This window comes from Petaurus breviceps, unplaced genomic scaffold (genome assembly GCF_028583685.1).
Source record: "Petaurus breviceps papuanus isolate PSGF00001 unplaced genomic scaffold, PetGlider_PUasm1.0 185, whole genome shotgun sequence".
Classification (NCBI taxonomy): domain Eukaryota; kingdom Metazoa; phylum Chordata; class Mammalia; order Diprotodontia; family Petauridae; genus Petaurus; species Petaurus breviceps.
The window spans coordinates 23,422,152-23,491,077 of record NW_027185797.1 but is presented as its reverse complement, the minus strand read 5'-3'; the positions used below and the strand labels follow the sequence as shown (position 1 = coordinate 23,491,077).

General features: G+C 48.1%; 1 protein-coding gene across 1 annotated transcript; it reads right to left on the bottom strand.

Annotated features, from left to right (window-relative positions):
* Positions 1-19,016: 19,016 nt before the first annotated feature.
* On the bottom strand, positions 19,017-53,877 carry GPD1L (glycerol-3-phosphate dehydrogenase 1 like). Its single transcript, XM_069088573.1, has 8 exons — positions 53,681-53,877; positions 37,965-38,142; positions 35,670-35,810; positions 32,374-32,512; positions 29,407-29,519; positions 25,340-25,573; positions 25,020-25,126; positions 19,017-21,972 (listed from the first exon to the last, which is right to left on the bottom strand). Exons 1-8 carry the CDS (start codon positions 53,725-53,727, stop codon positions 21,876-21,878), a joined length of 1,056 nt encoding a protein of 351 aa, XP_068944674.1. The 5' UTR covers positions 53,728-53,877; the 3' UTR covers positions 19,017-21,875.
* Between the last annotated feature and the right edge of the window lie 15,049 nt (positions 53,878-68,926).

The following is a 68,926-nucleotide window of genomic DNA, read 5'->3' as shown; positions in this document are numbered from 1 at the left end:
TGGAGAGATGGAAATCAATCAACAAACATTTTTAAGCACCTACTATGTGCCAAGGACTGTGGATACAAAGACAAAAATGAAACAAATCCTGCCCTAAAAAAAGATTACATTCTATCAAGGGAGACAACTTACAGGCATGAAAGTAGACACAGAATAAATGCAAGGTAGTTTGAAAGGGAAGGCTCCTCAAGCTGGTGGGGGAAGCAGGAAAGGCTTCAAGAAGGAGCTTGACCCAAGATATGAAGGAAACTGAGGATTCATTCTAAAGGCAGAGGGAAGGTGGGAAAGCACTCCTTTGAGAAATGAATATGGTGTAAAAACCAGAAATCAATAAAATTTTAACAAAATGAACTCAGAATCTTTTTTTGCATGAAATCCAGGGCTGAGGAAAAGTAGTTTATTAAAACAACTGTCCCCAGAGTCAGAAATTGTTAAGGTCACTTTATATTTACGGTGACTCTGTGTTGAACAGGCCGAATTATTTAAAGAGGATGACTTCCCTGTGGTTGCAGAGTGATGCGTTTGATGTTAAAAGCATGAAAATTACACCATGGGATAATAACCTCTCTCTGATCAGTGATGAAGAGGCCTGGGCCCCCTTGGGTAATCTATGTGCAATATTCAGACTTAACATCATAGAGTTCTTTTTTTTTTTTCTTACTAAGTCTGCTTGTTTTTTTAAAAAATGCAGTTTTGATAGATTAATTTATTCCCACAAGTGAAAATATTTCAAACAGAAACATCAAAGTCATGGAAAATAGGGCAAACATGCTTCCTGACGTTTAAGGCTATTCAGGGATGCTTTCAAAGGGGAAATCATAAGTTTGGTAACCATTTAAGGGAAACTTTACTGTCGCTGTTTGAAAAATTGTAATCTTTTCTTCCTTCTCTCCATTCCTTCCTTCCTTCCTCCCTCTCTCCCTCCTTCTCCTTCTAATTCTTCTTCTCTTTCTCCTTTTTCTGATCCTTCTCTTATTTCTCCTCTTTCTTCTATTTGGTGCATTTTTATAAGCCCAAGAGTACCAAATTCAGAGAAAGAGAGAGGGCAGACATAACTAGGACAGGGCAAATGGGTCTCTGCCTCAGGGTGCTGACGTAGGAAGGTGTATGAACAGCCAACCCTTCCTTGCCTAGCCTTGAACTGTCATTCCTTTTTGTTGTCTCTACTATTGTTTTGCCCCCTCTTCCTCTTCAGTTGTGCTAACTTAACCTATTTTAAAGCGACCCTATTCCCAATGACTCTTTTCCCCTCACCCTCAAACCTGTCTCTCATTTGTCAATCCTTTCCCCAGTTTTTGGATGTTGTTTAACTTACAAATTCCTTTTTCTTTCTTCCTTTTATCTTGTTATCTAATTATTTCCCTCTTTTTCTTTTACTTAAGAGTTGTCATTGTTGTTCAACCATTTCAGGTTTTAGCTGTATCCAACTCTTTGTGATCCCACTTGAGGTTTCCTTGGCAAAGATACTGGAATGCTTTGCCATTTTTTTCTCCAGCACATTTTACAGATGAACAAACTGAGGTAAACATGGTTAAGTGACTTGTCCAGGGTCTGAGGTTGGATTTGAACTCAGGACTTCCTGACTTCTATCCCCTGTACCACCTAGCTGCCCTCTTGGTTAAGTAGAGGAAAATCATCCATCATCTTTCCTTCAATTTGTTACTTTTCATTTTTTCTCTTTTTCTTAAAAAAATTTTCCTTCCCTCATTCTTGTCATTTTTCTCTTCCTTTTTCTTTCTGTTCTAGATTTTTATTCCTAGATTCATGGTCATTGTGCTTATTTTTTCCTTTTTTCATCTCTGCATTCCTCATGGTACTAAAGTCAGACAGCTATAAAGTATCTATTAATTGGTTACTACATGCCAGGCACTGTGCTAAGTCCTGGGGATACAAAGAAAGGATATATGTGTAAATATATATGTATATATACACACATATATACACATATATGTGTGTATGTATGTATATGCATATGTATACACACATATATAAATATAGATTATATATATTCCTTGCTTTCAAGGAGTTCAGAGTCTAATGGGGGAGATAACAAGAAACCGCTATGCAGAAACAAGATACACACACACACACACATACACATACATACAAATACACGTACATATGGTTGGTCATTGTCCTTCATTTGAGGAGACCAAAATGACATCACTATGTTAGAGTCAAGTTTCAGTGCGTCCGATGTGGCTGATCAGACCAGCATGAGCTCAGAATGCTCTGCCACAGTCGGGCACAAATAGTCCCTGTGAACACTTGGGGTGGACACTCGAAATGTGAACATCTTACATTTCTTTTGCGCTAGCACATGTACATATATAACATACACACACCTACATATTAGAAGTTGGAGATAACCTCAGAGAGCAGGCGCTAAGATTAAGGAAGACCACGAAAGACCTTGCAAAGGTCAAACTTTAGCTGAGACTTGGAGGAAGCCAGGGAAGAGAGGAAGTAGAAACGAGGAGGGAGAGGAACATTCTAGACATGGGGCAGTCTGGGAAAAATCCCTGGAGTCAGGAGGCATGAGGAACGACATATCACTGGATCTCAGAGTGTGTGGGGAGGAGGAAGGTATGAGGACTGGGAAGCTGGGCCAGCTTATGAATGGCTTTAAAAGTCAAATGGAGGATTTTCTATTTGACCATGGAGGGAATAGGGAGCCACTGGAGGTTCTTGAAGGGGGTAGGGTTGAGGTGACATAGTCAGGGCTCTGCTTAAGGAAGATTAATTTGATAACTGAGTTGAGGATAGACTTTGAATAGTGAGACCCTTGAGGTAGGGAGTCTACCCATCAAACTATGGCAATAGTACATTCCCTCTCAATTTCTTTCCCATAACCAGTTGCTATATTTATCACATGACCTCACATTGCAGTGGTGAAAAAAAAGGACACCTTACTTAAAATAGAATTGGAGGATGAAATCAGGAAAATACATTAGCCACAAGGATGTTGACATCCTGTTTCCTGAAGCAATCCCAACCTTTAGTAACAGGAGGTTTCAGCTCCTATTCTCCTACATAACCCCAGCCCAGGTCAGACCCCCCCCCCCCACGCTACAGCTGTCTGTCTGGTCCTCAATTGTGGGAGGGTGGGGGAATGGAATAAGCATTTATTAAGCACCTACTGTGTGTCAGGCACTATGATAAGAACTTCATAAATATTATCTCATTTAAACTTCACAACAGCCCTGACAGGTAGGTGCCATTATTACCCCCATTTTACAGTTGAATAAACTGAGGCAAAAAGCCATTAAGGCAGAGTCACACAGATAGTAAATGTCTGAGGCTAGATTTGAATTCAGGTCTTCCTGCCTTCAGGCCCAAGCCCTATCCACCTTGACACCTGGTTGGGGCTGCAGATTTTCCCATATGTGTTGGAGCTTCAGTGTCTGGGAACCTTCATTGCTGGACACAGGGATGACTTCAGAGCTTCCAGAAATGAAGGTCTGGGCCTGCCCAGTCCTGGCAGGTCATGGTCACCACCAGCATCCATTAGACCTGCAGGCATAACTCAAGGCAATAGTGTAAGGTAAAATCCAGCTCTTTTGCTCCCCCACGCAGAGGTTTAGACCCCCTTACTGCTCCTGTGGCTTTACCTGGGTGACCTTTCTTCAGGGGGCACTGACTTGGCACTCTCACCCCTCTGCCCACTTTCTGTTCTTCTTGTCTGCCATCTCAGGGAAACAAATTGCATGGCTGCATCCCCGAGGCTGGGTCTAGGAACTTGGGGGGGGGGCAGCAGATTTCAGTAGCTCACTCATTACTACTAACATGGTCACGGGGGAGGCCCACATTCAAACCTTATTTTTGTAAGACTGCCAATTAGCAACCTCACATCTCACCTCTGTTGGTGACCACTGTCTGAGGAAAACACTTTCCATAATGTATTTGCCCATCCATTCCCCAGAGGGCAGGCACACACTTAACTTCTGGTTCTTTGACATCACAAAAAAGAGCTGCTCTGAATATTTTATACATGAGTCCTTTTCTTCTTTAATCTTTCCAGGATACAGGCCCAGTTGTAATATTTCTACGCACCATTAAGTGACTTTGGGGACATCACTCCAAATGGCTTTCCACAACGGCTGGGTTCTTTGCACTGTACCATCATGGTTAGGAGAGAAGTGCAGGTGGTTGGGCCCTAGCCTGGAGCATCATTTCCAGATGTCAAAGTTCTATTAGGAGAGGTCTTGTTATTGAATGACATGCTGTGTTCCCATTCCTCTCATCTGGAGACTCCTTCCTTGGTGCCAGCCCGCTCCTGAGGCTGCTTCAGCTGCTCTCTCCTGACAGTGGTCAAAATGCCCTCTGCTGCTGTCCACTGCTGTGCTGAGGGATGGATGCCCCTGCTGCCATCTTGTCAATGGGAGATGCTATTGTGACCACAGGTCTTTCAAATTCTCCTGAGGTCCCATACCGAAGGAAGGAAGACAAAGGAAAAATGAGCCCCACTCCTCATGTTGGAAGGGTGTGTGCTCATGGCTGGAGGAAAAGGCAGCCCTCACTCAGTCCTTGAGACAGCTCAGAGTCCTCCCCACACATCCAGGCTGGAAGAAAAAGGGATAACCCAGGGATGGGTGGATTCACAGTTACAGCTAGCACAGCAGCCAGAGCTCCATGATAATTCCTGTCCAGAAGTCACCCCACCCAAGGGGTCACTAGGCATGACAACTTAGCACGCTCTAAGTGGGGGGCAGGGGGAAGCAGGGAATCTGTTATCCTGGGAAACTAGAAATTCCTACGATGGAAGTTTCCAGATATCCAAGGTTCCAGAAAAGGGGCAGGGCTTGGCTACCAGGCAGATGGAGAGCATGTCTATAGCAGAGACAGCCTGTCCCAAGAAATTCTGAACCCAGAAAACCAGAGGATTTTCTGAACAGCCATCGAAAGGATGGTGAAAATCAATAGGAAAAGATGGTTAATGTTTAAAAAAAATGAAAAAGGCCAAAGGGAGTCATTTCTAAATCAGCTTAGATCATGAACTTTTTCTTATAACAATTTTATAAAATTAGAAGAAAGGATGAAAATGAGAAGGTTTTTTTATTTGTTTTTGTTTGTTTGGCCTAACCCTATGATTTTGGCAGAGGGGGAGACCCACAGTGAGGAAACTCTTCCTACCAATAGAGATAGACAAGTGTTATTCAGCCTATGGTCTTTTTTTTAAAATTTGATTTTATGTAATTTTTCATTCCCTATTCCCTCCCTTCCTTCTCCCCTCTCTCTTTCTTCTACCCATTGAAAAAGCAGGATAGGGGCGGCCAGGTAGCACAGTAAGAGCACTGGCTCCAGTGTCGGGATGACCTGGGATCGAATCCGGGCTCAGACACTTAGCACCCACCCAGAAACACCTGGCCGTGTAACCTTGAGCAAGTCATTTACCCCCAATTGCTTAGGGGTGGCCAGGTGGCTCAGCGAGTAAGAGCACTGGCTCCAGTGTCGGGATGACCTGGGGATCAAATCCGGGCTCAGATACTCAGCACCACACCCAGAAATAACTGGCCGTGTAACCTTGAGCAAGTCACTTAACCCCGATTGCTTAAAAAAAAAAGAAAAAGCAGGATAATCAAAACCCATTACAAATATGTGTAGGCCTGGGCCAAATACTTCCATCTGTGCTGCTCTCTACCTGGAGGTGGATATATTCAGCCTTTAGGTTTTCAGAGTTCCCCAGTGCCCAGAGAGGTTACAGCTCCAAGGTCACACAGGGAGTAAAGCCAGAGGTAGGATTTGAACCCAGGTTCTCTGACTCCAAGGACAGATAGGTGACTCAGTGAATAGATTGCTGGGCCTGGAGTCAGGAAGACCTGAGTTCAAATCCTGCTTCAAATACTCACTAGTTGTGCGACCCTAGGCAAGTCACTTAACCCTGCCTGCCTCAGTTTCCCCATCTACCACATGAAATGGAGAAGGAAATGACACGGCCTGAAACAAGCAAACAACCGCCACCACCACCTGTGACTCCAGAACTAGTGGTCTTTCCACTGTGTCCCGTTGCCTCCCCACCCATGATTTACCTTTAGAAGTAATCCTAGCACACATTCTACTTTATTAGCATGACTACTCCCAACACCGATGTTAAGTGTGTTAACAACATTAGTTTCCATGGCTAGAAAACATCTGCCAGTGCTTTAATGATGAGACTTTGGGGGTGAAATTAGCTATGCCAACCATCCAAGGACAGAGAGCATTTATTAAGCCCTTCTTACGTGCCAGGCACTGGGGATACATAGAAAAAGAAAAAAAGGAAAAAAAAAAACAGCACTTGCCTTCAAGAAACTTACATTCTTAATGTTTTTTATTCTGAACTTAACACCAGAATAAAAATGAGGATTTCCATAAACAAAGTACATAAAACTGTGAATCTCTATTATCTATAGCTTGCCTTTTCTTTAAGTATATAATAATTCAATTCGTAACTTTCAAAGCCTTCTGTTTTCCCCCTCTTATTCTATTTTGTACATTAAAAATATTTCAATGACATTTTTTTGGCCACCCTATCACTATGCTGTCTCTCCCTCCCTCCCCCCACCGATTAAAAAGAAAACAGCAAAACCCATATAACAAATACGCATAGTCAAGCAAAATAAATACTAACATTAGCTGTGTTTGAAAATGTGTGTCTGGGTGTTGAGCCCCTTCCTTCTCTTTCAGGAGGTGGTGGCCTTCTTCATCTGTAGGATGGTGTCATTGTTGGTCGTTGTGTGGATCAGAGAGTTTAAAAGCATGTTGTAACTATGTTGCTATGTACATAGCTCTCCTGGTTCTGCTCAATTCACTTTACATCAGTTCATGCAAATCTTCCCTTCTATTGTGCCGTGTTACATAGTAGCATCCCATCATGTTTATATGCATACATTTTTCAGTCATTCCCCAGTGGGTGGGCATCCCTTTAATTCTCTGCTATGACAAGAAGGGTTGCTATGTTTTGTAGGGATGTATATCGTTCTTCAATGTTTGTAGTTTGGGACCTAATAGGGATATTGATGGGTCAAAGGGTATGAACCACTTACTGACTTATCAGGTATAATTCCAAATTAATTAAGGAGTATACATTCTAATGAGGGGGGCAACACAGAGAAAACCACTCCAGTATCTTTGCCAAGAAGGACCCAGATGGGGTCACAGAGTTGGGCGGGACTGAAATGACTCAACAACAGAATATTAGTAAATGGCTATAGAGATTCATAGAGAGGAAGTGTGGCTAGGATGGGTTAATCTGTGGGCATGTGCAAAAATCACAGAGAACAAATTAGAAATGAAGTCCCTTTCATCGGGCACAAATGCAAATTTTAAACTAGAAACTGCAGGGTTTTTTCACTGGAGATGGTAAACTAAATTTCTGCATGTCCTGGGGCAAGTCACAATCCTGCTGTCCCAGTTTCCTCAGTTAGAGAAATGAGAGAGAGAATGCTGAGATCCGGCCTGGAGTGGCTGCTTTGCATATTAATAACAACTGTAGTTAATGATTTTCAGTGTTTTGAAAAGATAAAGGAGCAAAGTATTGGGTTTGTAGTCTCTGGAGGGTCTTCTCACCAGGGCCTCCTCCATACAGAAAGGGGAGAGTCAGTAGAGAAGAGTTTGCTTTGTGTAAGCCTTTTATACTCCCTTTCCTCCGCTCATGAGGTGTTATAGCTCAGCCAATAAACACAACCTCAACACAGTGTCAAATTCATCATCTGTCTCCTAATTTGCCTGGGCTATACCTCTTTTCCCTCTCCAAATTCTGTTCTACATATGCCTGAAACACAAGTCTGAAGAGGGCATCCTTCCCAGTCCTTCTGCCCTCCCCTCACTGCAAAATATTCAGTGGCTCCCTATTACCTCTGGGACAAAATCTGTCCTCAGGTTCATATTGGAGCCCTCTACAATCTGGCTCTTACTTATCTTAAAATATAATGGAATTTCCATTCATCTGACCAGCATCTGTGAAGTGATAACTACACCTCACCTCCTGGGGGAAGCTTTTAAGAAAACTTTCCTGGTTGTTCTAAGGTCTCTTTCCCTTTCCAAATGATCTGGGATTCATTTTCCTGTTTGCCTCTTGTCTCTCCCCCATCCCCCCCCCCTTCCCGCCCCCATGAAATACAAATTCCTTGAGATCAAAGACCATTTGTTTTGGTCTTTGAGTTCCTGGTGCCTAACAAGGTAACTGGCACACAGTAGGCTCTCATAACAAGTCAAATTTACAGGGCATTGGTATGGGACTATTTCCTTACTGGTGAAGATCCACGTTCTGAGCCTGTGGGATGGGACCAGCTTTGGGACCAGGGTTACACAGATCTTACCTTATTTTATCTTCACAACCACCTTGGGAGGTAGGTATCCTTATTAGTCTCATTTTACAGATGAGGAAACTGAAGAATACTGAAGTCCAGTTAATAAGCATCTAAGGCTGGATTTTAACTCAGGGCTTCCTGATTCCAGACCTAGCACTCTATCCATTGCACCATGTAGCCCCCTAGTCAATACTGGTGATTGATTGAGAGCAGGATCGTTTTCTGTCTTGACTTTGTACCCTCAGCACCTACCTGGCACATGGTAGGTGTCTAATTAGTGCTTGCTGATTGAATTGAACACTCTGCATTAGATGTTGGGCATGTAAGATAGACTCTGTTTTCTTATTTTGATCTTAAGAATATGGAAACATGACTCAATTCATAGCCACTCTCATGGCTTCAAAAGCGAGATCAGCACAAGAAACCTCCAAAATAAATGTTACAATCATTACAGGTCATTAGGTGAACTGGCTTCTTCCAAATTTAGGTTTGAAAGAGAACCTGGGATTGAATTTGAACCAGATAAATCTCATTTCCCAATCCTTAACCAAAACAGAACCCTGAGACTTTTCTTGCTGGGTATTTTATTTCCATAACTCACTAGATCTCTGTATACTGTGAGTGCTAATCAGTGTTCAATAAATCCCAGGAAGCCAGAGCCAGCTATGGGGGACATCTGACATCCAACAATGGTTTGCCTCCTGGAAGCTTTGTGTTGGCCTGGCATGCAGGCTTCCTTCAGAACAGGAGCTGACGGTTCCATTCTGGTCCCAGGGCATGCAGACAGGAAGATTATTATCAGAAGTGCACAGCAGAGGGTTGAGTTGGCCATGGGGAGACAGTCTAACAGAAAGAACAGGTCCTCCATTCACCAGGCTGACCATGCTCAGGACAGTCCCAAGTCCTTTTGGCCATGCCCTCAGCCAGCTGCTCAGGGAGGAGGCAGGCCACTACCAGGGTCACTCATCAGATGAGTTTTGTTAAGTGCCCTGTGAAGCTGCTGCGTTTCCACAGGGTTGCAGGGTTGGCATTAAGTAGTCCAGAAACCCAGCTAACACATAGAAATGAAGCAGCTTTGTCTGACAGACCAAGATGAGCTCCCCGGGCCCTCTGGGTGCCAGGAGAGGCAAGCCCCTCTTTGACAGATCTGAGGCTCTGCCCCCGTTGGCACACCTGCTCTATAGGCGGGGCTGCTGAGGGCAATGGGTAGAATTAGGACCTGTGTGAATTGTAAGGCCATTGGACACCTCCTCCCCCTGAGTGACTGGACTCCATCTGGGCCAATTATCAGCTACGTGACCTTGGCCCTAGTTTCTTCATTATCATGGTAGAAAGAGCACTAGATGGGTTTGAATTCCCCTCTGATGCTTACTACCTATGACCTCGAGAGCCTCATTTCACTTCCTGGGGCCTCAGTTTCCTCATCTGTAAGAGGAGGAGGCTGGACCACAAGGCCTCTGAGGACCCTTCTGGCTCTATTTGTATGACTTTTGTGATTTATTAAAACAAAAACAGAAAACAAACCAAAAGGGTAAATGATGACTGCCTAGCTGCCTCATGGGAGAGACAGGGCTTTGAAAAGTGCCTTCAGCACGGATGTGTAAAGGTGGCCATCCTCTCCCACCCCTGGTCAGTCCTGAGCCAGGCTGCCCATGGGCTGACCTCCAAGCAATGCCACACTGACTGCGGCCACAAGGTCTCTGACAGCCCAAGCTTCATTGCCCACTGGTCTGTCTCACCCTTATTCGTATCAGGTTCCACCGCGGTCCCTGAAACTGAAGGAAACCCCAGAAACAGCTGCAGTAGGACTGCCACATGCCTGTTAGTCACTGTTGTGGAGCCTGGAGATAGGGATGGGGACAACCTCATCTGGTATAGGGAGCTCCCAGTGTGGAAACTCCATCTACTAGTTCAGGGTGGCCACTTCTCTGTCATTTAGAATTGGAGAGAGATTCCTGGGGCACCGAGTGACTTGTCCAAAGTCACCCAACCCGGGTGTGTTAGAGTGTGCCCTGAAGCCAGGCCTTCCTGGTTCCCAAGCCAGTTTCCCCCTCCCCCCTCTGTCTTCATTATGTCCTACCTTGTATTTTATTTACCTGGGCACTTGTCATATTTTTAGCCCCCACCCCCCAACTAGTATGCAAACTCCATAAAGACAGGGATTGTTTTCACATCTGCAGGATCTAACAAACAGTTTATTTATTAATAAATATTTGTTGAATTGAACTGAGGCACCTTAAGCCAATGATAGGAAAAATTTCAGGCCCATTCCAGTTCTTTGGCCTCTGACCAACCATCCTCCCCCTTCCCCTCCTCTTCCTTCTCCTCCTCTTCTTTCTCTTCCTCTCTCCTTTTCTTCCTCCTCCTCCTCTTCCTCCCCACCCCCCACTACCCAGCCTGCCCCCCTCTCCCTAAGGGCTCCCCTTGGACGAAGGCCTTGGCCAGGTGTAAGCATTGCCTTTCACTAGAGGAATGTATCCGGTTTGGCAGCTCTCTAGATGAGTCTAAAATACTTCTACCTGTGAGGGGAGCACGACGTTGCTAAAAAAAAGCCCCATGCCAAGTTCACAGAAATCTCCCGACTTCATTTATCCTAAGGTTGGGGTGGCCATGTCTTTTTGTAACCAGGGTCACTGACCTAGAGAGAGGGGAAAAAATCACTGAAGATTAGAAACACACACACAAAACCCCAATTCAATTTGAGAGACGTTTGCTTTCTTTTTTAAAAAATCCTTCCAGACAGAAAGGTCATTCTATTACCTGCTATCTAAGTTAGGAACAGGGAACAAGACCAGAAGTCTGTGTAATTATAATGGCCAAGTGTGGCCCAGAAGGAGAGAAGAAGAAAAATGAACACGTTTCCTCCCTTCTTTGCCGAGGCAGGGGGCCATGGGCTTCATGAAACAAAGCACGTCCAGTCTGCTGATGTGTTGGTTTAATAAACTTTTTTTTCTTTCTTTCTCTTTCTCATTGTTGGTTACAAGAGATGATTCCTTGGGGCGGGGGAGGAAGTATATATTTGGAAATGGAGGTGATGAAAAAACAAACCATATCAATAAAAAAGGAAAAAAATAACACAGGAAATCAAAGACTTTATTTAATGCGATGACAAGGCTAAATAAAACATGTCAGTTGTATTTTTCTGCTCAGAGAGAGAGGAGGAAAAAGAGAGGAACAAAGAGGAAGAGGAAGAGGAAGGTGGAGAGACAATGGGTTCAAAGGTGATTTAGCTGGAGGCCACAGAGGGGATGGGGACCTTTGGTGTGGTGGGAAACAAAAATGAACCATCTTTTTATTTATTTTTTTCTTTTTTTGACCCCTCTTCCTGCCCTTTAATTCTTAATTTTTAAAGACTCCACTTTGCTGGGACTAAGCAGTGTCAGTGATTGGATCTTAACTGCCATTTTGGGGCCAACTCACAGGATTCTAGATTGAGATCTGGAAGGAACCTTAGGGGTCACCTCATCCAACCCTTTCATGGACTAGATGAGGTCTAAGGTCTGCCTAAGGTCACAGAGATAGTGGCAGAGGCAAACCCAGGACTTCTGACTCCAAATCATCTTCCATCACAATCCTCGTTTTCTGGGGACACTCAGAGGCTGAGTAATTTGCCCAGGGTCAAACAGCCAGTATATGTTGGAGCTGGAACTCGAACTCAGGCCTTCCTGAAGCTGGGACTGACACTGGGTCAGCTACCCCACATTTCTTTACTTCTACTGTCTTTTTCCTTCTCTCTCTTTCTAACAAGGCGGATACTCATCTCTGAGCTTTAGATACAGGGACAGATTGCTAACACCCTGAGGACCAAACAGGCCTGAGCCAAGGGCTGGAGGTTTGCACCCCTTTTCTGTGTTCCAACAGCACACAAAACTTGGCCCATACTTAGGTCCAAGGCCCCATTCAGGAAACAGGGTCCCCTGTGCATATGCAGGACCAGACAATGAAAGCAGGGATGGTGGTGTCCAGTCCCTTCCATCCCATCACAGTGGTGAGGGTAGGTGGGGCTTGTGGACGATGCACATACAACCTCTACCTTGGCCCTGTCCCAGAAGATGCCTAGGACAACCGGGAGGAATGTAGTTCAATAAATGGCTGGCTACCCTTATTTAATTTTGGGGGGGGGGGAGGCAATTGGGGTTAAGTGACTTGCCCAGGGTCACACAGCCAGGAAGTGCTGGAGGCTGGATTTGAACTCAAGTCCTGACTCCTGGCCACTACCTTTCGAAGGTTGAGAGGCTGTAAAAATTGTTAGGGAGTTGGATTCAGACCTGGTTCTGAGCTCTGCCTCTGACGCTGCCTGTCTGACCCTGTATCATTATTTAACAAATGGAAGCCTTGGTTTCCTTATCCCTAAAGTCAGTGGCTTCTAAGCCTCCTTACGGCTCTGGATTCTGAGCATAGGGTTCATTCAAGTTCTCCTGGGATGCTTTTTACTTGGGTTACCTTGGGCAGGTCACAAGCTCCCTGGGTCTGTTTGCTCATCTGGAAGATGAAGGGGTTGGGTGAGAGGGCCTGTCAAGTCCCCTCCAGCTGTGTGCTACCACTGTGTGATCTAGGTAGTAGGGTCACCAGACTCAAGGGTGGATTAGATATTTCGGCATTAATTAAAAGGGGACAAGAGGGGACAAGAACCAGTGAATGACCTTGAAAACATCACAGAACTTTACAAAAGTCATGCATGTCTGGGTGTCAGCAAATCAACAATAGCCCCCATGGGAGATCAGAAATTCAGCTGTTGGGACGACCAGGTAGGACAGCAAGTAAGAGCACCGGCCCCAGTGTTGGGATGACCTGGGGATCGAATCCGGGCTCCGACACTTAGCACCCACCCAGAAACACCTGGCCGTGTAACCTTGAGCAAGTTACTTAACCCCGATTGCTTAAAAAAAAAAAGAAATTCAGCTGTTGGTGACAGCTGGTCCTGCTTGAATCTGGCAAAGCTGCCTAGTGGTGGAGAGAGGGTGTCAGCAACCAGGCCCCATTCAGGGGACTGAGGCCTGCAGGGCACAGGGGGGCCACTCCTGGGGAAATCTACCTAGGCACTTAGCCTCAGGGGTCCTAGATTTAGGGATGAACCTGCTGGTTCTGAAAAAAGACAGATAGAGAGAACTCTCTGAGTTCAGATTGGGAATTTATATTGTCACACAGAGGAGACAATTAGGGCTTGTAGACAGCGAGGAAGACCGGACCCCTTGGAGGAATCTGGGGGCTTTGGAAGTGGACCTAAGACCTACCTGGCAGGGATTTCAGAAACCCCTGGGCCTTGGGTGCTTTCCTGGGGTTACTCCCTGTGACAGCTCAAGGTAAGCAATGGCCTTAGGCTGAGAGCCGGATTCTCATTTCAGTGACATCCTCGAATTGGCCCTGGGCTTGGGTGGATGGGAGAATGGGAAGAGGCTTGTTCAACTGGTTAGAATAGATGAACAAATAAAGTAGCCCAGGTGTTTGAGATCATGCCATTTGTCAAACCTGAAACCAATTTACATTTGTCCACTTAGACCCTTGACTAAGATCAGGCATAGCAGACAGGACTTGGTCCCCCAGGGCGCGCATTTAGAAGGTTAAGGAGAAAGATACTGGGTTTTGGAGTCAGAAGATCTGGGTTTGAATCATAGCTTTGCCACTCTGCTCAGCATGTAGTAGGTGCTTAATAAATGTGGTTTCTTTTGGGAGGGGGGAAGGCAAGGCAACTGGGATTGAGTGACTTGTCCAAGTTCACACAGCTAGTAAGTGTGTTCAAGGGTCTGAAGCAGATTTGAACTCAGGTCCTCCTGACTCTGGGGCCAGTGCTCTATTCACTGCACCACCTAGCGGCCCCATAAATGTTTACTGATCAACTCCCACATGCTACCTGTGTGGCATTATAAAAAAGTCACAACTTCTCTGGCCCCAAGTTCCCCTTAGATGTCCTCACCAGTCCCAACCTATGATTTAAGGAGCACGTTAGCAGCTAGAAACAACAGAGCTTAGTACCTAATTAGCAAGAATTAGTTGAAAGGCTTAATATGCTATGTTATGGAAATGCTTATTTTATTTCATAAATTAAAAATAAAATAAATTTTAAAAACTTTAAGGGGAAGCTTAACCAACTCTGGATTACAGGGAGCTCCTACAATGTCAGTCATATGTTTTGTCCCAAGCAAAAAAACTCCTAGATCTGATTGTAAATTTTCCATCACACCTGAGAGGGACATGACAAAGTAAACAGTGCTAGGCATGGAGCTGGGTTCAAATCCTGCCTCTGAAACTTACTGTGTAACCCTGAGCAAATAACTTCAACTTAGTGCCTCAGGACTTTTTAACTGAGTAGCTTAGCACTCTGCCTGGTGCCACAGAGAAAGCACTTGATAAATGTATATCGGCACATAGTAGGCACTTAATAATTTATCAACACATAGTAGGCACTTAATAAATGTTTATTGTTACGTAGGGCACTCACTAAATGTTTATTAAGTCCCAGATAGGTTGCATTAAGGGAGGGAGTTCTAGGCTTGGAAGAAATCACAACTCCTTTACCAGGAAAGTATTTGAGTATATATCACCCCTGTATTTGTCAGACTTTTAGATAAAACTTGTAAACAACATTAGCTCAGTTCAGGCAGAAATAAAAATCTCATTCAGGAACAACATAGAAGTGCAGTGATGAGGGAATGAATGCCGACAGAGGTGCCCAAAGGGGATGGAATTGTGTTCGTCATAAGAAATGTCACATGTGGGCACCATGAGTTCAGGCACTCACATGAAGTGATAGATGGTGAAGGAAGCGGGACCAGAGTGGTGTGGACACTGACCACAAGCCTAGCAGAGAAATCTAGAGAGCTGAGGGTCAGAGAAGGTGTGACTTATACCCAGGGTCACACAGCTAGGAGGTTTCAAACCCAAGAATTTATGACTCCAATGTGGTGGGCTGGAAAGAGTGGTTTGGAGTCTGAGGACCTTGGTTTGGATCCCAGATCTGCCATGTACTACCTCGGTGACCTCAATAGAGTCTCTTAACATTTGTAAGCCTGTTTCCTCAATTGTAAAATGATAGGGTTAGACTGATGACCTCAAAGGTCCCTTCTAACTTACATCTGAGTCTAGCGCTCTACCAACTAAGCTAGATTTCTATTTTTTTTTTTTTTTTTTGCTTTTTGGAGGGCAATTGGGGTTAAGTGACTTGCCTGCCCAAGGTCACACGGCTAGTTTTTGTGTTAAGTGTCTGAGGCCGGATTTGAACTCAGGTCTTCTTGATTCCAGGGCTGGTGCTCTATTCACTGCACCACCTAGCCGCCCCTAAACTAGATTTCTTAATGACAAAATTTGGAAAAATACATGTTAAAAAAAAAATCTGAATGGGACACAGAAACAAACAAGTCTCTCCCTACTTTGCTAAAATTAAATACATTTAACAAAATGAAATAAGGGAAGTTTCAGGTTTGGGGTACAGTTTTTGTTGCTGTCATCTGTGTATCTTGAGGTATTGTGTGTGGTAGAGAGAGGGTAGTCCTAGAGGCCAGGATGATGTGTTCAAGTCTCGCTTCTGACAAGAGTGACCCTGGGCAAGTCACTTAACTTTTCTGTTCTCTAGGTAGTTCTCTTAGAATCAACTGCAAAGGTGCTGACCTATATTGGTGGATGGGATTTTCTTGTACAAATGAAATCATAGGTCCCATCCCTTATATATCTTACTATTTGTTTTTCCATTATATTTTCCGCTTCTAATTTAAAAAAAAATCACTAAAAGGGAAGGTGTCCATTGTGGACCACCTTTACTTGCCCTTTTATTCTTCTAGAAAATATATATTTGATGGTTATTCATTTATGATCTCCATGGCTTTTTTCTTACAGTTGAGATGGTTAGATTTTAGGATTACTGAAATTGATTATGATTTAAATATTATTAGATTTCTATTATGTGTGGTAGAGATCCAGCTCCCGGGCCCAGGTCTAAGATCCAGACTCAAGTTCTACCTGTGACTCACATTGTCTGTGTGACTTGGATAAATCACTTAACCTCCCGATTGACTTAGCACTGTCCAAGAGACTAAGCGGCAGAGCAGGCTTGTCACCTGAACTCCACACATCACAGCAATGCCAGGTCCAGTCCAGTCCTTGTCTCATTGCAGGGGGATGTGTGTGAAAGCAGGAAATCCTCACGGAGGCTCATGGGGCCACCAGGGCTCCTTTTATGAAGATGAAGCCAGAAGAGGCCCTGTAGCCAGGGGAGGGGGCACAAAGGACTTTCTCCACTGTCCATGTCTGACTTCACTCTCTTGGCTCTGAAGGCCTAAATATGGGCCCATTACTGAGTCAATAGTGCCCAAGAGTGTTCTTCCAATAACAGGGCAGGTAGCTGGGAGCTGAACCTAGAGGATGAAGGCCCTGGTGCAGCCTGGTCCCTCCCCTTTCTCTTAAAAAACAAAACCCAGAGAATGGCAGGTGACTATGGGAGCCCCCGCTGGGCTTTCTGGGATAATCCTGTGGCCATGGATGGCTCCTGGGCTGCTCTAATGACAGGCAGTGGTATTTACTGCCCAACAGCAGTGGGTCTGAGATCCCTCAGGGTCTCCATCTGTGATGCTCTGGCAGCTCCGATGGACGCTGGGATTCTCTCTGAGCCCGGCCAGCTCCACATGCAGCTGGACTTGAGAGCTGGGAAGGCCAGGCTCCAATCCCACCTCGGACACCTTGTGTGAACCTGGGCAGTTCCTTCCCTGTGAAAGGAAAGGCTTGGATTCCCAAGGCTTCTCAGGGCCCTGATCCCATGGTTTGCTGGGAATCCTGCTTCAGACCACGACCAGCTGGGTGACCCTCTGGGCTCCTGTTCCTCCCCAGGCTCTTTCTAGCTCTAATCCTATCCAGGACATGAGCTGGAGCTACAAATTCAATTCAACTTTTTTGAGGGGGAAAGGCAAGGCAATTGGGGTTAAACACGGCTAGTGTGTCCAGTGTTTGAGGCTGGATTTGAACACAGGTCTTCTTGACTCCGGGGCTGATGCTCTCTATTCACTGTACCACCTAACTGTCCCTCAATTAAACTTTTAAGGATAATGTAAACTCAGACACTTAACACCAAAAATACTAGCCGTGTGACCTTGGGCAAGTCACTTAACCCCAATTGCCCTCCAAAACAAAGAAAACTGCAAACTCTTTGTAGCCCCACTGCTTTGTACATAGCAAGTGACTAACATTTTTTTTCATTCATTCAATGTTTGAGGTTAGAAACTCTTTACTATTTGTATGCCCCATGCTTTGTATACAGCAAGCAACTAATAAATGTTCCACCCCACCTTCCTTCAATATAAGCTATCTGAGGGCATGGAGAGCTTCATTGTTGTCTTTTTATTTTTTGTGCCTGGCTCAAAGCAGGTGTTTAATAAATGTGTATTGATAATAGGCAATGTTTTTAGCTTTAAATTATAAAAAATGGCACTAAATCTATTTCTTCTCTTCTCGAGAGGAAGAACAGGAGGGATCCTTAGAAGACAAAGGAGGATGTGAGTAGCCTGGCAGCATCTGCACAGTGGGCACCACTCAGTCAAGCAGCATTTATCAAGTACCTTTGTGCTGAGCACTGGGATTAACTGTCGGGACACAGAAAAAGGTCAGTCAGTCTCTGCCCTTTAGGGTCTGGGATCCAACGACCTGGATTCTAATCCTGGCTCTGCCACTTGGTCCTTGGGTGCCTTTGGGCCAGTCTCTTTAGTTCTCTCAGCCTGCTTTCCGGCCTCCCCCATTTACATTTATGAATTCTATTTATGACCCAGAAGATGGAGGGCAGAAAGCAGACCCCAGCCGCAGGGCTGCCGATCCAAGAGGGCCTACCCACCAGGCCTGCTGGGGGCACGCAGAACCCACCTGGAGCCAGAACGGACCTGCTGGCTGACCCTAGGAACTTGGTGCCTCCGTTACTTCTCAGATTTCTTCAGGCTCTTGACTGCATATGATCCTGTGAAGGACATGAGCTGGAGACTGAGACTGGGGCCCAGCATCTGGTGTCAGAGGAACCAGGTGGGATCCCAGCTGCACATCACAGACTCCATGAAACCAGGAAAATCCTCAGCCTTGAAGAGCTCCTGGCTGGCTGACTGAACTTTGAACCAAAGCCTTCTCTTCTCTCAGTACAAAAGAGTCCGTGATGCTTGAGGATAAACAGAGAACTTTCAGTATTAAAACCTCTTGGAAAGTGTTGCCAAGTTCAGTAACTGGCCCTTGTTCTTGGAGAAGTTGGCTCTGAGAAAAGTCTGATCTTGTCTGGGCCTGTGCTGGGGCCTGGAATCCCAGGGGGCGTTTGCCTGCCCAAGGGTGACCTCTAGTGGGAGCACTGGGCACCCTGGTGTTGGGCCTGGAAAGCCAGCCTCAGGAACCATCTCCTGCCCACGGGCAGAGTGCTTTACAATTTACAAACTGCTTTTCTATGTCACTGCTTCATTTGATCTCACAATCCATGTCACTGCTTCATTTGATCTCACAATCCATGGGGCCTCTCACTCTTTCCCCCCACTACCACCAAAAAAACAAACAACGGAATAAAAACCACCCCAGGAAGGTGTGTGATCTCACCTCCACCTTCTCAGGGCCTCAGATCTAGAACTGCGGGGGCATTAGAGACCTTATTTTATAGATGAGGTCGAGCCTGGGGTCACAGAGTTAGTCATCAGCAGAGCTGGGGATCAAACACACGTGTTCCTGGCTCCAAGGTCAGTTTTCTATTCTCTTAAAAAAAGACCACAAAAACCAGAATTCGGGGATAAAATGTTTATTGTACCAAGCTTTTAATGATATGCCCATCTACAACAGGCAAACAAAAACAACCCACATGAAAGTAAAGGATGGTTAGTGAGCTTAGTAATGGAAAACAAATTCCTTTTGTCCACGGGCACCTCCCGATAGCACCATCTCCTCTCCCCATTACCCACCTGGTCCACACAAGGGGACCATGACATTAGCAAGACTAGTTTATAAACGAGGTCCTTCTTTCCTTCCACTCTCTTAGATGGGAAACTCAAGACAGGCCCTGGCTCCATGCTGTTGCTGGCCATGCTTCGCAAGGCACCAATGTGGTTTGGCCATTCACAAACGGGAATCCCTCACCATCATTAGTAGGAAGTGTTAATACAAGTTAACACCAAGCCAAAGGTCACAGGGGATCAGCAGATGAATACAAACAGTGGACCAATAAATAGAATCCCCCCGTGCAAAATTTTAAAAAAAAATCTGCCCCTTTCCATAATGTTTCCATAATGGCTGGTGTACACGTCCAAGATTTAATAAATGGATTTTATTTAGAGAGAATGGTACCAGGGCCTGTCTAACGACAAAAACACTCAAGTATAAAACCCAGAGAAAGAGAGACTTAAGCAAAGGAGAATCCACAAAACCCCAACCACCCCCGCTACTAAGCTGCCCAGGAAACCCTGATTGGTGGGCGGCTCTTTGGGGATCTTAAAATGCAACTTTTGTGCATGAATATACAAACTTTTAAAAGGCTTCCCACCAGTCAAGTGGTTCGAAGTCAATTAAGGGAGTAACAGCATGAACGCGGATCGAATTTGGGGTGTTTCATGTGCTCACAGGTGTCCGTGTTTCTGATTCTAAAATACCCAGTGATATCTGGGATGGAGTTTTTTTTTAAAAAACCCATAAAACATTCATCTACAATCATTTTCAGCAATAGTAAAAATAAAGAGCCAATGTTTCTCAGAAAGTGACTGAGCAGGCCCTGAATGCTTAGAGACATTCACATGTTCCCCTACCACCTGTCAAGTGCTAGAAGGTGGGCCAAAGAAATGAGTCAGGCCCCGGCCTTGACCCATTCAAATCCCAGAATGAAAAGTCCCATGGGACATAATGTGCGCATTAGCAAGGCTGATTTCTCCTAGGTTCTGTTGGCTTCTGAAGTCACCTTAACGAATTGGAAAGAATCAGTGGGAGGTCTGGGCAGAGCGATGGCCACTGCACAGCCCAGGCTCTCACAGGGACTGAGGAGGAGGTAACCAGCCCAGCACAAGCCTTCTGAAATGCAGACAGGGTTACACTGGTGGAGGAGTCTGTCTCCATGTGCGTGATTGCCCATCCTCAGGCCTCAGGCAAACCCTCCAAACCTTGTCTCCTTCCTCGCCCCCCATCCCTGGCTGGCCGAGTGACTGAGGTGAGAATATGGAGAAGGGAGAAAGCCAAGGTCACCTTCTTAGGGCCTCCTTGACCTGCCATGGCCAGGTCATCTTCAGAGAATCATGGTTCCCTGGTGACGGAGGTCCAAAGGTCAAGGCTTTTCATCCAGACTTCTCCTTACACTTGAATCTTGCTAAAAATCATACCTGTAGTGTTTTCACAGCTTTGCAAACAGAGACACACAGGATGGCTTGGCTACTGGTGAGGCCAAGGAGGAGACTCTCAAATTAGAGAAGTAGCCCTGAACAGTCTGCAGGCTTCATACAGGCCTGATGGCGGGACCAGGCCTCCAAGATGGTGGGACTGAAACCTCCTTTGGAATGCCAGGCACAGCAAGGGGGCCAGGCCATGGAAGCCCGCACCTGGCTTGGCCCAGAGATGCTGAAGGCTAGTGGGCTATAGCAGGCACAGGCAGAGATGCTATTTACACCAAGCGTTTTATCGGGTGACAGCCCAGAGCTGGGAGGCCTGAAGCAGATGTAAGAAAACTTCTGGAAGTGGGGGTGTGGTCCTAAGTCTAAGCAAGAAGAGGGAGGGAGGGGAGGCCCATAATGCATCCCACAGCAGCCCACTGCCCCTGCACTGGGCTTCCAAAAGAGCAGAGCGGCAACCACCCAAGGCGGTTATAAACGCAGAAAACTAGAAATAGGAACAATGTAGTTGTTGTTAAAAAAAAAAAAATACCACATCCAAGAGTATTAATTAAGAACGATGCTGGCTTGATTAGACTGTGAGCCCCTCAGATGCAGGGACTGTTTTTACCTTTCTTTGTAACTGCCCCCCCACCCCAGGCACTTCACATGGTGCCTGGCATACAGCAGGTGTTTGATAAATGCTTTTTCCTTTAACTAGACTGGACGAGGTAAAATTCTCATTGTATATTTCCTGCATTGAATAGATCAATGTTATTCCTTCTTTCCCACCCACCACAATAATGCTGGTTAATTGTCATTTTAAAACAAAATTGGCCTCACCCAAAGACCTAATATTAATGAGTTCAATTTAAAAACAAACAAAAAGAAACAAGTAAAGACAGTCCCAATATCCCAAGCTACCACGATGGAGTTATTCCAAAAGGTGAATCCAAAAAACCACCGTGAGTGGATTTTGGAGGCACACGCACACACGCACATACACGGACGACAAACACACACGCAGGGATAGCTGTGCAACATTTGCATGATGGTGTTTTTAAACACCCACATCTTGGCCAATGAAATGAGTCCCAAAGCCATCTGGCACTGGACCGCCCACCTATCCCCCTCCACCTGGGCTAGAAAAGAATGAACCTGGAGAAATCCACCAACATTCACGTCTGGAGTAAAGCATCAAGGCAAGGAGCGTCTGGCCTTGGCCATCATTGCTGCCCGAGCCTGTGGCTCACTTAGAAAGGCAGAGGCTGCCCGGCACGTGGCGGTGTCGTCCCTGTTAGAAATGCTCTGGATGGCTCTGGAGGCAGGACAGCATCTCCTGGACTGGCCGGCCTTCGTAGCAGATCTGATAGACAGCTGTAAACAAGGGAAACCTGGAGGGAGGGGAAAGGGGACGCAGTAAGACAGACCGTCTGGATTTGCGGTACAGCAATGGACGTAGAAGCTTGCAGGTCGCCTAGAAAGAGCTCTCTGCCTCCCCAGGCTTCCTTTACATCTTGCCTGGCCCTCGTCAGTCCAGAGCAGGCATCAGCATTCCCATGTGACAGGGATGGGAAGGCTCCGCCCTCCAGTGACCCTGAGCTCAGGGGCTTCTCAGCATTTCTGCATCCACCATCCCCGGGTTCTGCTTTCTTTGCTCTGCACCAACTCATCCAAATCTTCTCCAAGCTTCTCTGAATTCCTCACATCACAGTGATGTCCCACAGTCTCTCCAGCTGTTCCCAGTCTATCTCCCATCTCTGTGCCGCCCACACCTGGAATGTTTTCCCCTTCCCCTCCCAGGTTTCCTCCAACACTGAGTTTAAGCCCCAGATCTTTCCTCATCCCACCCCCACCTCTACCCCACCAGAGGCCAGTGCTTTCCCCTCCAAGGATTCTGTCAGTCAGTCAACAGGCATTTATTAAGGGCTTACTATGGGCCAGGCACTGTGCTAAGCACTGGGAATACAGAAAGAAAAGCAGCTCCTGCCCTCATGAGGCTTTCCTTCTAGCATCAAGAAAACAACATAGAAAAGAGTGAGGGGGAAAGACAGCGGCCTAAGCCCTGTAGAGATAAGTGAGGACAGCCTGGAGAGGCAGGAAGATGTGGCTGACCCGGCCTCCTTAACGTGGAGGGTCTGGGGACAACCGGTCAATTAGAGGGAGAGGCCAATGGGGCTGAGGGCCCCCAATGTGGGAAGTTGTCTGGGGTGGAACAACCTTCTAGGGCATACAGCCCCTGGGATCCCACTGCCACAGTGCCCACACTTAGGTGTAAAATGCTCTACTGACTGCTTTGTGCTTTTACACACCCACCATGGACCTCTCCAACTGCACTGGCTGCCATTTTTAAACGATTCCCAGTTTCTGATATGATTTTGTAAGTTGGAAGGATTTTAAAATCATAAGTACCTGCAACTCCTTAGCTTTCTGCTAAGTATTGGCTGTAAAAATAATAAGATATTTCACTTATCAGATTGCTGGAAGAAGGGACTTAATATCCCACTGCCACGTGAATTAATCGGCAAAAAGCACCAAAGCAGGGGTGGGGAACCTGTAGCCTCAAGGCCACACGTGGCCCTCTAGGTCACAGGTTCCCCATCCCTGAACCAAACTGAAGGGTTAAGTTTTATTTTGCCCCCACTTCTCAACAGTGAATAAAGTCACACGAGGACAGTGCTGGAGAGAGATGACTAAATGGGAAACTTGCACCAAAGCTCATGACCAAGAAAGGTCTGGGTCATTCCAGCCGAGACAAAGTGCATTCATCAGGAGATGGACTTGGCTGTCTGCAGACTCTAACGGGCTTCTCTGGGAAGAAGCAGGGGAGAGGCTACTCCGATGTTGGCCTGGTCAGACCAAAGGAACAGTCTACGGGAACTGACCAGAGTCAACAACGCAGGGATGTTCTCTTCCTTCCCAATCTCAAGATGTAAGTCATAGGCTATATCAAAAAGAACATGTCATTGATCATCAAGCAACACGCATTTATTAAGTGCCTACTGTGAGCTAGGCAAAATGCTAAGGTGTATTACCTTACAAAGTTAAGACTGAGACTCAAAGGGAGGCAGGGGACTGGAGCAGAACTGAGTTCTTTCCAAAGAGCCAGAAAGTGATCCACGGTCATTTTGGGCCGGAGCACACTAGCGGCTGGTGGAGGGAAAGAGGGGGATTTTACTTATCGACTTCGGGGGAATTTGGGGGTGGAACCCAGAGAACAGACTTTTTTGGATACTATGATTAATTTTGCTAAAAACGTTTTTTCTTCTAAAAAAAAAAAGATTTATCATAAGGGCCAATGGTCCCCTTGGAAAGGCAGAGGGGAAGGACACAGCATGAAATGTAAGTAAAGTAAGTAAAAGGATGGATAACATCGAATTTAATTTCTTAAAAAAGAGAGTAAATGGGCAAAGAGAACAAAGTACTTCCTCCTTTTGGGCTACTCTCTGGCATAGGGTGAGGGAGAAGCCAAGGCAAAAGGCAACAAAAGAGAGAGGCAGGCAGGAGGGGGCAAGGAGGACAGGACACAGCATCAGACAGCCTCTGCTCTCCAGGAGCACTCCCAGCCCAGCAGGCACATGCTCACAGACAACGAAGGCCAGAGGTGCCCAAGCAGGAAGACCTGTGTTCAAGTCATGCCAGTGCCCCCAGGCAAGAGCAGGGGCCGATAGGCATTGGCCAAGGGCGCTTCCATATGTACACACACATACACAGACATGCATATGTGTGTGTGCACATCACAGATTTTATATATGTATAAAACCACCAAGATAAAAGGGACACCCAGTAGGGAGGTCCACAAAGGCTGACAGGAGAGCAGGAGCAGCAAGCCTGGAGGGGGAGGGAAGGCTCCCAGGGCCCTCTGGGCCTCCCATCTGCTAACCACCCTCCCTGCTGCCGCCCACATCAGCCCACAGAGGCATGTGCGGCTCAGACACATCCAGTGATTCCCCACCGCTTTTTGGACACAAATCCAGTCCTCAGCCTGGCATTTGGGCAAAGATCCCCACAATCTGTTCCCCAACCAGTGAGGGTGTGAACAGAACTGCTGCCTGTGCATTCTCAAGGTCAAGTGCTAGAATGTAGGTAACAAGCTTGTGCTCAGAATTTAGTAAAGCATAAAATCCTTGAAGGTGGGGATGGTTTCCTTCTTTGTTTTGTTTTTTGGTCTTTGTGTCCTATCCCCAGGACCTATCCCCAAGCCTGACAAACAGTAGGTACTTAATAAATGCTTGATGACTGACATTCAGAGCACTGGGGACCCCACGGCTTCAGATGTGTCTGCCCAGGAGACAGAACACAGCCGTGACTCACAGCCTGGGTCAGATGCGAAGGCGCCAGGTGACGGCGCAGTGAATAGGGCAAGAGGCCCTCACGTGGAGCCACTGGCCAGCGGGGCCCACACCCGTCACTCTGGGTCTCCTAAGAAGCAGCCACTCACTTATCCAGGAGCCCCTTCTGCTTGAGGATTCGGTGCACTTCTGCCGAAGTCGCGGGTCCCTGGAGCTTCTGGCCGTTCAGCATGTCTTTCTCCAGTTCCTCGATGGTCTTAAAAACAACAAATCCAAATGCTCACAACACAAACGTCGCTGGAGATGTCCCTGGCCGGGGCTCGGCCAGCACATCACTGACCACGGAGCAGCCCCCCCACCCCCACCCCAGAAAGCCTCTGCCCAGGCTGACTGGGACCTGAGGCCACCCACCCCTAGCGCTCTTTTGGGGGCACCTGGGAATTGGCCAAGGGGGGGGCAGGCCGAATACCTTTCCGGTCTTGACAAATGCTTCAGCTACTCTCCGGTTCCGGCCCCCGTAGCACGTGGTGATCAGGTCGGCCACACCACAGCTCTCCAGGAAGGTGGCTGTGGACACCTGCCCCTTGCAAAAGATCCTGGCAAAGGCAATCATTTCCATGAGCCCCAGGCGGATGACGGCGGCCTTGGTGTTGTCCCCACAGTGGAGCCCATCACAGAAGCCAGCTCCCACCGCCACAATGTTCTGGGTGGAGGAAGAAACCGAAGCATTACAAAAGGTTGTGAACAATCACCAAGACCCATGGCCGGAAGGTCCGCACAGGGCTCGCACCGTAGCGCTCTGCCTGCATCCTCCCATCACCTCCTCACGCTGATCCTGGGCAGGGGGGGGAAGAGCTCTCTTCTGCCCTCCATGAATAATTCAGGGTCACAGCATCCTAAGATCTGGAGCTAGAAGAGCCTTTGGGGGCTATCTAGTCCCACCCACGTCTCTACAGAGGAGGAAACAGGCATGCTCACCCAAGGTCACATGGGCAGTGAGTGGTACAGGCAATATATGAACATAGGTGATGGCCAGTGAGGTCAGACACAAGACACAAAACCGGGTCTCCCCCACTCCAAGCATGGCGCTCTATGCCCTGTACCACACTGCCTTCCTAAAAGAGAAGGCATCACCAGAATCATGGAAGCAGACCGACTAGGGGCAAGAACAGAAAATTAACACTTAGCTTGGCTCTGAAAATACAGAAATGTAGCTGGCAAAAAGCACAGAGACCTAGTTCAACAGATGCCATTTCATTCATATACGTCCACTTCACAGATGGGAAAATGGTGACCGCAGGAGGCCACCCATCTCCTCCCTCTCATGTGGGTGCCAGGGAGTGACCGGTCCAGAATGGCAGGGCCTAACCTTGTGATCAGCTTGTCTTCCCACCACCCCCAGAGGCAGTCTCAGACCCTTACTACTTGTGTGATCACTCAACCTCTGTCTGCGTCAGTTTCCTGAACTGTGAAACAGCTCTTCAGGATTGTTGTGAGCACCAAACAATTTGTCAAAAGCACTTAGCACAGCACCTGGCACATAGCAGGGGCTATCACAAGGCTCATTCCTTCTATGAGGCACATCTGGCAAAGGATAAAGAGACCCAGAAGCCGAGATCCAGGGAACATGGTGGGCGACCAGCCTGGCAGGTGTCCCTGGTACCCACCCAGCCATGAGAGTTACCAGGACACAGGTGGCAGCTAAATCTGCGGACTTTTCTGAGATAAAATTATAACTCTTTTCTTCAGGCAGCTGTACTCGGGGCCCCGCATCTGCTTCATTTGCCCCAAGCCACATGGCTAAAATGGTGAAGTCTGTCTTCCACACCCAAAGGGGTAAGAAAAGAAGAGGCCAAGCTAGCAGACAGAGCCCCTGCCTGCCACACCACAGGAGCTTAAGGACACAGAGCTAAGGGTCCTGTGTGCTGGTGAGACCAGACCAGCCAACCGCTCCCTAGTGTGGCGGCCCCCTCCCTACCACCGTGGGCCCAAGGGGAGGCATTCGCAGTGCAGTAACACTCAAACGGGCCAAGGAGGGCTCCCCTCCTTCATAACACACCGGCGAAGGGGTGGCAGAGAGAGCTTGGTCAAAGAAGGGGCGGAATGAGACCAGACCCAGCTCTGGAGCACTCTGAAGGGGCTATCAGATTTCATTGCTCTATGGTGAAGACCTGACTGTTTACTTTGAAGGCTCCTCTCAGCTCTGACCCTAGTTCTAAAGGTCTGGTGCTAATGTCCTTGGTGCTGATACCTGTGGCCTTAAAGGTCTGGTCCAGTGCCACTGTCCGTGGTCCCATAGGCCCAGTCTGGCTCTAATGTCCGTGGCCCTATAGGCTTGGTCTGGTTCTAAAATCTTTTGTTCTAAGAGTCTCTCTCAACTCTGGGCTCTGACCTCTGTGTTCCAAAGGTCCCTCTCACTGTGGTTTCTCCATTACCCAGAGCACAAGCCCATAGGGTACCCTAGGCCCATCCAGGGGAGGCTGATAAAGGCTTCTCATGAATTTCTTCCTTTCAAAGACTCCTTCTGCATAATGGCAGCCAACACAAACCTCTCCCGGGCTCTCGGCCAGAGAACATTTCTTGTCTATTTCAAGTCCAAGCATGGGCCGGCCACATGACCACTGACAGCTGAAGCTTGCCAGGAGCCCCCTCCTCTTCCTGCTCCCTCAGAACCAGCCAGGATCTCGCCAGGCTCCAGCTACACATGCCACTCGTCAGCAGCACTTAAAAACCAGCCTTGGAGTTTCCAGGCCAACCACTGAGCAATTAGGCCCTTGCCAACGTCAATGGTGCCCCCTGCTGTCAAGCGGTCATTACCTTAATGAAGGACCATTAAACAGACATTTCAAAAGGGGACCGACAAAAGTCCAGTTGCCTGCGTGAGTGTTTAAGCCAGGCACTGCCAACACTGCAGGCAGGCATCCCCCTATGCAGGCATAAAGGGAGAGAAAGATGGAGGCTGGCCAGGGGCCCAAGGCTCCCATTAGCTCCAGTGAAACACTTTTCGATCCGCACAGGGGAGGGGGGCGAGGTCATGCCAGGACTGGGTTCTTCTAGTCCTCTTGCCCCCTCCCCATCAAAAAGCCACGCAGAAAGTAGAGTTCTCATTGCCTGCAAGGGCAAGGAGAGGACTTTTGAGAAGGATGGTAAAGTGGGCCCAGAAGGAAGCACACACGTGGCCAACGTGTTAATTCTACTTTGTTAGAAGAGAGAATTCTATTTGGGGAAGGGCTGAGTCACTGACGTGATAATGATGCAAGAAAAAAGAAGGAAAAGCAATTTAAACAAGAGCTTGGCCTTCTCAACAATCTCTGATTCTCTCTACTAAAGAAGAGAGAGTTTACACTGTGCTCCCTGAGAAAAATGCTTCCTCACTTTCTGATGCCTTCTCATGCCGCCTTTGCTCCCAAATATATTTCTACCCCTCCCACCCTCAGACGGCCACCCAGAGTTATCGTGACTTAGAGCCCATGACAGCTCGGCATCCTCTGTCCATGGAGTCGAGAGAGCCCAAGTAGCAAAGGAGAAGCGTGGGGAGGAGAGGAAAGAGAACGGCGGACTCCCACTCTCACCCCCCTATCACTGGCAAGCCATGGGCTGCTCCTGCTGCTCTGCATGGGGCAGCCTGACACCAGCTCTCTGTTGAGAGTGACCGCTGCTGATTAAGGCCAGAGAAGAAACGAGGGGCAGCCCATCTGGGAGGGGCTCTTCCAAAGATCTCACTTTCAAAATGGCACAGGAGAGAAAGATGAGAGTGTGGTCCTTGGGTGGTGCTGCTGACCATTGCAAAGAATAAATGGGAAAGGACGATCTGCCAGCCTGAGAGAAGAGGTGGAGGCTTAGAGCAGGGGGCACCTCTGACCCCCTTTTGGGGGATCCTTGAGGTCAAAACTCTTGTAGGAATAATACCGAGACATTTAATTTTCTAAGGCGGTAATCGCTGAGAGCTATAACCCACATAAACAAGCAGTCTTTGAGGAGAAGCGTCTTCTATAATTTTTAGGAGCACGAGGGGATGCTGGGAGATGGTTTAGAGTCCTTAGGTAATGTTGGGAAGTGACGGGGCAGGAAGCTCTGTTTCAAACTCTGAATTGCAGGCACTTGGCTTGGATGAAAAAGCCAGCCTGCTACAAGGTAAAACAGAAACCATGACACTCATTTCCCTTCTTCTTAATTAAATACTGATGCCCTTTGGTTCTAGATATCAGTCATTCATTTTGGATAAACTTACCACCTGTCTCCCTCCCCACCCCACAACTCTAAGAACCAAACTCTTCCTTATAACTGAGAGAAAGAGTTAAGCCAAAACAACCACTTTAGGGGCCACACCTAATGGTGTACCCACCATTCTGTCCCCATAGCCCTCAGCCTCTTTACCAAGAAGCAAGAGGTATGTTTCATTATCTGTCCTTTATTACACCGGGGACCTGGGTATCACCCATTTATTTTGAAGAACCCAAGTTCAATATACAAAACGGCTGTCTGGCCTCCTCGGCCCTGTCCTCCTGCCTCCCTGCGCCGGAGCAGAAGCTTTACCTTGAGTGCGCCACACAGCTCTACCGTGTCAGCGTCATCCACGACCGTGATTCGGAAGTTCGGGGTCTGGAGGAGTTCCTTGAAGAGAAGCCCGTTCTCCAGGACCTTGCTGCCTGTTATCGAGGGGCAGAGGGAACAAGACGTTAACGCCTTTCTGCCTTTTCTGTTTGCTTGTTCTAGTTTAAAAAACTTGTTTTCCATGACCACATGCTTGTCTTTTCTCCCTTCCATCATCCTTGTTTGAACGAAAAAAGACAGAGAAAATTCCTGTAACAAATAACTTAGACTTTTAGAAATCTTTAAGGCACAGTGACATTCATGTACAAGTTCTAGATTAAAATGTTGGGAGAGGGGTTGCCCACCATCCTGCTGCTGACTGAAAGTTTCCTATTGAATTGTTTAAATCGTCTATAAAGTCCTTGTGGATGGCAAGACTCTGCAACAAATAATGTCAAGTCATTGGGGTGTCTTAATAAGTTAAAAAGGGCAGAGGAGAGATGGGAAGGAGAGAAGGGAAGGGAGGAGAGAAGGTCAGGGGTCAGGGAGGAGGACAGGAATCAGACGGGCTTCTCCTGGGCCGCCTGAGCTGAGACGGCCCAGACACACAGACGGCCCTTCACATGCAGGATCTCACAGGATCCTTACACCCTGGGAGGCAGGTGCTAGTGTTCTCCTCACTTTACAAATGGGGAAACTGAGGCTGGCAGCAATGAAGAGTTTTGCCCAGGGTCCCACAGCTGGGAAGTGCCCGAGGCTGGATTCGAACTCAGAACATGAGCCTTCCTGACTACAGGCTCAGCACTATCCACTGCACCACTCAGCTTAGTTACTCGTGTTTCCCTTAAACATTATCTTGTAGTTACTTGTTATATTATATGTTGTCATGTTTGTTATTTAACCTGAGCTATGTCCATGCTTCCCTCCACCGAATGTAAGCTCCTTGAGGCCAGGGCCTGCTTCCTATGGGGCATACAGCAGGTGCTTAATAATAGATGGTAGGAAAGTGCCTGCCTCAGCCCTCTTGGTTCTTGGCTCAGCCACCACCTGTCCCACTCCCAGGGTGGGGGGGGGGGTCTTGTCTTCCCCAGAACACCCCCTCTCATCCTTCATTCTTCCCCATAGAGCAATCTGAATTCCAGGTGCCAGTCTGTACCTTCCTAGCTGGCAGCTAATCTATGCCATAGGAAGGGGGTCTCTGTACCCCCATTCAAGGACAAGTGCTTGTGACAGGACATTCTAGGGTCAAGATCCCACCTCAAGGTCCAGGAGGGCAACATTTTATTATGCAAGATTAACAGGGTAACAGGGGCAGGGGATGCAGTGAGGGAGGGCCCTGCCTGGGAATGCCAAGGTCAGGCAGAAGAGGAGTGAATCAGGGACACCAGAAGGCGTCAAAGGCCCCTCTTGGGCAAGTGACATCTTGGGACCACATAAAACCATTTTACTGGGAAAATGACCTTTCAAAGGAGAAGTAATGACTAACGGGGACTGTGGGAGGGAGGAAGAAAAGCTTCGAGCTGAGCAGCCCAGATCAAAGTCAGGGCCCTGGGCTAGGAGTAATTACCCTGCGCAACAGGTTACCCCAGTTTTCTAGGCAAGGGAAGGAGGCAACAGGAGTGCATGAGCATCTCCCACTTCTCAGACCTCGGATGGAAGGCAAAGGCTGGCAGGGGTCACTGGCTGCTCTTCTCTCAAGTACTCTCAGAGTCAGACCTGGACTCAATGGCTGACCAATGCCCTGAGAGGCAGGGGAAGGGGCTGCCTTCAGGGTTAGTTTTATTGTGAGGTCTGTGGTCCTTAAAAAGCCTTTGGGTTCTCTGGGAGGTTGGGATGGTGCTAATGAGCTCCAGCCTTGGATTTGGGGACCCCCCCCCCGGCTGTCTCTGCCCCATATTGGGCAAGGGCTAGACTTGGATGTAGGAGGATCTGAGTTCTAATCCTCCCTTTGACATTTACTGGCTATGTGACCCTGGTCAAGTCACTTACCCCCCTAAGGGGCTAAGATGCACAGCAGAAAAGGGTCTGCCCTGATATGGGAAGGATTTTCACTGGGAGCTCCCTATGTCAATGAAGTCCCGGGTACCCTACACTCAGGCCATCAAAATGAAATCAGTTACACTCACATTAACTGAAAACAATAACCTCCCCATTCTAGGCTTTCCATCTGGCCTGACTCCCCAAAGCAAACAGTCCCTGACCTGTCACAGTCTCAGGCTCCCACCCCCAAGACAGGTCAGGACCGTGCTGATGAGAAGCCTCTGACACTCGAGGCACAAGCTCCCGGCCCAGCAGCTCCCTCCAGGTGGGCAGGGCCTGAGACCACCCCCTCGAAGCAGCCCTGGCAGAAGGCTCACTAATGGCCCTTCCTCTACAAAGGTCAGAGTGTGTTCCTCCTCCCGCCTGTGGGACACGGTGCCTGGGCAGAAGGAGCCTTTCAAGCCCTTTGAAAACACCAAGTTTCACCATCCAGGGAATCATGGTGGACCAGAGGGGACAGCTGTAGAGCTGGAAGGGGCCTTAAGGTCACTGAGGCCCAGAGAAGCTGGCTGGCTTGTCCATGATCACACAGGCAGGATCTGAACCCAAGGCCTCTGCCTCCAGCCCCCGCACTGTCTGCTGTACTACAATGTCCCCCCAGGGCCACGGGCAGCAGCTCCCCTTCCTGACCCTTCCCCCGGCTCTGCGGGCTCCTCTGCAGGCCCTGTTCACAAACTCCCCTCCAATGAGACCCGGACGCCTCCCCCCAGAAAGCACTCAGCCTGTCTTCTCTGTCTTGGAATGTGTTTCTTTCCCATCCCCCCATCCTAGCAGAGTGCCTGGCATTCAGTAGGTGCTTATTAAGAACTAGCTGCATGGAAGTGACTTGCCCAAAGTCACTCAACGAGTAAGTGGCAAGGTCTGACTGTCCTCAGCATCCAGAACGTCAGTTAAAGAGGGCGCCTGCTCTGGGCACTGCCACGCCCTTACCGATTGTGGTCTCACAAAACTTCTCAGCAGCCACCTCGTTGGCAATGTTGGCGCCCATCAGCACACTGATGTCGATGCCCATCTTCTCCCGGATGATGTCGGAGATAAGTTTGAGCCCTTCGGGACCCTCGTCAATTCCCTAGAAACAGGACCAAATGGGTCAAGGAAGAGACAGACCCCACCCAAAAGGCTACATGACCATCCGCTCACGCTAAGCTCTGAGATAATGAAAAGGGCAAAAAGGAAAAACAGAGGCACGAAGGTGGGTGTCAGGGAGGCTGTGGAAATGCCGGTGCTGATGCCAGCCTGGATAGCTCCTGCCCGCGGCTTCTGTTATTTTCTCCCCAGGAATATTTACTTATTTTTATCAAAAGCCGATGATTCATTTTCTTTCCAAGACCCACCAACGCTCAGGCTCTTATCTGCACAAAAAACGTTTCTAGCAGCTTTGTTCATAACACAGGAAACAACCTAAATGTTGGGAGCTCAAGCCGGGCAAAGTGTACCCCAAGAACAGAGGGGGAGGCTCCCGCACCATCAGAAGTGGCAGAGAGAGGAGGGGACTCCTAAGGGAAGCAGAGCAAGAAAAGCAAATGCTGACCATGGCAGTGTCTAGGAGGGCAGCTGAGGGCCACAGGAGCAGCAGAGACCTCTGTCCCCCTCATTGGCACAGAATACGCACACGCACACACACACACACACATGCACACACGTGCACACACACACACATTTGTATTTAGTTAAGCTTTTTGAGAGAAGGGGTGGCTTTAATCTTTCTAGTTGTAACCCCAGACCCTAGCAGAGTGCCCTTAATAGGTACTTAATAATAGGTGCTTAATACATAATAGGTGCTTAATAAATGCCTGACTCTCTCTGCATGGCTGTTTTTTCATTGACTAAGTTTTCTCATTTGCAAACTGAAAGGGTTGGATTAAGTGCCTTCCAGTTCCAGACCGATGATCCTAGGATACACAATCTGATTGCCACACTCATAGATTGTTGGAGGATTTTGCCAGGAAATGGAAGGTACAAACCCTTGGACCTGGAGACCCCATCACTAGGCACATACCCCAAGGAGGTCAAAGGAAAGCCCCCAATACACCCAAATATTTATAGCAGCACCTTTTGTAAGAAAATAAGAGGGGGGAGGATAGAAGGGAGAGCAGATGGAGGGAGAGGGTAGTTAGAAGCACATATTTTTGAAAAGGGACAGGTTCAAAGTAGAACATAGAATAAGTGGGGGGTGGGATAGGATGGAGGGAAATATAGTCAGTCTTTCACAATATAGCTACTATGGAAACGTTTTGCATAACTACACATGTACGACCTATATTGAATTGTTTATCTTCCCAGTGGGGGTGGGTGAGGAGGGAAGAGGGGAAAGAATCTGGAAATCAAAGTTTTAAAAACAAATGTTAAAAATATTTTAAATTGTTTTTTTATATGCAACTGGGAAATAAGGTATACACGCACTGGGTACAGAAATCCATCTTGCCCTACTAGAAAGTTAAAGGGGGGACGGGGGAGGATATGAGAGAGCAGACTGGGGGAAGGGGTACTCAGTAGGCTCGATATCCTGGAGTGGGGGAGAGATGGGGAGAAAATCTGTAACTCAAAATCTTGTGGAAATGAATGTTGAAAACTAAAAATAAATAAAAAAAACCAACAACAAAAAAGGAACATGGAACAAGCCAGCGCCTGGGAATCAGAAGATGTGGGCTCCAGGTCTGCAGGGCTTAAAAAAAAAGAAAGTAAGAGTTATCAGATAAAGGTCTCGAATTAAGAGGAAATAAAGGCCGTAAACTTTAAACTCGGCCCAAACATCCTAATAATCGTCATTAATGACTGGGAAGGAGCACCCCAGGAGCCCCGGGATCACCTTTAGGGCCTCTCCCACTTATCATTCCACTTTCTCTTAGCAACCCTCCCGCCACAAAAGGCTCAACCCCAAAGCCGCCTCCTCACAATGAGAAGACCCCGGCTGCTTCTCCACTGAGGGAACATGACCAAACTGGCAGGTTTTACTGCGCTGGAAAGGATTCAGGTCCAAGCGTGGGCGTGGCTGAGGAGTGGCCTCAGCTCAGGCTGGCTTGTTCCCAGGAGCCTGGGGACCAGGGATGCCTTTTAATCCCCCACAAAATGGTCCTTGGTCACCCAGTGGAGAAGCATTTATTAAGCACAATATGTATCAGGCACCTGGGGACACTGGCTACATTATAAGACCCCCTTCCACTGCCAGAGGAGGCCAGGGCTTCCCCCAGAGGCTCCCTACCTCTGCCTCTGCCCACCAGCTGAGAGTGAGAGGCAGCCTGGGCTGGGTTTGGGCCCTGATTTCTCCAAGTTCTCTCACATAAACAATTCAGGAGCACAGACCACCCTAGAGAGAAGTGGGGCTAAGGCACAGAAGTCACTAATGAGGGTGGAGGAGAAGTCACATCCACCCAAAAGGTGAGAGCAGGCAGGGCCAAGGAGATGCTTGGTTATTAGAGGACTGTCTGGGGTGCCCAGACTACCTTGGGGTGGCCTGAGTCTATGAACACATGGAGGTAGGGGGCTCCGCCAAGGAAACTCAGGCCCCCAGTGCAGATGGGCACCTTCTCTGCAGTCCTCAAACTCTTTGGTCTTAAGAATGGAGGACCGCTCTCCCTCCCCCAAGAGTTTGTCTTCATGTGGGTTATCCTACTAATATTTATTACTGTTATAAGAAACTGAAATGGTTTCATATTAGTATGAAGGTACAAAGGCCCACAAAGCCTGCAAAGGAGAGAAGGGATCAGTGAGCAAAGGTCTTTAAATGCTAAACCACGGACTTCAGCTTTGGTCCTGGAAGACAGAGCCTGGCCTAACTGCTGCACTGGGAAAACAAAGAAGGATTAAAAAGACATGTACCCAGGCCCCTTCGTGAAGGCGGATGGGTGTCAACTGTCAGGCCAGCCATCTGGACTCTGTCACAACAGACGCCTCTCAGAGAGGCGTGCCGGCCGCAGAACTGGGAGATCTGGGTGGGAGATCAAGTTCTGCCTCTGACAGCTTGGGGGCCGTGTGACCCTCCATGAGTCACTAACCTCTCTGCAGGCCAAAAAACGGAGCACACGCTGACCTGCCCTGGTGGGGTGCCCTCTACACAAAGGATATCACAGGTCTGATAAAAAGCAAAGCTGCCTTCTATGGAGGACTGATGGCTAGCTGTGGGCAGGGACCAAGCGCACAGGATGTAGGCTCGCGGTCTGCACTGGTGGAGGGAAGGACCACATCAGGGAGAGCCCAGGCCCACAAGGGATCAAAGCCGCCCCTACCTTGATGAGGGTAATCCCCAGAGCTTTCTTGGGGACGCGCCCGGTGATCTCATCACAGATCCTGTGAATGAACTGGTGAGGTATCACAAACACCAGGAGGTCTGCGTCTCCAACAGCGTCGCTGAGACTCGGGACAGCAACCTGCACATGTGAAGGAGGAGCCCCATGGATGAAATCCCACCACACACACCCTCACTCACTCCCCAGGAATTTACCAAACTTCCACTCTGTGCCCAGCACCGCCCGAAGAGCCAGCAAAAAGAAAAGGGCCCAGATGTAGCAAGAAGAGAGCTGGCAGGGCAGACTCCACCACCATGCCTTTGCCCAGGCTGTGCCCCACCCCTGGAAATCGCTCTCCTACCTTCACTCCAACTCTAAGAGTCCCCGGCCTCCTTCAAGGCTCAGCTTATGAGCCCCATCCACGGGGCAGCCTTTCCTCACCCTTGGCTCACCTGATCTGACAAGCAGGAAGTCTTATCTGTACAGATGTCAGAATTCAGGAACTTTTGTTTGGTCTATCCTAACACCCCCAGCACTGAGCACACAGTAGGTGTTAAAGCTGCTGCCTGGATTGACGTGGCATGGCATGGTGTGGTGTGGCGTGGCGTGGCCTCACCTCCTCAGGCCACCCGTGCAGGCTTGGCAATGAGTTAAAGTCTGCCCATACATGTCACACAATGACGGCGTAACGTGAGCAAGTCAGCTCAGCCGTCTGGGCTGTGGGCATCTCCTGAGGCTCCCGGCTGCAAAGGAGGGGACTCCCTGCACTTTAATGTGGATTGGGCTGGTGATTTTGTGGGTGCAGAAAATTCTGAGGTGAGGAAAACTCCCTCTGTGCCATCCTTCCTGGACCAATGACACCCTGGGGTTTCTGTCCCCTCTACATTGCCCAAATTATGGTAATGACCCTCAAACACCCCTGGAAAGCAGGAGTCATCATTCTCATTTTCTACATGAGGAAACTAAGGGCCAGAGAAATTGCAGTGAGAGTGAGGGGCATGAGCTGCAGCCTGAGCCCAAGCCCGGTGCTCTGTCCACTCAGACACACGGCTCTTGGAGACAAAGTACTTTGGTGCCTTTGGCTCAGGATCCTGGCACTGAGCCCGGCGACCTCTCAGCTAATGAAGTCAATCTCCAATAAAAGCAACACCAGCTTGGCCTTGCACTGGCTGCCCAAGCCCGGGCTCTGGCCGGAACAAGACGCTGGGAAAAGAAGAGAAGGCCATAGCCTCCCGCTGCCAGGGAGGGCCCCGGGCATCAAGTCTCTGCTTTCTCTCAACAGCTGGTGGCTTAATTAACTAATTACACAAACACATAAAAGGCAGGGGAGGTTTTATAAAAAAAAAAACTTCTGGGATCCAGAGTCTCAGGGCTCAGCCATTTAGGCCCAGCTTCATCAAGGCCCAGAACCCCAGAAATAACACATATTCTCTATGATCATGCCCTCCTCCAAAGGGGGGACCCCGATCTCCTCATTCTCTTGTTTCACTCCTAGAGGGAGGAAGGACAAGCAGACAGAGGCAGAGGAATCCACAGGGTTGATCACTGACAACACAGTAAATGAGAAATAGCCAAGGGAGGGCCAGACTCATGGCCAGGAAGACCTGGGTTAGAATCCTGCCTCTGATATGGCCTAGCCACGTGACCCTTGGGCAAGTCTCCCCTATCCCAGTCAGGCCTTCCCTATTTGACTCCAGGACTCTTTGCTACATCCCCTATGAACTGGCCCACTGCAGGCACCTGCCTGTCACTGCCCACTCTAACCACTGTGGGCACCCTGCCTCTCACTGCCTGCTCTAACCACTGCAGGCATCTGCCTGTCACTGCCCACTCCAACCACTGCAGGCACCTGCCTCTCACAGTTGAGGACACTGCCTCTTGCTGCCCACTCTAACCACTGTGGGCACCCTGCCTCTCACTGCCTGCTCTAACCACTGCAGGCATCTGCCTGTCACTGCCCACTCCAACCACTGCAGGCACCTGCCTCTCACAGTTGAGGACACTGCCTCTTGCTGCCCACTCTAACCGCTGTGGGCACCTGCCTCTCGCTGCCCACTCTAACTACTGTGGACACCTGCCTCTCACTGCCCACTCTAACCACTGCAGGCACCCACCTCTCACTGCCCGCTCTAACCACTGCAGGCACCTGCCTCTCGCTGCCCACTCTAACTTCTGTGGGCACCTGCCTCTCACTGCCTGTCGGAGTTGAGGGCACAGCCTCAGTGGAGGCGCAGTGAGCTGAGGTCAGGGGATGACTCCGCAGCCCTGCCCCCAGGGACCCCACGCCTTACTCACCACATTCTCAGGTAGCTTGTGTCCAGGGAGGTACTTTACATTCTCATGATCATTATTGATTATGTCTGTCAGTTTTCGTCCATTCACAGTCTCCTCAAAGACCCACATCTTGACCATTGGGGCAAACTTCTGATGCTTTTTGACATTATTGCCAATGATCTTGGCCACAGCTGAGCCCCTGCAGGGAGAGCAGAAAGGACCAATCAAGGTCGAGGTCTGCAAGGTCTGGTCCTGGTCCCAAACCCGGCCAAGAGCCGTCCTCTACAAAATGAAAAGAAGGTCTCCTCGAACAACAGAAGGTGCAGGAGACCCGGGCAGAGTCACAAGGTCCTGGGCAAATACAAGAAGGTACAATTCTGACCTCATTCCCAAGGGCCCAGGCTCCCAGTCAGCTCAAGGATCCCCCCAAAGTTCATCCAATTCAACAAGCGTTTATTAAGAACCTATGGCCTGTGCCAGGCACTGCAGAGGGACTCAGGAGAGACCTGTAATGTGCTCAGCACATAGAACTCTCATGTGAGGAAACTCCCTCCACCACACGCAGATCGCCTCCTTCTTGGACTCTTGGAGCAGAGCTCCTCATGTACTCGGATATACTTAGTTTCCTTCATAATCTCCATATTTTATTCCATGTACTTAAAACAGGATTTGCCAGATTGCCCAAGAGAAGCAGCCAGGATGCCCAAAAGGCTAAAAATGCATGGTCTGAGAGAGGCAGGGAGCTTCAGGAGGTCAGCAAACAGTCCAGCCTCCCACAGCCAGAGGGAAGAGTCAAACCCACGACTTTGGGAGGCCCCCAAAAATATACAGACAGAAACTAACAATTCCTTGAACCTGAGGAGCTTCCCTGGGGTGGGGGTGGGGGAAAGGTACACCAAGGGCTTTAAATGCCCTTCTCCTTGGAAGCAGTAAGGAGCCACAGAAAACTAAAGGGATGATGGGACGGAATTGTTCTAGGACAGACATCTGTTTGGCGCCTTGTGGATCCTGAAACAGGGAAAAAACGACAAGAAAAACACAGGAGAAATCAAGAGATGAAAGCCCTCTGAGGGGCAGGGAGCTGCGGAGCCAGCCTCACACACAAAACTGAGAACGGAAGGAGAGCAGTGTCTGCTAAGGGTCTGACGGCCATTATTATCCCCACTTATCCTGGTAAGACTGAGGTTCAGAGGGCTTTAGAGACTGGCCTGGGGTCAGGCAGCTAGTGAGGGGCAGGGCGTCTCCATCTCCAATGTTGCATTTCCTCAGCGGCCTCTAGACCAGGAACAAGGAAGTCTGTCCCTATCCTCACAGAGCTTACAATCTAATAGGGGGGTGAAAAGGGGATAAGGGGTAAGGGAGGGGCCCGAAGGAAAGGCCCCAAGGAGTGGAGTCAAGCAGGAAATGGAGAGCTGGCAGGTGTGTCCTCTGCCCTCCAATCAGAGGGTGCTGATGAGGAGCGAGTACCAAGGCTGGGGCAATGCCAAGCATTTATTATGCACCTACCGGGCCAGCATATTATGAAGCATCAGCTCTGCACCAGCACTGGGCTAAGCATTTCAAAAGCAGGCTTTGCCCTTGGTGGGGGAGGGAGGGAGTCTGAGACAAATACTGACTCCATCCCTGGGGGAGACTTCCAGTATGGAAAATCCCTCCACTGCCTATCTCAGGGGCAGTGAGAGGGTGAAGGCACCAGCCTGAGCCAGGATCTGAACCCACATCTTCCTAACTCCAAGGTCGGCCCTCTATCTACTAGGCCAGAGAGGTCGAACAAACCAGGGCCATGTAGGGCCAGGCCCGTAACATTCCTAAGTGTGGGCCCAAACCAAATTAAAATGTACTTCCTATCTGATTTTAATGTGTTGATGTATTAATAAAAAAAAGAAATTTATAAACATGTGGTTTTCTTTCCAATCACTGTTCAGTCTCATAAGGCGCAGGCCTAGGGAGGACCCAAGGGGTCTGATAAGTGAAAGGTGAATATGGTCAATGAGATGCTTATTTGGGGATTGAAGGGAGAACTCCTTCCTTTTGAGAGACAGATAAAGAATTCTTTATAAACCAAGAGGGGGAAACTCAACTGCTCGGGGTACTCTAACACATTTTCATATGGGGGAATCCAGGCCCACGGCACCCTCCTCATGCCCACACAGCCATGCCCTGGCCATTCTATTACAGCCAGCTGCAATGTCCTCATTCCTTCCAGGCCTGATGAAGGGAACCTTTGTCTGTTCCAAGAAGCCTTCCTTAGGAGAGAGCATTCTCTACAATCCACCCAAGGGTCTGCGGTGCACCCTTCCCTTCTCCCTAACTACAATACGTTATGTCTGTGCATAGGAGTCAGACATCTGGAATACACACATATCTACAAATCTATGCTTCTCTGTCCATCCATCTGTCAGTTAAAATACGCCTCCCATCCCCTGCCTGAAAGCTGGGGCTGGATCTCATTTCACTCTTGGAACACAGGGAGCCTATTGGTTTAATAAATGTTTCCTCTTCAACAGCAGCATCTAAAAGGCCCCAATCCGGACATGATGAACGGGACCCTTGCTGGCCCTGAAAGAAACTGTCCAACTCACACCTGTCCAAGCCCAGGGGGAGGTCCGGGGATGGCCTCGCCAACTGGAATCCAAACCAAGTCCCCCCATTGCCCCATGGGTGGTGACCCTGATGGTTCAAGCTCTTACCCAAGTGGCTAAGAAGGGGTTGTGTTATTCCTTGTGGCCACCCTTTGGAGACAAACATTTGTCCAACTCCCGGGGTCTGTGGGCCACTCAGGGCCCACAGAACACACACCCTGAAGGACCATCCATTCCGTTCTTTCTCACAAAACACTCAGAATGTTCCTTCCTCTCCTGCCAGGATCTAATGCCCCTCAGAGGGATGAACAAGGACCTGCTCAACAAGAACCCCACAAGCGGTCCTCCAGAAGAGTCACTATGTCCGAAGGCAGCCCCTTCCAGGCTCACAGCAGAATCTCTCCTCTCCTCTTTCTCCCCCTCTCTGCAGCTACTCCCAGTTCTTAGCTCTGGCCTCTGGGGCCTAGTGGAAGAGAAGTCTGCTCTCCCTTTCATGTGACAGCCCTTCAGATATTCCAGCACAAGTGTCCTTCCCACCACCCACCCGCCTCATGTCTCCTCAGCCCAGCCCCACCCGTCTCTTCCTTCTGGACGTGGGCCAGATGGGGTGTGTCCAGGGCACAGGACAAGGGGATCATCACAGTCTTTCAGCAACACTTTCAAAGCCCTTAACAAGATTAGGCCGTACATGTTCATGCACAGTGCTGGGTGCCTGCCCCAGAGGCAATCCCTAATTAGGACTCAGGGAATGCCTAGCAAAGAAAGGTCAGCTCCCAGCTTCATGAAGTACCTCTGGTGGGCAAGGAGGTCTAGAAGACGGCCTAGGTTTCTAAGGGGCAGACCTGCGAGTGGAAAACAGTCAGAACCAGGAAAAGTCAGGACAGGACAGCCCAGTGTGGCTGAACATGGCACGTATGAAAGGAGACAATGATGGTCCCCAGATCATAGAGACAAGGGCCTTGGCGATCACTCGGCTAGACCTCCGCATTTCACAGAAGAGGAAACAGCCCTGAGGAATAACTGGTAGCCAGGGCCTTGGGCTTCAAATTCACTTGTTTCAGGGCACTGAGCTGAATGCTAGCCACAGAACTGAAGTCAGCGGGCAAGGAGGAGGTCTGGAGGAAAGGCCTGGCACCATCCAGACTGTCCAAGAGGAAGCACAATCCAGCAGTGGCAGGAAGAATGGGGAGCAGGGAGGCCAGGGAGCCCTCGGCACAAAGGAGAAAACGTCCCTGCTCTGGATGAGACTCAAAGCATCGATGCTGGCCAGGACTGCCCTGTACCACACTGAGAGCCCTTCTGGGGCCCCAGATGGCAGCTTCAGACCCCCTGGGAGTCACTTCAAGGGCACACAAAGCCCCCAGGCGGACAGGCACATGGCAGACGGAGAGTGGACATCTGTGTCTCTGCCCACTATAGAGAATCACAGAGAGCTCTTTCCAGGCATGTCTCCAGACAGTATCTGGTACACAATAAGCACTTAATAAATGTTCGGAGCTCCCAAGACTATCACTGGCTTTCCAAGCCCTGCTCCTAACCTCGTGGGTGAGCTGGAGCCAAACTCTGCCCTGCTCAGATTACCTCGCCCCTAGAAACGAAGAGAGACAGTTCTGTACCTTATTAGCAAATGTTTTTGTTACCACCTTGAGCTGTGGAACAGAATCTCAAAGAGCCGTTAGAGCACCTGGGTTCAGGTCCTGGCTCAGCCACTTCAAAGCAGTGTGACTTTGGTCAAGTCACTTACCTTTTCTGGGCCTTGTGAAAAAGAGGAAGGGGCTGTGGGTAGAGGGCAGATCAGATGACCTCCAAGGTCCCTCCAGTTCTCAGTGGGGGGGAGGGGGAGAGGGGAGAGGAGCAATAGCGAAGATGGGGGAGGAGATTCCTATCCCTTTTGTCCTGACAGCCTTCATTTCTCCCCTCAGGTCCCAGGCTACCCCTCTGGACAGTATCTGGTCCTTCAATCTGGTTCTTAGACAAGAGGCACAAAGACCACCCAATCAGGCCACAACTCCGAGTTTTCCAGAGCCTGGCCTTCACTGGCCAGGCCCTGAAAACCGGGGTCACCTTCAGCCCATAGGAGGCATCCAAGAAGGCATGCCAATGACAACAGGCACTGATGTGCCACTTTTACCCACGTGCACGCAGCTATTCCCTGTGAGAGCCAGCTGGGAATCCAGCCCTCAGACCAGGCTGCTTTCCCAGAGCAGTCCTGAATCCGACAGTGACCTTGAGAGGTCTGGAGGCCACTAGTGAGATGAGCTGGCAAAGGAAGGGGGAAGCTTACCCTGAAAGAGAAGACCACCATCCTCCAACATTCAGCACAGTTATGTTGTCTGGCCTACAGCGGATGCTTAATGAACGTTCATACATACACTGATTTAAGAGCTTACTATGCACTGCGTGGCTCCACAGGACAGAACACTTAGCAAGGGTCACAAGCTACAGGGCATCAGATCTCAGTTAATAAGCCAGAGCTTTCTAGCAACCACAGAACAGGAGCAGGATGCCCTGAAGGGGGTGAGCTCCCCATCCCTGGGAGTGACCACCTGCAAGATATGTTGTTAAGAGACTGAAGGGAGGCCCTGAAGGACATCCCAACTTTTACGTGATTGTCTGGACTCATTCACTCTACTGGGCCTTGTACTGAATAAGTCAGAGCCACTGCCTGGATTAGTCTTTTTGTTATACTAAGATTCTGCTGTCACAGAACTCCATTTTCTTCAATGTTGCTCAGATCAGAGGGTCACAGGATTTCCTTCCTGGTCAAACCCTTCCTTTGATAGATCAGGGCAACTGAGGCCCAGGAAAGTTGACTAAGAGGGGTCAGGATTTGCACCCAGCTAGAGGAGTTTTGTCCAGCCTTCTTCTGGATTAGCCTGGCACAGGTAAAAGTCCTCTCAACATTAAAGGAAGTAGCATTTTTTTCAGCCTCCAGAGTGTGGAGGTGAATGTAGCTATGTCTGGTTGATTACCAGGTCATCCCCTCCCCCCCCCATCTCCCCTTTAATCACCCCAGCCATCAGTGAAGATCCCCTGGGGGAAGTCTGTGACCTGGTGACACCTTTATTTTAATTAACTTCAAACTAAAAATTAGCATTTCCTTCAATTGTGAAATAAAACATTATCCTGAGAAAAGGCTCCAAAGCTTCACCAGCCAGCAAACCAAAGGAAAGCCTGAGGTCCTAGGGCAGATCCAAAGGGACCCAGAGTCTCTGAGCTACCCCAGATCCTGCCTGACTCCCAAGCCAGCCTCCCCTCTGCTTCTGCCATGAAGTGTGCTCTGTTAGGAATTGTGGCAACTGAAAAGGGTGCCCTAAACCTGGTAAAGGTACTAGTGCCCAGTCCCCCTTCTGACATCTCCTCACACTTCCTGCCTACATAGCCCAGGACTTAAGGCACAGAAGGGGTCAAATGACTGTTTTTGCATTGTGATCACTGTTAACTGTGAATGTCCTTAGTTTATTGTTGTTATTAATAATAATGTCTATTTTTTAAAGGATAGAGACCACGCTCACTAATATGGCCATTAATATCTATTACCCAGAGAGAGTATCTGCTGTTCAGATCACTGCCTCACTAATTAATGTCCTATACTGTGCTAGATAATCCCACAAGAACATTCCCAGAAGCCCCTCGGCCCTTGGCCCCCTCCCTCCCTCCTTTCCAGGCTTCTTGCCCCACCCAGCTCCCACATGTCCTGCCTTCTGAAAAGGTCCCAGACACTCACTGAGGGCCTCTTCCCTGGCCAGTCCCCTGCTGGGAACCAAGTCCTCTGGTCTCTGCCTCCTCATGGATTCCTTAAAGTCCCCCCTTCTTTCCTTGTCCTCCTACATCTCCGAGCCTCCCTCTATGGATTATGTCCCACTGAATGTGTGGGTGGCTCATCTGTACAGGGCTGTCTGTCCCCGTCTGACAGGGAGTCCCCGTTAGACTGGGAGTTCCTTGAGAGCAGGGGCTTCTTTGCCTTTCTCGGTCTTCCCAGAGCTTAGCACAAGGCTTGGCACACATTGGGTGCTTAATGAATGCTTGTTGAGACTAACTGGGGGGTCTTGTTGGGGGAAAAGAGAACAGAAAATGATGAGGTGAGTGGCCTACACGGCCCCCTCCAACTCTTGGCCATCTGAGTGACAGCTTGAATGGGCAAGAGGTAGGTGGGTCTTTTTCCCCTCCTAGGCTAGAATGCTCCAATGCAGGAGGCCGGAGAGAAAGCTGGATTCAGTTACTGGTCTCCTAAACACTTCCTCTAGTCTTTCTTCCATCTGCTAGGGGATAAGTGAAATCTCCCCACAGGGGAAGAAGGGATAGAAGCCTCTATCCCTTCAAGCATCAACATCTTCATTCCCGAATCTGGATAGAAGCTGAACATTTGTTCTGTGCTCTCCTGCCCTCTTCAATTCCGCCTTTCCTTGAGACCACCACATCACCACACTGTGGCATCCTGTCTGCACCTTTCAGCCACTCAGGGCAGGATCTACCCAGCAGGCTGAGCAGCTTGCCTCTGGGCCTTATGCTACTCTTTGGGGAACCCAATGGCAACGTCCACGCTGCCCATCTCTCCCCTTTCTGTGGACTCCTGCACCTGGTGTCTTCCAGCCCAGATTTTTCAGTGGAGCAAAGTGAAGCCCACCATAGCCAGAGTAACCCAAGCTCACTCAGCTAGTTATGCGGGAACCAGGACTAGAAGACAGTTAGTTATGCAGGAAATCTACCCCATAGGGTTATTGTGAGGATCAAATGAGATAATGTTTGTAAAAAAGCACTTCTCATAGTGCCTGGTACACAGTAGGAGCTTAAGAAATGTTAACTGCCTGACTGATGGAAACCCCTTGTACTGACACTGTGTTTAAAAGAAGCAGTCACAAAGTGGGGGTGGGGGGGGTGGGAGGTTTACTGGGGTACTGTTTCCCACCTGATCCAACTCTTCCCTCCCACCCCAGGCTTTAAAGTTTTTTGTTTGCTTTTAGTTTTCTGTTTTTCTATATTTGGTTCCCACTCCTCACTGTAAGGCTGTCAGCTCTCACTTCACTGCCAGTAATGGATGGGCTTGTCTCCAGCAAGGATCCTAACTTCTAATCTGCTCAGGCCTAGGAAACCAGAAAACAGCAAGAGCTTAACTCCTACCAGCCTTTCACAGTGATTTCACATTCATGCTTAATTAATCCTAACCAGGCTTAAGCAGTAGCAAGGGAGAATATCATGAATCCCATTTTACAGATGAGGAAACTGAGACCCAGCACAAGGTAGGCACTATATCACAGAAGGAAATAAGTGTATAGCACCTACTATGTGTTAGGCGTTGTGCTAAGATTTAAAAAAAATAACTACCTTATTTGATCCTCACAACAACCCTAGGAAGCAGGTGCTATTATTATCCTCATTTTACAGCTGCGGAAACTGAGGGAAATAAGTAGTCAAGTGACTTGGCCAGGGTCACACAGCTAGTTCCCCCCAGCATACTCAAGAGTTTTTAACCCAGAATTGTGAACTTTTAAGATTTTATTTACTATTTTAATAACTTTTCCAATATAACTGATTTCCTTTTCAGTCCTATTTTATGTGATTTAAAATATTATTCTAGGGGTGGCTAGGTGGCACAGTGAATAGATCACCAGCCCTGGAGTCAGGAGGAACTGAGTTCAAATCTGGCCTCATATACTTAACATAAAAAACTAGCCATGTGTGACCTTGGGCAAGTCATTTAACCCCAACTGCCTTACCTTTCCCCCTCCAAAAAGCAAAGAGAAAGAGAGAGAGAGAGAGAGAGAGAGAGAGAGAGAGAGAGAGAGAGAGAGAGAGAGAGAATATTATTCTGAGGAGTCCATAGGCATCACTGCCAAAGGGTACAGGACACCAAAAAAGGTGAAGAATCCCTGCACTAGACTGAGGTATTTATTTTCTGAATAAGGTTGATAAAGCAATTTGTTTGGCTGAACTATGCATATTTATCACAAGGATCTTCTTTTTCTTTTTTTTTTCCCCATGGAGATGGTGTAGGGAGAGAAAATTAGATTTTTGTTAAGTGAAGAAAAAATTTAATTAGGAAAGAATCCACTTAATACAAAAGACTTTGTTGAATTGGATATATTTTTTTAAAGTAATAATAATAACCATGGAGACAACCAAACTCTGGTCAATTCCAATTGTCTACTTTCATGTCAATTACTTTCACTCACTCAGAGCCAATAACCAATTTATTTTCAAGTTACTAACTTTCACTTGCCCAGATACAACCAAACCTTGGTCAGTTACAATGGTCAATGTCACTTTCTTGTCAATTACTTTCACTTGCCTAGAGACAACCAAACCCTGGTCAATTACTATGGTTACTGTTAGTCTTACTTGCCCCAGTTAAAGGAGCCATCTCTCCTTCGTGTTAACAACTGATCTAACTTTTCTTCTCAATCTTTGATGAATGCAGTCGCTGTTTTAGTAGGGGCATTTTTTGAGTATATTTTGGAAAGTCCAAACAAAATGTCACAATGAATTTTTTTTTTAAGTTGTTGAATTGGAGTGACATAGCTGGCTAGTGTCAGAGCCAGGCATGAAACTGAGTAAGGCAATCAAACTTGTTGAAGCTTTAGATTATACAGAAGAAATAAAGAATATGTCACTTGGAAAAGTCCTTAAATTCTACCCCTGTGATTTCCCTCTTTATCTTACAGTCTTGTCAAGAGTAAACCAAAGCTTGAGAAGCTAACTCATAGTCACAAAGCCAGTGAGTGAATTCAGGGACAGGATTTGAATCCAGGTCTTCCTGACTCCACTTCCAGCATGCATGCTGCCATTTGTCCACAGAAAAGTAACAAAAGTGTAAATACCAACACTGAGTGACATTTTGTGAAGTAAAATTCATGGGCCACACACTCTCTTGCTTAAGCAACAGGGCTTATAAACAAATGCATACTTCATAGCAGCGATGGAAAACAGAAAGGCAAAGAATGAAACAGAGCTTACATTTCCAGAAACATGAGGGGGCTGGTGGGAAGGGGCAGATGTTCTTAGTATTTTGTTGTCAAGGGCACCTTGACAGAAGCATCTGTAATTCAGGACTGAAAATGAAGGGTGACTGCAATAGAAATATGGTGGCCAACCTCCTAATGGGATCTGAGCCAGGATTTGAAGCCTGTGCTGTGACTCATGGGGTGACCCCAGACAAGTCCCTCCCTTTCTATGCCTCAATTTCCCTTATCTGCAAAGTGAAGGGGTTGTGTGAGGCCTTGGATGTTCATGCCAACAATTCTGTTCACTATTAAAACCAACTTCTATGGCTACCATACCCTCCCTTTGATCACCTTGTTGCCCATCGAGCTCCTGAGTCTACTCAGCTGTTCAGAAAGCTCTGCTAATGAGGGTGGAACTCAGTGATCACCCAGTCCTGCCCCGGTGCTGGCTCTGAGAGCTAGGAGAGCTTGAAAGAGTGTGGTTCAATGATTAACAATTCATTCCCATTCCTAGAAAATCAACTCAAATGATACCCTTGACTGGCCACTACTATGACAACTACTACTGGTAAATAAAAACAACTCACTTTTAGAGCACTTTAAGGTCATGAGCCCTTTCTTTGCTCATAATAAATAATGATAATAATAAAAACAATAACAGCAGCAGCTAGCATCTACAATGGCTGCAATGTTTGCAATCTCATTTGATTCTCACAGGGAAGGAAGTATTTATTAAGCACTATGTGCCAGGTGCTGCACTAAGCACTTTACAAACATCTCACAACAACTGAATAAAAGTAGAGGTAGAAAGACCAAACAATGTAACCGATTGCAAACTTTAAAGCTAAGTGGTGCTGCGGACGGATTGCTGGTCCTGGAGTTAGGAAGACATGGAGTTCAAATCTTGCCTCAGACATTTACTAGCTATGGGAACCTGCGCAAGTCACTTAACCACTGCCCCTCAGTTTCCTTACCTGTAAAATGAGGATAATAACAGCATCTACCTCCCAGGACTGTTGTGAGGATCAAATGAGCTAAAATTTGTAAAGCATTTTATAAATGTTAAAACGCTATATAAATGCTGCTACTAGTGACTAAAGCACTATATAAATGCTGCTACTACTACTAGCTACTAAAGCACTAGATAAATGCTGCTACTACTAGCTACTAAAGCACTATATAAATGCTGCTGCTACTAGCTACTAAAGCACTATATAAATGCTGCTACTTCTAGCTACTAAAGCACTATATAAATGCTGCTACTACTAGCGACTAAAGCACTATATAAATGCTGCTGCTGCTACTACTAGCTACTAAAGCACTATATAAATGCTGCGGCTGCTACTACTAGCTAGTAAAGCACTATATAAGTGGTAGCTATTATTATCAAATAGAGCATTTAGGAAGCACTTATTATATGCCAGGCACTGGGGATACAAATACAAGAAACAGCAAAATGTCCCTGTCCTCAAAGAGTTTCCATTCAAATGAGGGAAGACAATCCATAAAGGGAAGCTAGAAGGGGGGGAGGAGCCCAGGAGGGTTTTGTCCTTGGCTACAGAGTAAGATGTCAGTCCCTTACAAGTTTAAGACAAAAATTCACCTCTCAGAGCCAGGGGAAGAGGCCAAGGTTCCACTAAGAGGGAGGGAAGGAGGAGGCTGGCCACAGTTTACAATCAGGAAGATGGTAAGGCAGAGCAAGTTTTATACCCATTTTGCAGAGGGAAGAAACTAAGGCCAGAGAGGTTAAATGACCTGCCTAAGACCACACAGGTGAACACTCCAGTTCCCACAACCACTGTCCCACAGGGGATCTTACAATATTAAAGAGACCTGGTCAGCCCATCCCACTGCAGCTCAGAATTCCCAAATTCAGGTTATGGGCTAGCCACAGCTTCCAGGTAACTGGGATTACAGGCCTTCACTACCCTCTCATTTTAAAGAGGAAATAATCCCTGGGACATAATTAGTCATCAGCCAAACTGGTATTTAATTCCAAGTCTCTTCCCCCCAATCCCTAGCATTCCCTTCATTAAACCCCATGGCCTCTTTCAAGCAGGAGCAGGAGGGTGGCTGCCTGCTTGTGCTAACAAACCCAAGGCCTAATCATATCTAAAAGGTGGAAAGCAATGAATATCCTTCCTTTCTGTCCCATCAAACCAGGGCCATCCTGTGGAGGGGAGGAGGGCAGAGGGTTAGGGCTGTGCCTAGACCCAGACCTGCAGGGAAGAACAGAAACACTGCCAGCCCCGCCCCCTCCATGGAGGGAAGGTGGCCTGAACTCAACCTTCTTTTCTCATCTTGTGTGCTTCCCCAGACACCACTACCTACCCCCCTCTCACTTTACAGATGAAGAAACTGTAAGGCAGTTTCCCGTTTTCCCTGCCTTACAGAGGGAGGTTCTGAAGTCTGATCCCAACTCAGATCTTCCTGTGCCACCTGACTGCCAGTTAGCTCCAGAAGGACAGTGCAGGAATGAAGAGATATTAGACTGACTACCAACTGAATGGCTTCAGAGCCGCGGTGCTGACATCACTGCTGTATGCCCGTGAAACCTGCACAGTCTACACACCAGGAAACGGAATCACTGCCATCTGATTGTCTTTGGAAGAGTCTGAAGATCACTGGCAGGCTAAGGGACCAGGCACTGGGGTCCTAGACTCAGCCCTAACTGAAGTGAAAGCACTCACACTCTGCTTCAGACAGCACAACTCCAAAGGGATGGCCAGTGTTCGAATGCAAAACATAAGCTTGCCAAAAAGACTGTCTTACGGAGAACTCACTCAGGGCGAACATTCACATGGGGGTCACTGCCACAGGCCTGCCCAGCATGGCATGCCCACATCAGAGAAGGTGCTGTGCTCTGTGAAGAAACGCAGGATATGCAAAGTTAGAGAATCCAGCCTAAATGTTCACATGGACGACTTGGGCCCCACCTGTGGGAGAGCACTCCGAGTGCGAACTGGCCTGACCAGCCACAGCGGGCCACACTGAAACATGACTCAGCAGAGTGATGCCATTTTGGTCCTCTTTGAGAACCAAACAGCCGACCAGCTGCTGGAGGGTAAGGTCCCTTCTCTGGGTCTCAGTTTACTCCTCTGTAAAATCAAGGTGCTGGGTCTAGAGTCAGAAAGACCTGATTTCAAATGTGGCTTCAGACAGTCACCATGTGCCCCTCGAAAGTCACTTGATCTCTCCCTTCCTCAGTTTCCTCTGCTGTAAGATAAGGATAATAATGGCACCTATCTCCCAGGTTGCTGTGAGGATCAAATGAGTTAATTCTTCTAAAGGGCTGTATGTCAAAGTCAGCAATCCACATTCCCATCTGGTTCCTCACATGCCAGGTCATTCTGTCTGGCTGGAATTGGCAAACAGGTGTGTTCTGGGGCCCTTTCCAGTTCTGCCTGATCTTTTGACTTTTTAAGAGGAAGTAGGCCCTGAATATGCCTGCACAACAGACACAGTTCTGCTCCTGGGTGTCCCCGTGAACAGTCAGACCAGCCCAGGCACAAAGAAAAAAAGCTTCAAGGACAGGAAGAAATATGAATAGCCTACAGCAACATGGGCACATACCTTTGCCAAGTGAAGGTCACCGCTCCCCAAAGTCAAAACCTCTTCCAGGTTTCTCAGGATTATGTAAATCATCTGGCCAAGGGGAAAGGCAGGTCACCCAGGCCAAGCAGTGACCTGGTGGGGTGGATCCCTAAGGTTCCTTCCAAATCCTGGAATACACAGTCCTCTCCTCAGCAGGCTCCCCCCTCAGCACCGCCCTTACAGTAGGGGGCATCCTGGACTCCCTAGGGTATTCAGGCAGAGCCTATGAGGCCCTTCTCAGGATGTGCTTTTAAATGCATAATATATACAAGATTACAAAGGAAGCCAGTTATACTGAAATACAGTTATGAACATTTTCTTTAAACAATGCACTCTGGATTAACAACATCAGCTGCTAGAGGAAGCCAGGTGTCCCCAGTCCTAACTCTTAGAAGTGGACTAAAGACAGGGTCCCAAATCAGGATGTGGAAAAGTCAGAGTCAGAGAGCCTATTCACCTCATGTGAACAAACACACACACACACACACACACTCTCTCTCTCTCTCTCTCTCTCTCTCTCTCTCTCTCTCTCTCTCTCTCTCTCTCCCTTCTGGTGGCCTGTACACATTCAAAGATCTTCAACCAATCAATTGACATTTACAAAGTGCCTACTATGTGCCAGGCCCTGTGCCACTGGATCCTATGGATCCTAAAGCCATGATAAAGTTAAGGTCCAGGATGGTGATGGCCTGGGCCCCTCTTCACAGAGGCCATCCACACATGTTGGGAAGGGGCTCAGAATTACGGCTCATTTCTTCCCTATAACTAGTTCTGGGAGCTGGGTGAGCTGAGCAGCCTGCTACTGCCAAAGGCAGAGAGATGCCCCCTCATTGACTGCTTTACTTCCCTGCACACAGTAGGGCAGAGAGATCAAACATTAACTGGGGAGGTAGAAAGCCCTGGCTTTTATCACCAAGTTAGGCACCTCCTGGCTGTGTGGCTTTAGACCAATCCAATAAACTGGGGGAGTCTCTTTCCTCATCTGTAAAAGGGAACAATAACAAACAGCATTTACCTCATGGGCTGCTCTGCAAACCTAAAGTGTAGTTATGGTTTTTGTAACCATGGGAAAGTCCTCTGTAAAGAGAGCTGGCTGAAAGGTTAAAGGACCTATGGGTCAGGGGCAGACTTGAACCAAGGAGGCTGCCTCGAGATCTGTTAAACAGTGAGACTCAACAAATAATACTTGGCATCTGGTGCCCGTGCCACATGGGGGCTGATAACAACAGAAACATGACTTCCTGATATGTGGCAATAGGGAAGGGCTCCTAGGGCTCCGAAGGCCAGACCAGCCACAGGAGCACCTGCTGCCCAAGCAGTCCCATTCCAGGGTAAGGGCGAAGGCCCCCACACAACAAGACAAAGACTCATAAAGCTCAGATCTGAAGGGACCTCAGAGGTCAAGCAGTACATTTTACAGATGAGGAAACCGAGGCCTGACAGCAGTCTAGTGACTTGCCCACACACATTTGTACTTGAACCCAAACTGCTGGGCTGGGGAGGAAGACATAAACAGAATTATAGCCAAACTTGAGAAACTTATGTGCTAGGCAGGACAGGCTCAAAGATGCTGACGAATTCATACAAAGATACAAAGTAATTTCAACGGGGAGACTATGTTTCCAACTTGGGGTTAGGCTGAAGAGAAGGAAATTGAGCAAAGCCTAGAGCAAAGCTAGGGAGGGGAAAAGGGAAGGCCCTGCAGGTATGGAACCTGTCCCAGGCAAAGGTAGGAGAAGCAGGAGAGGACCTAGAGTGCTGGGGGATGGAGAAAGGGAGCCAGAAGGTGTCACGGATCCTAACATCCTGGGCCAGAAGACCATGCCTTGAAGCCCACCAGGGTCTGAGTAGAGGAAAGGGGATGGCCCTTGGAAAAAGGAGAAGTCAGCTCCCCAGTCACAGGGAAGCTGCCACCTCTTCCTTCTCCTCGAATAAAGTCATGCCTGGAGGTTCGAGTCTGGGAGATGGAGGCCAAGGGTAACCAGGAGAGCGGGGGAAGAGGACGAGCCTTCTCCCAAATCCAAAGGCCCTCCCGGGCTGCCCAGGCTCCCGCCCTCCTCCGTGGCAGATAGCAGCCCTGGAAGGCAGGCTCTCGGCTGGCTGGAAGCTATCCCGAGAAGCCCTTCCTGCAGAAACCTGCCACGCGGCTTTCGGCCCCCGAACGCCAAAGCCCCTTCGATTCTCTGTCCATAGCTCCCCTGGGACTACACAAGCCGGAGAGGCAAAGGAGCGGAGGCTGGAAACGGCCCGGTTCCACGCATCCGGGACTGCGCAGCGAAGCGAGGGGCTGATCCCCTCCCGGCGTGGGGGTGTCAGCGGCCGCGGGCCCACGCACACGCTTGGCCCTCCCGCAGAAGGCTGCGGTGCGTAGGAGGGGCCCCAGCCCGTGCCCACCCGCACCCACGGGCTGCAAGGTGCTGCCCGAGCCTGCCGGGGTCCTCCCTGGCCCCGGCTCGTCTCCAGCCCGAGGAGCACCCCCAGGCTCCCCGGAGAGCAGCGCGGGCACGGGGCCCGCGGACTGGGAGCCCAGGCCCGGCCGTTCGGGGAGGGGGGTGAGCCACGCGTGGGGCGGGGGCCGCGATTGCTTCCCCCCACCTCGCTCCTGCCCGCCCGTGCTCACCAGTTGCCCGAGCCCACGATGCACACTCTGAGGGGCGAGGCTGCCATGGCCGAGGGGCGCAAGCACCGGGAGGGCCGAGAGACGCCGAAGGCGGTTGTGGCAGCGGCAGCACCGGCAGCAGCTCCGAGCGGCCGCAGCAGCAGCAGCAGCCGCCGGGCCCAGCCCCAAGTACCCGCCGGCCGGCCCCACCCCAGGGCCGCCCCGAAGCCACCGCCCCGCCCCCCGAGCCCGGCTCGCCCAATGGCCGCGCCGCCCCGCCCCTCCATGTCCGATGGACGGATGGAGGGAGCCCGGGGCCACACGCATGCGCCCCGGCCCTCCCCGCGCCCCTGCCCCGCCCCCCGAGCACGAGCCCCGGAGGACGCTGGGACTTGTAGTTCTAGGCCGCCGGACTCCCTTAAATGGCGCGGAGCCCGGGCTGGACCCCCGGGGGCCTCGGGGCAGCGGGAGAGCTTCCGGTAGGCTTGAGGGGACCCGGGAGCAAAACTGTGCGGGGAGAGGGGCAGGGGAGGGATCGTGGCTGGAAGGGCCTCTAGTGACGTCATCATCTACATCCTCAGCATCAGCATCATCAACATAATAATGAGCAATAATAATGAAAAATTATCGCTTACGTGCACTTCGCAGTTTGCAAAGCGCTCATTTTATCCTGACACCAGTCTGGGGAGGTAGGCTCTTACTATCCCCATTTGACAGATGAGGAAACTGAGGCAGGCAGGTTGAATGCTAAAGCTAGGGGTCCCTCAGGTCTTCCCCACTCCATGTCTGGTGCAGTATCCCCAAGTGACACCTAGCTGCCTCTGTAAACTGTCATTTGACAGATAAGGAAACTGAGGCCGGTGAGGGAAGGGGCTAGGATGTGGAGCCGGGCCCTCTTCACCCAAATCTACCCTTCTTTCTCCTACGCCTGAAACCACTGCTGCTTCTTCCTTGTCTAGCCTCAGCTACTAGGGAAAGCAGGTCGGCAAAACCAACCGTTGAGCCCCCCAACCCTCCCCTTTCTGTAGGTCCGCATCACCCATGGTCTGGACTTTTGCGAAGTATCTGTCAGCTCCGCTGATTGTATTTTATTCTCTTTTTTTGAGGACGATTAGGGTTAAGTGACTTGCCCAAGGTCACACAGCTAGTTTTTGTGTTAAGTGCCTGAGGTCGAATTTGAACTCAGGTCCTCCTGACTCCAGGGCGGTGCTCTATTCACTGCGCCACCTAGCTGCCCCTGTATTTTATTCTATTAAAAAAAAATGCAGCACATGGGATGGCTCGCTGGTGGGAAGGTTAAATTGGGTCAGCCTTGGTGATGTAAGAAACAAGATATCAAAAAGCTTAGAAAAGGCAAGCAACACATTAATCAAGTCAGACGGCAAATGCAACATTCCATGCCCCCAGTCTCGAACCTTTGAAAAGAAGGCAGGGTGATGCATTTTTTCAACTCTTCTCTAGGGTTGAATTTATTAATAATTAGCTTAGTCATTGATAAATAGAAGCCGGAGCTCTGTGGTCTGGAGGACCTGAGTTCAAATTCAACCTTAGATACTATGTCAGCTGGTAGGGTTTTGTCCTTGACACATTCAGGGTCTCCGGCATTCTCTGGGTCCAGTGTTTCTGTAAAAGATGGCAACTCAAAAAAAGACAAGTTCAGGGGACCCCTCAACATTCTTTAACTCTGGCTGAACCTAGTTAAGTCACTTAAACGCTGCCTGCCTCAGTTTCCTTAAGTGTCAAATGTTAATCATAAAAGCACCTTCCCTCCAGGGTTGTTGTGAGAATCAAATGAATATTTGTAAATATTTACAACCTCAAAGTGCTATAGAAATGTTTACTATTATTATTAATCACCTGACTCTGTCTTTTCATTCTTTCTTTTTCCATTGTTATGTTTCTTCTTCACTCAGCTTTAGTTCCTGGAAATCCTCCAATGTTCCCCTAACAGCTTGTTTACATTATAGCCCTTAAGCAAATGGATTTCCTTACAGTTCCACTGTGAGGCAGGTAGTGAGCTCTAAGTGTTTTGGTCCAATAAGTTCATTGGTTCAGAGAACTAACAACCCTCACCAGGGCAGATCAGTGCCTGCCTTTAGAGTCTGGGGGCAGCTAGAGGCTGTGGAGTGATTTGCTCCTGGTCAGTATTAGAGATTCATGGCACTTGGAACTGATGGGGGACGGGATCCCAATAGGTTCAGCAGGAACCCTGATCTCATCCAAGACCAGGAAACCTGCAAGGGCGTCTGGAAAGAATTCAGCTCAGCCTTGCTTGGAGTTAGAGTTGAGAAAGTTGGGCAAGAGTCCTTTAGGGGACCTGCGAGTGAGAGGGGTACATGCTTTTACCTTTAAAGGGTAGGGCTGCCATTGTCAGGGCTGACCTGACAGGAGGGGCCTCAGTGCATAGACAAAGGTCAGAGCTGACCAAGAGGAGAATGTGAATAGATAGTTTAGATAAGATTTGGGCCAGGTCAAGGAGGCAAAAGGCAAGGACAAAGGAGGGTGTGGGCCAGGCCTGAGAAGAAATGAAGAGATTAAGTAAGAACAAAAGGGGTCACAGGGTGTTGCCTAGGTGGAGTGTGGGATAGGGAGAAGGGGCAGAGCTCAAGGGTGGGAAAGGACAAATTACAACTTCACAGACTGGTTTTACAAGTTGGGTTTGACCTAGACCCCAGGTACCCCATCAGACCCATTCTTCGGACTGGACCCAAGTCTGGCCCCATTTCCCCCTGAATCATGCGGCTCCTGTTAGAATACTCTTTGGCTGTTTGGTTTTGGATCCCTTTCCCAGGCTGTGCCTGGCCTGGGATTCTCCTCCCTGTTCATTTCCTCTCAGGCTCTTCTACCTCCTGGCTTCCCTGGTTTCTGTCAAGTCATCTTTCCCACCCTCCTTACCCATAGAGCCTTCCCCCTGAGATATCCCTCTTTTATATTGCCTCTGTCTTGTGGCTTACCACGTGGTGGTCTCCTCATTAGACCGAGAGCTGCTTGAGGACAGAGACCATGTCTTTGCCTTTCCTTGCATGCTCAAAACTTAGCGCCCTTCCTGGCACCTAGTGGGTGTTCAATAAATGCTTGTTGGATGTCTGGCTTGACTTGTTCAATACCTTCCATGCACAAGTGACCAAGGTCACCAAGGAGCCATGCCTAGACTCAAACCCAGGCCCCCTGACTTCATACTTGGTATTCCTTTAGCTAAACCAAACTGCCTCATTGCTAGGATTTTTAACAGGGAGCTCAACCCATGGTCCACAGACCCCTTGGGACTCCCTGAACTTAGATGGGGGATTAGTTTCCTTTGTAATCCTCTATATTTTATTTGAAGCATTTAAACACAAATGCTCTGAGAAGGAGCCCCTAGGCTTCAGCAGGCTGCCAGAGAGGGCTCCAGGACTGGAACCCCTGAGACAGAGACCCTCCAATAAAACCGTGGAAGCTGCTAAAGAACCATTAGTGAGAGGCTAGTATTTGGACTCAGCAAAGTCAAGATAACCCTGGCACGAGCAGATCCCATGTAGGATTTAGAGCCAGAGGGAACTTTAGGGATTATTTAGACCAGAGGTTGCCGAGTTTGGGGTCTCTCTTTATACCCTTCAAAATGACTGAGGACAGACCCCAAAGATCTTTGTTGACACAGTTCTAACTATCGATATTTACCATATTAGGAATTATCACCAATCCATTTTAAAAGATATTTATTCACTAAAAATAACAAGAATAAACCCATTCCGTGTTTATGAAAAATAACTATTTTTAGAAACTCAAAAAATTAATGTAAAGACTGACATTGTTTAATATTTTTAATTCAGTTTTCCTTTTTTGGCACTGAATTTACTTCCTCCCTCCTTCACCTCCCACCCATTGAGAAGACAGGAAAACTAAGACACATGACAAATATGTATCATCATGCAAATCTCTTTAATGTGTCTTTAATGTTTAATAGAAGACAGCTGAATTCTCCTGTCTGTTTCTTTATTCAATCTGTTGAAATAGATTGTTTTGGCTGAAGCTCTATACAAAAAAAAACAAAACAAAAAACAGCTGGTCTCACAAAGATATGTAGTTGGAAAAGGAAGGAGTTTTTTAATGGACAAATGACATCTTAGTATTATTATGAAAATGGTTTTGACTTCACAGATCACCTGAAAGGGTTGTAGGGCCCCAAGGGTCCAATTCCCTCACCTTGAGTCTTCAGATCCAGTCCAAATTCACCTTTTTTTTTTTTTTTTTACAAATGAGGGAGCTGTCTCAGAGAAGTGATCTGTCCAAAGTCACACAGGTACTTCATACCCAGAGTCAGAATTCAAACCTAGATTCTCTAAATTCAAGTTCAGCATAGATCAAAAAATAGGTAGATGGGGGCAGTTAGGTGGCACAGTGAATAGAGCACCAGCCCTGGAGTCAGGAGGACCTGAGTTCAGATCCAGGCTCAGTCACTTGACACACTTAGTAACTGTGTGGCCTTGGGCAAGTCACTTAACCCTAACTGCCTTACCTTGCCCCTCCAAAAAAAAATTAGGTAGATGGGAAAGTAGTGGAGGGAGGGAAGGAGGGGTTGAAAGAAGAGAAAGAAAGGCATAAAACATTATTAAAGGTTTACTATGTGCCAGACACTGTGCTAAGTGTTGGAGAAACAAACAAATATAATATTAGTTTCTAAAGAAGAAAGGCTAGGTGGCTAAGTGAATAGAGCACCAGCCCTGGAGTCAGGAGGACCTGAGTTCAAGTGCGACCTCAGACACAACACAAAAACTAGCTGTGTGACCCTGGGCAAGTCACTTAACCCCAATTGCCCTGCCCTCCCCCCTACAAAAAGCAAAAAAGAAAGAAAGTAACACATAAAGAGAAGCTAGAAAGCTAGGCTTGGAAGAAAGGGTAGAGCTGTCCAGGAGAAGTAGGAAGAGGAAGAGAAGTTTGGGAAGTAAAACACTGCCGGTGCTTCCTCAAACGTGATACCAGGGAGGAAGTTACCTATTAGAACGGGTCCAAGGGGCAGAAGTGTCTCCAGTGTGGAAAGAGCTAACTAGGCAGGAGTAAGGGGGGCATTTCTGTAGTGTCATAATACATGCCCTTCCCCACTTCCTTGGCAAGACAGCCTTGTTCAAAGATCAGTACCATCAACACCAGCATAAACAATTTACCACGTTGGCTAATCTCCAGAATCTTGGGGAATCGTTTTATTTATCTATTTTTAAGGGTTTATAGTGTCTTATTTTTATACCTTGAACATTTCAAAATATACGTCCTTCTCCATTAATCCCTCCTCAGAACACAACATAACGTATTAGATCCCGGATTCAGAGTACCTGAGGCCTCAGCTGGGCCCACTGGGTGAGCTCAGTGAATATCAGTTTCAAACTGCTCAATTATTTCTCTTCTGCCCAGCCATGGGAGGAGTAGCCAGTGAGGCTGAACAAACAAGGATTTGTTCATTTCCCGGCACTCCTAGGTTGCAAGCAGTGGTCTTTGTGTTTATTGTCTGGACACTGCAGGGGAGTCACTGAGAAGCTGGACAGACAGAGCCAGTAGTAAATACTTTATTATGGTAGTTTATTGCTTGTATGGATTCTATGCTCCAAGAAAATCAATTAATAAACATTTGCTAAGCACCTTTTATGTGCCAAGTGCTGCAGTACAAAAGAAAAAAGATCGTTTCTGCCCTCAGGGAACTTACAATCTCATAGGGGAAGGCTTTATAGAAAAAGAAGCTGAAAAGAGGGGGAGGAGGAGAAACCTGATTTGGGTGATTTGGGCTTGGTGAAGCAGTCTCAAAGTAGTACGGCCAGCTGAGACACGAGATGTTCTGAGCTGAGGTCTCTCCTTAAATGGGGTTCGATGTTCATGCCCCCACCCTCCAGTCAGAGGGGCAGAGGGTAGTGATGACAAGCTTATCCCAATAATGAGCCTCCTGGGGCTTGGGTTTGGGGGGGGGGGGGGGGGGGGGGGGGGGGGAGTCAGCCAGAGAAGTCTCAAAGTAGTTCAGCCAGGTGAGAAATGAGAAAAGCCTCCTATGCGGGTGGGTATGTTTTCTCCAGCCCATGGAAAGTCAACTGCTTCATGCCAATGCCATATGCACTAGGGTTTAATGAAATCGAGTGTGTTAAGAGTTTTCTGCCAGTGGGGGCTTGAGAGCTGATTTGTGGCCTGCTATAATTGTGAAAACTGAGTAATTTAACCTGAGTGATCAAACACAGTCAAACACAATCAAACAGATTCAAAGCTAGGGTGAGGGCCTGGGTGACAAATACCCTATCAGTCAAGAAGCATTTATTAAGCACTTATTATTTGATTTGTACTTAGTGCTAGACATTAAACACTAGCATGAACATTTGACTTGTGGGCAGTTAAGAGAAAAAATAAAACTATTTGAATTGAGCTGAAAGTGTCCTGAATAGCTCCAAAGCACTTCTTCATATGTGGTTATAGGACAAGAAGAACGTTACTCCTGGAACACAGATCTAAAGACTAAGGTAGAACAAAAATACATGTTTACAAAGGAATCAAGATATTTATAGATATAATATTTATATATAATATAAATAGATATTTATAGATATAAGGAGACAGCTAGAGACTGAAACAGCCCACCCCCTTGATACTAAAGCTGCTGAAAAAGAAATCCCTCCACTGACATAGCTCAGGAGGGTCAAGGCCTGTCTTACAGTCAGCTCCTGAAAAAAATGTTGCTTTCAATACAGAAGACACTCGATTAAAAAAATCGCCACCACTCCCTCTGTCTAAGTCTGAGGAGTCCCCCAGTTCAGACAAAGTGGGCAGTAGCTTTCCAGTTTTAACCTTATCTGTATCCCTCCAGGATAAAGAAACAGTACAAAGAAACAGCTTTGGGACAGCTAGGTGGCCCAGTGGATAGAGTGCTGGGTCTGGAGTTGGAAAGTTCATCTTCCTCAAAACTTACTATGTGACCCTAGCCATGTCACTTCACCCTCTTTGCCTCAGTTTCCACATCTGTAAAATGAATTGAGCAAGTTACTCCTGCATCTTCGCCAAGAAAACCACAAATGGAGTCATAAAGAGTCAGGTGTGACTGAACAATAAATATTTTATCTATCCATCCTTAATAATAACAGTAGTTAGCATTTATGTAGCACTTTAAGGTTCACAAAATACTTTACAAAAATTATCTCATTTTATTTTCATGACACCCTGGGAGGTACATGCTGTTATTCTCCCTATTTGTACAGATGAGGAGACAGACAGAGTCTGCCCATCCCGGCTCATCCAAGTGTCTGAGCCTGGATTTGAGCTGGCCCAGTGTTTGGGCCATTTTGCATCTATGACTCTGTACTTCTATCCATCTGTCTATATCAGTCTGTCCATCTATCCATGTCTATCTAGCATCTCTATCCCAAAATGAAATGCATTGCCTCATGGAGTCATGGGTCCCACGTTAATGGAGGTCTGCAAGCAAACTCAGGGCTCATTTGTAGCTTGTATGGTAGAGAGGATTCTCAGGCAGGGAGATGGTGAATTAGGTGGTCTTGGAGTTTGATTCAGGCTGTAATATTCTGTGGTTCATTCAACAATTATCTGTAAGAAGCTTCTCCCTGGCTCCTGCCAGGACTGTTAATCAGAGCCTAGACAAACAAGTGCCTTTCTTAGTATTAAAACATGCATCCCATTGCCCCTGCTGCTAATGACATGCTGTACAAATAACCCACTGAATGTGAGATTTCCTCTCTGTACAGCAATCTTCTCAAATGGAATTGCACATCTTCAATATTGCTAATGCCAGCCTAGTGAGAGCTTCCAAAATCTTAAACTGGAGAAATTAAAAAAGCCTCATCAAGAGAAGTGATTGGAATTTTCATCTTACTTCCTTGAAGTGGAAAGCCCACTTCCCCCAACAGTGAGGGAGCAGGAGATAACATGGAGAAAGAACAGGCAGACTTGTATTCAGCCTGCACAAAAAAGTCATTAAGAAAGGAAAAGAGGGTGGAGAGAACTCAACACTCCATGAAAAGTGGTACAATCTAGTTGAAAAGGCTTGGAGTTGGGGGCTCCCCCTACTTGCTAACTCTGGGACTTTGGGCAGATGACCTCAGGTCTCCACTTGCAAATTAGGAGTTTGGACTAGACTGTTTCAGCTGGGCCTTCCTATTCTAAACCTATGATTAGACCATGTTACTTGGGCAGCCTAGTTTGGTGGAAAGCCTGTCCATGCGCCATCTTGGGTAAGTCACATCACCTCTAAGAGCCTTAATTTTCTCATCTATAGAAAGAGGGTCATGGATTGGTCAATCTCCATGGTCCCTTCCAGCTCTGATACCCTGTGCACACTCATTATCCTGACCAGGCAATGAACACTTGGATCAGCCCTGCTCTTACTGAGGGCAATGTCAAGGGTGTAGAACTTCTTTCAAAAGATAAACTCTTTGGCTGAGTTTCATACAATTATGCACCCATCTGTGTGCCTTTGTCTTCCCTTGTCTAGAATCAGCCTTCTTCACCTCTGCCTCCTGGCATCTCTAGTTTCCTTCAAGACTCAACTCAAGCACCATCTTCTACGTGAAAACTTTCCTGATGGCCACAGACATTAATGCCTCCCCATCAAAATTATCTTGTATTTATTTGGGATATGTGTATATAAATATACATAGATATATACATACATATATATATACAATATATAGACATATATACACATGCATATATACACATATATGCACATACCCGTGTAGATACACATGCATATGCATGTAAGATAATATGCATAATAATTCACATAAAGAAAATAAACATGTACATGTATGTGTGGGTAGCTAGGTGGCACAGTGGATAGAACACCAGACCTGGAGTCAGGAAGACCTGAATTCAAATCTGGCCTCAGACACTTCCTAGCTGTGTGACCCTGGGCAAGTCACTTCACCTGTTTGCCTCAGTTTCCCATCTGTAAAATGAGCTGGAGAAGGAAATGGCCAACCACTCCAGTATCTTGTCCAAGAAAAATCCCAAATGGGGTCACAAAGAGTTGGACATGACTGAACAACAGCAACAAATTTGTGCATGTATATATTATATGGAATACATTTTCCATACGTCCATGTATGTGCTGTCTCCCCAGGGCAGGGGCTGCTTCAGTTTTGTCTCTGTTTTCAGAACCTAGCATCTCTCCTGGTCCATAGCAAGGGCTTATCATCAGTTGTACTGTCATTCACAATCATATACAACCTCTGGGCCACTCCAAGCCTGGGCAAATCTGTTTCCTCAAATTCTGCATAGTCTTGAAAGCTCTCAGGCCGTGCCTGATTCTGAGCAGCAGTCCGAGACAAGGACAGTTCCAGCTCTTCTCTTGCCTCCTCACGTTTCTGAGTGTCAGGGACTGGGGGGACACCAGGCCCTGGCCCCCCAGCCTTACATGCCCTTGGCTCTCTGTTGGAGGCCCAGCTGGTGCCCATCCATCTGCCTCTCACTCAGCTTGGGGAGCTCAGTCTCCTTCCTTCTCTCCAGCTCAGATCCATGAATAGATAGATCCTCACGCCCCCTTCTCTTCTTTCCTAACTCACCATCTCCCAAGTGCTCAGCACCAAAGCTAGCTCTCTTCCCTCTCCCAAGCCTCCCCCCACCCCACCCAGGCCAGTTTCCAGCATCTGACCCAACCCTCCTAACTCCCTTAGGAGTGGGTACATGCCTTTACGTGCAGCTGCTTCCTGATGCTGTTTACAAGCTTCAGGGATGGCTGGCAGATCCCCTCCTCACTCTCTTCCTCCCTCCTGTCTTCCTCCCTCTCCCCAGCCTCTCACCCAGTTATTCCTTCTTTATCACTCAAGCCCATGGCACCCTGAAGCCAGGCCCAGGGCCTGAGGAACCTTGTTGTGCTTGGTAACTTGTGTGGCAGGTCCACCTCACCTGTCACACAGGCACAGGGCATAGATTGCCAGCACTGAGGACAGAGTCCCATACAAAGGGCTTGCACCTAGGTGGTATCCGGCACCATTATATATGTCCACCCGGGCAGATTGGGCAGATCCAAGACCTCCTAGGGAGAAGCCAGGATAGAATGAGAGCCTCAGAGTAGGGAGAGACCAGAGGCCAAGCAGTCCAATGGACAGAGATGAATTTGGACTCAGAGGACCAGGGGCGAGGGGGGCGAGTCACTGAACTGAGGCTCTGGGTTCAGTTTTTTTTTTCTAAAATGAAAGTGGTGAAATAGACTTGCAGGGGGTATTAACCTGGGGTCCCTGAGCTTTTCTAAAAAAATGCAATAACTGAATTTAACATAATTAGTTTCCTTTGTATTTTAGGTATTAACTTCATAAAATAATTGTTATACACTTCTTGAATTTTATGCAATAAAAACATTATTCTGAGGAACGGTTTATAGTTTAACTAGATTGACTGCCCAATTGGATTGTGGAGGTCCCTTCTAACTCTGAATAGGGAGCAAAGGAAGGGACGGGAGCGTAGAGAGAGAAGGGGCAAGAGACAGACAAAGAGGGATAGAGAGAGATAGAGGCACACAGAGACAGAGACAGACAGAAAGACAGAGACAGGGAGGCAGAAAGAGAAACAGAGAGACAGAGACATGAAACAAAGAGAGGGACAGAGAAAGGCAGAGGCGGGTGATGGGGTGATAGAACCTGAACCCATATATAGGGGAAGACCCTCAGTCCTTGAGCTTTTTCACCCATTTCAGCCTTGGCATTTCTTTGAGGCATCCGAAGCATTCCAGTCTAATTCTTTCATTGTGACCCTCTGAACCAGCCCCGGCCCTCATGGTCTGCACCTGGCCCACTCCAGGCTACTTGCCATTCCTTGATCCTATCCAGATATTCCCACAGTATCAGCCTTGTACCTATCAAATGTCCCTATCAGATTCTTACAATCTCATTGGCCCAAATAATAGCACTTCACTACTCTGACTGAAAGAAGGCTTAAGTGATCGAATTCTTTTGAGGTGGACCTACCCTGTACCCTTACATTTCAGGGTTCCTAGGACACTAAACCATAAAAACAGAAACACAAAGAGAGACACAGAGAGAAACAGAGAGCCACAGAGACATAGAGAGAGAGAGACAGAGACAAGGAGATAGAGAGACAGAGAAACAGACACACAGAGACAGAAACACAGAGGCAGAGAGAGAGAGAAACAGACAGACAGAGAGGCAGAGAGAGACAGAGACAGAGAAACAGAGACAGAGAAAAATAGAGACAGAGACAGAGAGACAGACAGAGGCAGAGAGACAGAGAGAGAGAGCCACAGAAACATACAGAGACAGAGACACAAAGAGAGATAGAGACAGAGAGACAGAGACAGACAGAAAGACAGAGACAAACTCAAAAGCACAGAGAGGCAGAGGCGGATAACTGGCTAGGACAGGTAGGCATCTCAGCCACCTCATCTCCTGCGCCTCAGCCCGAGTTCTGGAGTCTGTGGGTTCTCCATCAGGCACCAGGGAACTGACTCATCACCCTGCCAGATCTAATCCCTTGTCACATCTCATCAGCACTTTGTGCCTCTCTGATTGTCAGGTGGAGAGCTCTGAAGTCCTCCCTTTGAGGAGAGGGCAAAGGGCAAGCATCTTCTACCTCACCCCCCTCACTTTAGATTTCTTTGGCTTTTTCAGGAGCTCCAGTGTAAGCGCCCTGAGGGCAGGACTGTCCTTGTTCTGAGCTAAGCACTAGACATTTCCCTAGCCCCACAGTGCCTGGCACGAGGTGGGTTCTTAACAAATGATTATTTACTCTTGACAATGGATTGATGGACAGATAAATGATAAAGCATTTATTGAGTGTTTACTGTACACCAGGCTAAGCTACGCTCCTGATAGAGCCAACCCTCTCACCGAGTGGTCCTCTGGTTCAATCTCCATCTGCATGAAGGAACTTGGAATCCAGGAGAGCAATGACGGGCCTTTGGGACCTTCACCAAGGGAAGCTGATGTTTTATTCCAAATCTGGAATTGGTAAGAAAACTGCCCAGAAGTGGCCCTGGCTTTGTTTCCTAAGGGTGAATCAAGGCTCTTCTATGGAGATTTGCTGGGGAAAACAGTGTAATGAATTGGTCTGGCCCCGGAATCACAGACAGTGCAAGAAGGACCTCAGAGGCCATCTAGTCCAATCCCTGAGAGCCAAGGAAATTGAGGCACAGAGTTTGGTGAAGGGACTTGCCCTGGATTCAATCTGAGGCCTCTGGGCTCAAATCCAGTTTGCTTCCCAATGCACCAGGCTGCTTTTTTTTTTTTTTTAAAGAAACTACCCTTCTCCAGCTCATTTTACAGATGAGGAAACTGAGGCAAACAGGGTGAAGTGACTTACCCAAGGTCACACAGTCAGTTGGTGTCTGAGGACAGATGTGAACTCAGGTCTTCTTGACCCTCAGATCCAGGGGTCCCTCCATTGCACCCAGCTAGAAGATGACTTCAAATGCCACATCAGACACCAGGAAGTTCTATAAGTCATTCAACTTGACTGTCAGTTTACCCATCTGCAAAATGGAAACAAAAATGCTACCCACCTCACTGAGTTGTTGTGGAAAGATGTGCTTTGCAAACCTGAGGGCATGGTATAAAAATAAGCTACCTCTGCCTCCTTTGAATACCCTTTTTTGAAGCAAGGACTACCTTCCCTTCCATCTTTTAGTTATCTGTATATTTGCATTTTAATCAAATGTCCTGTGAGTCCCTCCAGGCCAGGTCAGGAGGCACCAAGAATGAAAGGGCCCTCCCAGGTGATCTAACCCTTCCACCTCACTTTACAGAGGAGGGAACTGAGGCCTGGAGAGGAGCTGGGCCTTGCCCAGGGTCACAGAGGTATGCTAGGTGGCAGAGCCAGACCCTCTGATGCCCACTCCCCTCCTTCCTCCAGTGTGCCCCAAGCTTCCCATTCTGTGCAGTTCTGCTTTCAGCGTGGCGTGTGACTCCCCTGGCTTGGTGCCACAGAACGCTGGTCACACGACACCAAGCAGGCCCACGGGGATTAGCTCAGCTGAGTGAAGTTGGCAGGGTGATATTTTTGGCAGACCAAGGGCTCCAAGACCGAGGAGACCCAGTTTCCAATCGTGCTCCCACTTACTACAGGGCTCACCTGCATGACCCCAGACAAGTGGCTCCGGGCCACACAACCAAGGACAGGAACCTCTCACCTACAGGGATGCCACAGGGATGCGAGAGCTGAAGAAACCTAGGACATAAAACAAGCATTACTCACTTCTGTTTTTACAGGCTGTTTCCTCATCTATAAAACAAAGAGGATTGATTTATATTTTTATAGGCATTTCCCTCATCTATAAAATGAGGGATCTTGGACTAAATGAAACTCAAGTCCTTTTTCCTTTAGATTACACAGCCCTGCACCCATCCTCCTTGCTCAGATTCTGTGAGCCTTAAATCTGATTCCCTTCTAGTCGGGAGGGAATTTGTTGCCGACCTTGGTGTTTGCAGTTCTCATAGTAAATTATTAAATTGGCTTCCGGGCCTAAAGCAGTTTGGTGTGAGTCTGGCCACAGCATCAGCCACTTTTCTCTGAGCTTGCAGACTGCTAGGTATACAAACCACCCCGGGTTCAGATCCTCAAAGCTCAGAAAGCAAATTCCAGACTACAGAGAGATCATAAGAAATGGAGGCCTTTCCTGGCTGTGATCATATAATAGCACTCCTCTTACCACCAGCTAGGAAGGAAGTTGTTTTTTAAATAAATGTTTTATTGAATATTTTGAACATTGCTGTCAAAATCCCCGACACCTCCCCCCTCCCATCATCACCCTCTCCCATGGGACTTTCTCTTTCAACAACAACAACAAAAATATAGTTCAGCAAAACAAAACCAACCTGTAGGCCTCACTCCATCCCAGGGATACACCACCACCTTTCTGCCCAAAGGGAGGAAGTATGCCTCTTCAACTCTCGTTCAATCATCTGGTGCCAAGACTGTCACAACAATTCATTAGAGTTCTGATGTCTTGCAGAACCCTCCTTCCATAGAGAGATGTTAAGGCTGGGGTTCGTATCCAGGGGCTTAAAGACCGCTCACCCGACTGGTTCCTGGGTAGATTTCAGGGAGAAGGATGTGGCAAACCACCCCAGTATCTTTGCCAAGGAAACCCCTGTGATAGTAATGGCAATTAAAGATTCCCCTGTATTGGCTTGGTTTTCAAATTGATTGTGTTAAAACCCAGAGTTTGTTAATCCCACCTGTGGGATGGGCTTGTTGATGTGAAAAGAAAGTCCTGAACTGGGAGGAGCTGGTGATGTAGATTTGGAGAGACACTAGAGAGAGGCAGAAGATCTTTTTGGAAGCAGCACCTCGTGGAGGCAGAGAGAGAGACTAAGAGAATTGCTGGTGGCCGCTTTGAATTGCCCTGGACTTTTGAGACCTGCCCCCTGAGCTGCCAAGGACTGAGGAGACATGGCTGTTTTGCTGGTACTTTGTCTGTCTGTTTTGATGTTATTTTGCCAGATTTGTCCACTGGTGAAAGACAGTCCTTTTGTTGAAGAAGTCCTGGAACCTGGCTGTTCGCTAAGAAGCCCTGAGACGGTCCTGCAGACAGAGAGTGAATACTGTCCACTGGTGAGGGACAGTGCTGTTGTTGCAGGGGTCTGGAGACTGTCCTGCAGACAGAATGAATACTGTCCACTGGTGAAGGACAGTGCTGTTGTTGCAGGGGTCTGGAGACTGTCCTGCAGACAGAGTGAATATTGTCCACTGGTGAAGGACAGTACTGTTGTTGCAGGGGTCTGGGAGCCTTTCTGTTGGTTCAGAAGCCCTGAAGAAGGATTTTCTTGTTGTATGTTTACAGAAATCCTGGGAGAGGGCTTTGCTAATGTGTTCAGGGGTTCTAGGACTGTTCTACAGACAGAGGATAAATTCATGAAGGGACTGGCAATGTATCTTATGGCCTTGCTAAGCCTTGTCTCCCCAGGAACTAAGATTGCTGAGAACTTGCCTAGTGTCAAGATGAAGAAAAGACCTCCATTTGGGTATTAAGTGCTGTGTTTAAACTTGATGTAACTCTGGGGTAGATTCAATTGTGATCCAGGGGTGGGGAACTTTTGACCTTATTGTGCTCTGTGATTGACAAATGAAGGTACTTTACCTATGTTTGGAAACTAATCTCCATTTGAGAAGAGGGGTTTTGTGGTGGACCAAATGAAGGTATAGCCTAGGGGTGGAGAAGTATTTAGAACAGGGACTTTGTAATTGATTGAATGATTGGAAGGTCCTGGGGTGGAGTAGTCCTTGGAGATTATTTAATCACACTTAGTAAATGCTGTATTTGGAATGATGTCATGTTTTAATCTTCTCTGTTCT

Coding starts and splice junctions, on each gene's coding strand:
- GPD1L (XM_069088573.1), bottom strand. CDS start 53,727: ATGGCAGCCTCGCCCCTCAGAGTGTGCATCGTGGGCTCGGGCAACTG. Junction 25,127..25,339: donor CATTTGTCAAGACCGGAAAG/GTATTCGGCCTG, acceptor GTTGTTTTTAAG/ACCATCGAGGAACTGGAGAA. Junction 21,973..25,019: donor CAGAAGGGGCTCCTGGATAA/GTGAGTGGCTGC, acceptor CCCTCCCTCCAG/GTTTCCCTTGTTTACAGCTG.